We start from the raw sequence: 70,657 nt of genomic DNA, 5'->3' as shown, positions 1-70,657 counted from the left end.
AATTACTTACGGGACTTCGGGGTGTCAGAGAGGGAAGAAGGATGCCAAAGCTGCTGACTCAGCTCATCCTGCTCCTTGTGACGGCTCTGCAGGGGCAAGGGATGGGACTGAGCCCCAGCAAAACCATGCCTGGGCTGCAAGGGGAGGTTCAGGCTGGCAGGTCAAGGAGGAGGCCTGCAGAGATTGTATCTGGGGTGAGGGGAGGGTGAAGGAGCGAGCGCAACACTGTGGGGTAACGGGGCTGTGCAAGGAGAGCAGCACAGAAGGTGGGACAGAGCTGGTCCCACGTGCTGTTCTTCCTGTGTCATCGCAGGTGACATGTTGCCATCATGACTGCATGGAGTTTGTCCTGGAGATCTCTGGGCAGAAGCTGTGGTGGGAGGGGGTTGTCATCTGCACAGCAGCACCCAGTCCCTGCCCATACACTCTCTGCAGGGATGGAGGGCACCCGAGTCCTCCTTGTCACTGAGAGACCTCAGCCCGGTTGGCACTGGGGAAGGATGGGTTTGGGTGCCCTCCCTGCAGAGGCGAGCCATTGCCCCTCCTCAGTGGCATCCACAAGGCACAGCTGCCAGCCCCATGGACCAGACCCGTCCCCCCCCATCTGCAGAGCCAGCAGCAGTGCTGGCCTGTGGGATGGATCATTTCAACTCCCCCTCACCCCCCACCCCACGCCAGGCTCCCTCCCTCAGCCCAGCCCTCCCCAGTTTATTAGGGCCTCTGGCAGAGCTCTGCCTGGTTCCGGCTCTTTATCTGTTTTCATTTTCTATGCACACCTCTGGGGCACTGTACAGATATAAAATGATCACAATGACAGTCCCCAGACAAAGGCCACTTTGGTTAGGAACACACCCCGTCCCCGTGTGGAAGCAGACAAGCCGCAGCTCGGTTTCTCTCTCAGCACCTCACAAGCACCGAGGAACCTGTGAGTCTGGAGGAGAAGGAATAAAATAACAATCCTGGTCAGCTCCTCACACACGTGGAACACGGTGCAGGGCATGAAGTTCAGAGCCCGGAGTGAATATCAGCGACTTTCATTAACTGTCAAGTGAAAGCAACGGCAGGCTGAAGCGCTAATTCCAGTTGGGACCCGCTCAATAGCAAATTAACCTGCCAGTGATCTCCCAGTAGGCTACTGAACAGAGCAGAAGGAATAATTTGAAACTAGGTTTGTAGAGGTAGGTAATATCTTTTTTATTAGATCAGCAGATAATTTGCAGCCGGATATTTATTCACTGAGGCTCCGTGTGCGTGAGCGGCCGTCCCCCCCTCTCCCGCTACCCCCCGCATCCCAGCGAGGGACGGGTGCCTTTGCCACCGACCAGCTGCACCCAGGATGATCTGCTGTGGACCATTTGTAAAGCCCCAGCTGGGGGAGGTGGGGTGGAGGGTGGGGGGATCCATGCTGGACCTCACACACTGGGAGAAGGGGTGGTGGGGGGATGCCGGCAGTTTGGTGCCGATGCCAAGCCGGTGTCGGCAGCGCCCTCCCTCCCGCACACCCAGGCGCGGGGGGAGCGCAGGGAAGGCCACAGGAATGTCTGCGAAGGCTTTTTGCGCTTCCCCTCCATCCTCAGCAGGGAGAGGCAGGGCCCGGCCGGCAATGAGCGGCGCCGGAGGAGAATTACGTCACCAGCGCGGAGCCGCGTTGGCTGCGCAGTGCCCGAGGAGGAGGATGCTGTCTCCTGGCAACCCCCGCGCCCGTCACATACAGCAGCAGCAGCAGCGGATGCCACGCAGGACCCGTCGCCTCTTGCAGCGCTCTGCTACCAGGGGGGGAGCTCGCCGCTGCGCAGCCAGGGTCCCGGGGCTTCGCCGGGCACTAATGGGGTCTCCCCCCTGATGTGAGCTCCCAGCTGCAATTCGACTCCCCACCACCCCTGGAAATGGGCTTTTCTGGCGCTGCCAGCAGTGTGAAGGCAGCTCTGGGCAGCGACAAGGCTTCTCAGCCAGCCCCGGGAGCCAGCACGGTCAGGAAATCACACCCTGGAGAGGATGGCTGGCTCCCAAACCCGGGCACGGCGCTGGGCCCAGCTGCAGAAGGCTGGTGCTTGCCCTGCAGGGGCTTTCCCACAGCACCAGCCCTGATTCTCTCCATGCTGGGAGGCTGGGGCAAGGATGCAGGGAGCCACCAGATGCAGCCAACACCAGGGTCTTCCTCCGGGGTCAGAGGGGAGCAGCAGCAAAGCAGATTCCATCTCCACATAGGGCTGATGTCTCCTCTGGGTGCCTGGGCCACAGCACCCACTGCCAGCCCCTTTCACCTACCTGAGCCCACCAGCACTCCAGATTCTCACCTTCTGGCCCACAAAGGGAGAGATACAAAACATTGTGACTTCTCTGCTGGGGGATGAAAGGTATGTCCTCATCCATCCCCTGCCTTCAGCCAAAGGTCCCTTCCAGAGCATCCCTCCAGGCTCTGCCTTCTCCCAGTGCCTCAAAGCTCGAGGTCCATCAGCAGCTCTGTTCTTTCTTTGGTCTCTGGCCATGCAACTCCACCCCACAGCTCACTCCCATGCTCCCCATGCGTGGCCAGGGACTGCAGGTCTGTGCAGGCAAAGGCACAGGGATGGGAGCACTGCAGATGCCGGGGTGAGGGGCATAAAGGCTGTGAATTGGCAAGGGGCTCTTCTGGCAGCTGGCAAGCTGCCTTCGGTCTCACAGAAAAGCTCTGTGGCACCAGCCTATGCAAGGACTTCCACTGCTGGCTTGGAAGGGGAATGGGGATGGGACACAAGTGCTTTCGCTGTGGGAAGATGCATGTCAGGATGGGGTGGAGGAGGAGCAGAGGGATGGGGCAGCAGGAGCAAGGCACAAGCATCCAAAGGGATCTGCTCCCTCTCAAAGGAGATGTCGGCTCCTGAGCTGCTTTGAGCCAGGGGCTTAATTTGCAATCAATTCAGCAGCAGAGCACCATCCACATCAGTGAGGGGTCTGGGGGGCAGGAGGGAGGGTGGCAGAGGCACTCAGCATCCCCAGGCTGCTCCTGGCAGCTGGGAAACCCCCAGTGCCTGGTAGCAGGGGCAGTGATGGAGCTGGAGTGGGAGTGCTTGGGGGGCTGACAGCTGGGCAACCACCGGCTCCAGGAAAAGAGCCACAACAGCCCCACTCTTCCTGACCACTCCATGCTCCCAGGCCTGCACAGTGGCAGGGGAAGATGAAACAGGAGGAGGGAAAAGAGTGCAGGAGGGAGATGGGGGTGGGGGTTGTGGGGGGGGAGCGCCTGGTGAAGAATCCAGGATTGGGAGGCAGGCAGAGAAAGTGATGGGGGATGATTGAGGGAGAGCAGGAGGACGGGTGAGAGATTGAGACAGAGTGATAAAGGGTATGACAGACCGACAGGAAAACTAATAAAGAATAATAACCACCCCCAGCTGAATGCAGCACACGCACCTGCCCCTGGCTGTGTGTGTAAGCACAGGCAGCGTGGGCCACCCCCAGCCCCCGTGCCCAGGACATGCGGTCACAGCATCCCTGCCAGCAGAGGCTCACACGCACACACAGCCCTGTTGCCAGCCCCAGGGAGCGCTGGTGGCCGCGCAGGGAGGAGGAGGAGGAGGAGGAGGGTGGCAGGTGTGTGCAAGCCCAGGCACCACCGGCAGCCGCTGTGCTCCCTGCCCACACACTGATGCTGGTCACTGCCACCCAGTATGTGCCCTATGCAGTGTGCTGTGTGCCCCCACGGTGCTGCTGCTGCTGCTGCTGCACCCTCTGTCCCAGGGCAGGCACAGGGTGAGGGTGCTGGAGGAAGGTTTGCCCTCAAGGCGTTAGCAGGAGAGACCCAGCTGCACAAGCCAGGATGCAGGACCCCACAGGGTCCATCCTGCCCATCGGATCTACGTGTGCCAGCTGGTCTCAGCCCACCTTTGCAGCAGGTACACACACTGGCTGGTCATGGCATCGCTTCTCTGTTTCTCCTACAGCTCAAAACGCTGAAGGAGCATGGCCATGCCTGTTCTGGCAGCCTCCCTGTGCTTCCCCCCACCCAGGCCCTTGCTCTGACACCCTTCCTGCCCCAGGGAGGCTCTGGGCAGGGGGGGAGAGAACCTCTCTGCCTACCCCTCCCTATGCACAGTGCCAGGCTATAGAGAACAGTCCCAAAAAAGGCTGCACGCTGTGTTTGCTGGCGGGGCAGACTCAGCCTCCCACTCCTTTGCTGTCTGCACTGAGCCTTGCAGGCTGCTGGGTTAAACAGGAGCTGACAGGGTAAGCAGAGGATTGCTCCCAGAGCAATGTCTCGCCTGCATCAATCCCCCCACTGCCACCACTGCCCTGGAAAACTCCCAGAGAGTGTCCAGCTCCAGCTGAAGCAGGAGCTGATTAACTGAGTCCAGCTCCGGAGCATGTGGGAGCTCTGTTGTCTCTTGCTTTGGCTCGGGGAGGTGGGAGGCTGGTTTCAGACTGCCTGAGAAACGTCTGGTGCCAGAGGACAGGAATGAGGAAGGGCAGACTCAGGCTGGCCAGGCTGATTCCAGGTCACCAGGACTGGGGACGTGCTGCCTGGGTGACCAAGATGTTGCTCCAGGCACATGCCAGGCTCTGGGAGCTGGTGCTGGGCTGCCCTGGAGGAAGAGGATGGGAGAACAAACACACAGGATGAAGAAAAGATGTCAGGGAGAAAGCTGGACGAGACAGCCCACAGTTTTACCGTGAGAACTGTGGTATTTGGTGTTTCCTGGTAGCTCCCAGGCAGGGCGAGGATCTCACAGAGCTTTGCCAGGAGCAGGGAAAACCAGCTCCCAGAAGGCTCCACCACAGCCCATTTCATTTCATGTCTGTGACCCGTTTGGGGTCTCTCTGCGTCCTGAAGGGCGTGCGATGGGCAGCAGCTGTGAGGGGTCCAAGAGTCGCTGCCAGGGTGCTGCCATGGCTGGCGGCTGCGCTGCTGCAGCCCGAGCCAGCCTCACGTCAGGCTGGAGGCAGGGCCCTGGAACAGCAAGCAGGGTTTTATCATCTCCTCATCTCCTGCAAATTTGAGTCATGAGCATAATTCAGCAGGTTTCAGGCTACAGAGAGCAAGGCAAGCCAGGGGAAAAACAGCCTCTCCTTTGCTTTTTTTTTTGCTCTTTAGAAATGGCTGGTCCTTCCCCCCCTGCCTCACCCCCAGCAAAGCGTTTTGGGGGTGCAGGCGGTGGTGGTGGCATCTTGGATGAGCTTGTCCATGTGGTGAGGGAGCTGTGCCATGGCAGACCTGACTCTGGCAGCCGGGGAGGCCCTGGGAAAGCTGCCATCCTTCTCCAGCGAGCTTGGAAAGGGCGGGGAGGAGCACGTCTCATCCCAGGAGAGGAATGCTGTGCCCTCGCCGCCGTGCTGGGGGGTGGCTGCTGGGCTGCGATATAAATAGCGCAGGGGGGGTGCTGAGGCCGGGCCTCCCGCCCGCGGGTGACGGGCCTGCTCGCAGTGAGCCAGCCCAGCGCGTGGGAGCCGCTCCGGCTGCGCGGAGGAGCCAGACCTGGCGGGGCTGGAGGAGGAGAAGGGCCCTCCAAACCCTGAGCCGGCAGAAATGCTGGGAGCGGGGAAGGCAGGGGGACAGGACGGGCCCCGAGTCCGAGGCTCCATCCCTCCTGACATCCTCCCACTGCTCTGCACCTCCCGTCGGCCTCACCACCTCCTCTGGCCACCCCTCCCTCTCACACAACCCAAGGCTTTGCAGGTCCAGCCGTGCCCAGCGCCATCCCTGCCTGTGCTTGGCACAGTCGCAGCCCAGCACGGCTGGCACACAGCCTCTGGCTTGCTTCCAGCCCTTCCTGCTGTCTTCTGCCCTCCTTGCAGCAGGGGGATACCTGTGTGGGGGCAGGAGGAAGCGGCTGCTCGGAGTGGAGCACACGGGCTGCCCTGTCAGGGTGTTGGAAAGGCAAGATGGCCTTTATTATCCATTGCCTAATGGCAGGCATCTTCCGTTTGAAAGCCTCCACTGCCCTTGGGTGGAAAGCACTGAGCTCTGGGGGGTTCCTCAGCTTTGCCAGTGATTGGAGTTTGCCTGGGTGAAGGATGTGCCACGGGGCTGTGGTATTGCCACACAGGCACCAAACTGTGAGTGGGCAGAGTAGCCAGCCCAGATGGGTTCTCCAGATCAGATCTGTGGGGAAACTGAGGCCTGATTCACTCCAGCTGGCTCCAGGGATGTTGCCACATGAAGTTTTAGAAGAGCCTTTCATGTGCTGGACCACCAATAGACTGTCCCAGGTCTGTGTGGTCTTTGGGAAAGCCACTGGAGTCACTCACTCCCTGATACCTCTGTGAGTCCAGAAAGCAGCTTGTGCAGCCCTTTAGTCTGGAGCTATTCCATAGGGCAGGAGGGGAAATGAGAAGCAGTAAGGACACGTCTGGGAGATGACACAGCAGCAAGATAGCTGAATTTCCCCTTCGGACTGCAAAGAGGCTCCAAGCTCCTCTCTGATGGGCACAGAGATGCTGCAGCAGCTTGCCTCCATGATCTTGCCACTCAGGCACCTTCTCCTGTGTGGTGGGACCTAGGAGCACTTTCCACAGCAGCATCTCTCCATCCTTTCCAAGCTGCAGCAGCCAGGAGAGGGTGGCTGGCACCACACCTCCAGGACACTGCCCTGACCACGAGGACCTGGAGTGACAAGCACTATCCACTTTGTCTCTTGGGGCCCCTTCCACCCAACAGCCACCTCTGTGCCATCCCCAAGAGCTCATCTCTGCTGCAGAGTTACAAGCCCTGATGCCCAGGCTTGGTCTGCACATGCCACTGCCCACTCACAGGCAGCAGAGCTTCCCAGTCAGGGTAGCTGGTGGAGAAGGTGCCTGCTTGGGGTTGTGGTTGTGTGGGCTGATAATCTGCCCACAGCCCAGCATGTGCGTGTCATAAATCACATCAGAAGCCAACATCTCTGGTCTGTGTTGGCTGAGCACAATGCTGCAGTGCTTTGCTGCAGCGCTAACGAATCAACAGTGGGTGCTGATGGTCCTCTGGACCTTTCCTACACTGCTCATTAAGCCAAGCAGTGCATCATGGGGCTCCAGAGCACCCTGGCTCGTGCAGCACTGGAGCTGTGACAAAGAGAACTGAGACTTTGGTCCAGCCCAACATTGCAAAGCTCCATTTAAAAGCCTGTTGAAAAAAACCCCCTTCTGTCTCCAGAGCCAAATCTGGCAGCTTCTCGGTTTAGGGCTGTTTCACAAGTGAAAGTGGGACCTGACAAGGTTCAGCAACAGAAGCTGAGTGTCCATAATGAGATCAGGGGGGGAAGATAGGCTCAGGGAGCTGAGGTATCTGATGCATCACATCTGTTAATCTGGAGGAGCCCAGGACAATGAGCTTCCTTTTCTGTGGAGCATGGGTGCTGAGATCTCTGCTGATTGGCACCCCACGTGGGGTTGATGGAGAGTGGGTCCCGTGGGTCCCGGCTGCACTAATCCCATTAGGTCTGTTTGCACTAAGCCCCCGTGAGCAGTCCCCTCTCAAGAGGGTCTCTGCCTTGGTGCAGGCCAGGCTCAGCTCCACAACTGCCGTGAGCAGGAGGGGAAGAAGAGGGTGGTCCAACCGAGCATGTCTCTGCGGTGCCTTCCCAATGGAGCTGCTCAGGGGTTCATGCTGGGCTAAAGGGTGCTGGCTGGGAGCAGCTCAGGAACAAGATGGGAAGGGCAGTGTGGGGTGAAGGATGCTGGGGGCTGATCACCCAGCCATGAAGGAACCCGATAGAACCTGCCTCTGCCTTGGATGATGCCAAACACCTGAAAGCAGAGGGGGAAAAGCTCCTGCTCCTAGATTAGCTGCAGTTAGCAGCACCCCAACCTTCAGTCTGCCTCTGGGAATAAACTGAGCTGTGCATTGGTGCTGGGGGTTCAGCTCCAGAGCCCCCCGGGGAGGGGGCTGGGCTCGCTCTAAATCTCCTAATCCTTTTCATCACTCTGCCAGACATCCAGAGACACTGCAGAGAACTGCCTGGGGCTGGGCCCCCCTGCGTCCCCTGAGCTGCTTGCAAATCCCAATCAGCCGGTGGGTGATTACAGGGGTTTCTCCTGTAGCACAATATCCAGCCCCCCCCCCCCAGAGCCACCGCAGCATATGCAGGGCTGGGCTCCATGGCTGCGGCGAGCAGGGGCCACCCGGCTCATCCTATTAAGGGCACAGCACGGGAGGGATGAGCAGGGCTGGGGTGACATCCCCACAGCCCAGAGCCAGCTGGGGAAGGGGGGTTTGCAGCTTCCCTGCCCCACGGCCCTGCTTGCCCTGCCCCGTGGGCTCTGTTCCTCAGGGATCTCACCATGGGGTGTGGTGATTGAAGCCCTTCACCCCCCACCCTCCACCCCCAAGCTCCATAGCTCTGCTCTTGTGGCTCCACAGCTGCCCACAGCTGCCTACGGGCATGGTGGGATAAAAGCTTCCCTGCCAGGAGGGTTGACACCCACTCTTAAGCTGCTTTCAGCTCTTTTTGAACCTCCACCCCAAGCATCAGTGGCCCAGCACCCTGTTCCCGTTCCCGGGGTGGGTCTGTGGCCACCATCACAGCACAGGCAGGCAGCACAGGCTGTGCCAGCCCTTCGCTTTCCAGTTTGTAGAAATGCCCATTCCTCTAGAAGTGAGGAACTGAGACAAGGAATGGAGCAAGCACAGGTCTTCTCTGGTGCCTGACAACACTGCTTTGAACTTCACAGTGCTTTTTAGTCCTGCTTGAGAGGCAGCCTCTGTGAAGATGGTGCCCGTGCCCCTGGGCACTCCTGGTCAGAGCCAGGGGGAGATCCCAAACCTCATCCTCTTTTCCATGCAAGCACTGAAAATGAATCTGCCAGATCTGTGCAGGCAGCTGGAGAGCTGAAGCTGCAAGGTCAGGCCCTCAGGAGACATGAGAATTAAGTTTTCCATCAAAACGGATGTCCCTGGCCTGGCACGTTCCCAGTTCCTGCTGTAAGCCCAGGACCCCATTAAACCAGATTTACTTGAAAAACCGAGGCTGGAACAAAGCCCGTGCAGCAGTGAGGTCCCTGCCCAGCCCACCTCCCTTCATGCACCATCCCCACCTGGCAGCCACTCAGACCCTCTCTGCAGCTGCCCCCAGCCCAGGGAGAGCTGCCAAGGAGCAGCTTCCCATCTCCTCCACCTTCAGCTAGGAGTGAATCTTGTGCAGAACAAGATGGACTTGGCAGGGACACTGAGGCCCTGCCACTGATGCCATGCTTGTGAGGGCCAGCTCGGTGGTACCATGAAGGGATAGAGGATACCCCTTCCACACACCCCTGTGGGGCTCACTAGGCACCAAAACCCATCCCCAAGGAGCTGCTGGCCAGGTGTCCAAACTCCGAACCATGCCGGGCAGCTGCAGCATCCTCACCAGCAGCATCCTCGAGGCCCCTTCCCACCCTGGGTAATCAATGTGTGTTGCCATGGAAACCAATCGGTTTCCAGAGCAGCACATAGCTGGCTGGGTGTGATGCTCAAGGCTGTGCCCGAGGACTGGGAAGGCTTGCTGCACCTGGGTGGGGTGTGGGGAGGGCAGGGGGTGCAGGGGAAGCTGGGCACAGTGCAGTGGGGAGGAGAGGCAAGGAGGGAGCAAAAGACATGGGGGAGCAGGTGGGATGGGGCACGCTGGGCGGGGGGGTAGAGAAGGGTCAAGCAGAAGAGGGGAAGGAGGTATGAAGGAGGGGTGCAGGGGGGTTCTTCATAGCCTGGGCTGCCTGGGGAGGAAGAGGAGGGGGAGGAAGCATGAGGAGCAACTGTAGGGCATGGCACAAGGCCAGGCTTGTTCAGGAGGGACAGGGAGGTCCTGGGACTGTGTCTGTGTTTAGGAAGATGCTCTTTTGTAATCCCAGTTATCCTGGGGGCAGGTGAGTGCTACCTGCCCCCCTGTGCCAGCTGTGGCAACATCCTCAACGTCTGGATTGTCTTTCCCTGAGATGGGTCATCAGCAGGCAGCAAGGCCACTTGCTTTCCTAGGACCCCTGAAGACACGTCCCTGCTGCCCCACTGGTGTGTGTCTGCACAGAGGGACAGCTGAGAGCCCCCTACTCCCTCACCCATCAGGGCAGGGGCAGGGGGCATCGGCTGCCCACTGCATCAGTGTGCATGAGGAGATCCCAGGGAGAAGGGAGTCTCTACAAAACCCCACCAGGGAGACAATGGCCTCTACTTGGAAACACTTCCTTCCCAGGGAAGCTTGTGGACGTTCCCAAGCTGGGGGTGAGCCTTCCCCTGGCCTGGTGCTCAGCAAGGGCACGATGCTGCCTGAGAGCCCAGTGCAGCCGAAGACACGCAGCACCCGCACCAAACCCAGCTGCTGGGGGAAGCATCTCTACTCTGGGCTGAGAGACTCCCCCGTGCAGCTGCTGATCTTGCCCAGTGCAAGTCCTGTGCAAGCAGAAAACCAAAACCAGCCACAGCTGAGCAAGGCCCCTGAGGCTGCAGTGAGAAGGAGGTGCAAATCCACCTGGTTTGAAGTGGCCCAGCTACTTATGGAGGGGCTAAACTACCTAAAACCAGCCAGCCGTGCTTGGTGAAGGGGAGGCTGCACCTCCAGTGCTGGGTCCAGTTCTGGGCTCCTCACCATCAGAAGGACATGGAGGTCCTGGAGTGAGTCCAGAGAAGGGCAACCAGGCTGGGGAAGGGGCTGGAGGGCAAATCCTCTGAGGAGCAGCTGAGGGAGCTGGGGGTGTTGAGCCTGGAGAAGAGGAGGCTGAGGGGAGACCTTCTCCCCACCTCCCCTGCCCTGCCAGGAGGGTGCAGAGAGGTGGGCGATGGTCTCTGCAGCCAGGGGACAGGAGATGGGACAAGGGGCAATTGGCTCAAGCTGCCCCAGGGCAGGGTCAGAGCAGATGGGAGGGGAAAGCTCTTCCCTGGCAGAGTTGTGGGGCTGTGGCACAGGCTGCCCAGGGAGGGGCTGAGTCACCTTCCCTGGGTGTGTTTAACAGAGGGGAGATGAGGTGCTCAGGGATATGGGCTAGCACAGGGCAGGAACAGTTGGACTCAAGGTCTTTTCCAACCTGGGGATTCTCTAAAGGAGTTGGGAATGGCATCAGGTCTCCAAGGAACGCTGGTGGAGGTGGGAGGGAGCCTGGAGCTGTTTGGTGGGACTTTCCCTGGTTCCCACCTTAGCTGGTGATGTCTTTTCACTGGAACACTTTGGTTTTAAATTAAAGAGACTGTCCCCATGGCAAACTGCTCTGTGGGGTTATCTTACTTGTACCTGTTCAGAAATGCCCTTGAGGTGGAACACAGAGACAAGTGCAGCCACATCAGGGCTCCTCATGCGGGGAGGAGAGCAGCAGGAGACGGCAGCATCCCCAAGTCGCCCAGGCTCCTTGCTTCCTTCTTCCCCAGGGATGCCCTGAGCCACCCCAAGGATGTGGCACAGGGTGTGTGTGTGTTGGGGAGGGTGAGGTTAAGAAATCATCCGGCACAGGCACCCGGGTTTTCACACTTTTATTGTAAAGCTTTAGGAAGGGCTAATTACAATGGAGTTGGTCATCTGACAGCTCAGCAAACAAACAGAACAGGAGAGAACGGAAAGGGGATCACGACGGTGTCATGCTCACTGCTCTGAACAGAAAGAGTTACAAGGGAATCAATTGTGCTCACAGCGCCCGGGGAAAACCAAGCCCAAGGCCCAAAGCCTTCCCCGCACAGGGAAATGCATCACACATTGAGAGAGCATTACAACCTTAGCAAGAGGCATCGCCTTAGACATAGGTCACCATCTGAAAAATAGTTGGGTACTTTTACTCTGCCATAGGATTTCTCCTTTAGAAAAGCTACACCTGCATGTACATAAAACTGTACAAAAAACAAGGCATCACAAGCAAGGAAATGAAATCTCGTATAAATAGAACCAACACTGAAGAGCTACAAAGGGGTCGCTTAGATCCTTCCCACGCAGCCCGCCTGCTCCCTGGCTCCCACCTTTGGTTTTACCCCTGGCTTGTCCTAGTGCAGTGAGATACAGTGAACCCCTCCATGGGGGCGTTGAAGCCCCCTCCTCCTCCTCTTCCTCCTCCTCCTTCTCCTTCTCCCTGTGCTTGTCTAGACTGGAGCCCGTGGGGAGCTTCACCCCCTCCACGTGCACAGAGGCTTTATCCTTCTGGCTTATAATTGTGCAAATGAGCTTCTTTCCGACAGCACCTCTTCTTCACCCTCCCCCAGGACTGATCCCCAGTGACACTGTCAACTTTAACCCAGGACAAATCCCCACCACCCCTCTCCCCGCCCCCCGCCCAGTTCCCAGGACCCAGCACCTTCTCCTCCCCAGAGACCCATCCCCACTGTACCCCACAGAGCCTCCCACCCCTTGGCACCCCATTGAGGAACCATTCCCACTGCCCCCTCCCAGCCCCCAACACTTTCCCCACAGACCCACCCCCCCATCATGCTCCCCTTAGACACCCATCCCCAATTCACCCCAGATACCCATGTTCTCTTCCCACTGTGCTCCCCTGCGAAGTCCCAGCCCCACCATCCCCACGTACACCCCAACAAAACTCAGCCCCCCAACCCCTCTTCCCATGGCACCCATCCCCAGCACCCATCCCACCCACTCCTTGGGGACCCCCCCTCTGCACACACTCCCCCCTTGCACCACGCTCGCACTGAGAACATCGCCAGGTGCTCCAGGAGACAAGACGGCAAAACTCCAGCCACGGGGCTTTGAGCTTCGGGGTCCCTCTGGTCACCCCGAGCAGAAGGTAGGGAGCCCACCCGCAGGCAAGAGGCTGGGGGTGGGGGGTGGGGAAGCTGGTCTTGGACAAGCACCCCTCAGATGTGGCTCCGTCGCTCTCCTAGGGGGGGGTCCCCAAAAGGGGCACTGGACACTGCCACTGCCTGAGCCGAGGGGAGGCGTGAGCAGTCGAGTTGGCAGTGGAATCCAAGATCCTGGCCAGCGTGGCCAAATTGCACATTCTGCCCAGTTTGGCCCTGAAACTACAGAGCTACAATAAAAACAAGTTCAGGAGCGTGACCTGCTCAGGCAGCCAGGCCAGGGGGACGCCGGCCCCGACGGGCGGCCACCGCAGGCAAGGGTCGAGCAGGGATGCCTGGACGGGCGGATGGACAGACATCCACCGGGAGCATCGCGCCCGCCTTGAGGGACACCCCCCCCAGCCCGGCCAGTTGGCGGGAATCAGCAGCAGGAGACCGGGAGGAAGGTCCTGCCTCCTCCGGGTAGCACCCCGAGGTGCCGGGGCTGCAGGCGATGCAGCGTGGAGCAGTGCTGCCTGGGGAAGGGGAGGAGCAGGGCTGGGGCAGGAGGGAGCAGCTGCGAGCGGGCGCCTTCTGCCACCCTTCCCTTGTCACCCGGGCTCAGCTCACTCCGCGTCCCCTTGGGTCAACCGGAGCCACGCCGGGGAGCTGGACGCATCTCGCCATCGCCGCCAAAGCAAAGGGAGAGGAGCTGCTCAGAGAGAGGGATGCTGGAGGGGACTGGGGGGGAAGGAAGCTGGGTGGGGCAGTGGAGGGGGGAGCTCCCGGCACGCTGCACCCCAACAGGCACTACAGCTATGGTGGGGCAGCCTCTGACCCACGGCGGCTGGGGTGCCCTGGCCCTGCGGTGCCCCCGTGCCGGTCGAGCCCAGCGGAGCCACCCACGAGCCCCGCGGCAATGGACCGCGTGGGCCAAAGATGAGCCACGGGGGGCAACCATCCTGCAGTTACCACTGGCCTCGCTCCCTAAGGAAGATCCCAGAGATGAAGACGATCGATGCGTGCGCGAGTACGGGAAGAACGACGGTACGGTGCAGCGCGGCCCCTCCCCGCGTCCTGGCGGGGGAGGACCGGGAAGGGCTACCCAGGAATGAGGCGCAAGTCCCCAGGACCCCTCCTGCCAGGGGTACACGTGGAGTCCGGCTCCTGAGGGAGCAGAGAGGCTCAGGAAAGCAGCCACGCGTCCCCCTCCAGGGAGTCCCTTGAGGGGCAAGGGGGGAGGGTCCTGTCCCCACTGCCTGCGCAGCGCTGCCCCAGCCGGGTACCCTGCATGGGAGCCGAGGATGCCCAGGCAGCGGGGACCTGCCAGGGAGACCGGTCGACCTTTGACAATGGAAGAGAAAGCTGGACCCCGTGAGAGTGGCCCTGTGGCCTAAGGGCAGCGGGAGTCCAGCGGGCAGGGGCTCAGCAGCCCCCGGTGTGACCCTGAGACAAAGCTCCTCCTCACAAAGGCAATGGTGGCTTACAGGCGGATGGGACGGAGGTCGAAGGCATGGCGCAGCCGGCCTCATGGGCATCCCCTGCCCTGGAGGAGGCACAAGGCGATGGGCTGAGATGCCACAGCCGATGACGACCTCCCTGACGGCAGAGTCGGACTGAGGGCTTCTCCAGACCCAGCCGGTCTCTTGCCTGGGGGCTTCCCCATCCCTCCTCCACCCGCCGGGTGCAGGGCCACCACCAGGAATGCCCCCCCCCCCTCCCCAAAAAGCAGACCCCTGCCTATGGCACCGGGCAGTCCCTAGGGACCCTGCAGCTTGTGGGCACAGTGACAACGTTCAGAAAGAGATCCAGGCTAAAAGATAGCAAAGTCCCTACAGTCCGGCGAGGACGCTGCCCCTCTCCTCCAGCTCCCCAGTTGCTGTTTCAGGGACTGGTCACATCTCTATTTACAATATAGAACATGAGTGTGGGCCGGAGGCTGCGCTCCCGTGGGCTCTTCCACGCAGCAAACCATTCAAAGCTGGAACTTGCTCCCTGTGGTTTGTTTCTGGTTTTCCTTTTTTTTTGTTTGTTTTTCCTTTTTTCTTTTTTTTTTTGTGGTGTTTTTCTGGTTTTGTTTAAAGGTCTTTTGTTTCAAGGACAATAAAAAGTTTCGATCAGGCAGGACTTGAATGTCATTCCTAAGATTCGTATTTACAGGAGTCTACAGCAAAGAGACAGGCAGCTCACCCTCCCCCCCCCCTGCCCCGTGCACGGGGACACCCCCTCGTCCTATGCCCAGGAACTCCACCAGCTCTGCGTGGACCTTTGGTACGTAAGCCCTTCTCCCCAGCCGTGCCCCTCCACACCAGGAGCCTGCCCAGCCCTCCCCGGCGACGCAGCAGTTCGGGGACATGCACCCACAAGTGCTAAGAAATCAGGTTTTGGGATGCTTCCATCCTTCCCACCCACCCCTGGCCCCGGGAAACAAGGGGTTAGAAAGGCGCTCCTCTCATCCCTGCCTTGCCCTGCTCTGCTGTCCGCCGAGCCCACTGCCTGGAGAACCGGCCGCCGGAGCGATAAAGCATTGAAGTTTAAAATGTTCCTCTGGACACTGGCCTCAGAAGCGCGTCTGCTCCCTGCCCCTCACGCCCAGCCTCACAGGTATATCTCCCTCTTGGTGGTCTGGGACGAGGGGGTGGTGGCTGGCTGGAAGTCCGAGGTCTGGGTGAGAGGAATTTCCTCCATGGGAGAGTCCTTGCAGGGCTCATGGCTACTATTGGAGAAGGCACTGTACGTGGGGAGCAGGCGGAGGTTGGCCATTTTGGTGCTGCGCTCTTCTGAGAGTCTGGGGCTGCCATTCCCGACTTGCTCTTGACTCCCTCTGTCTTGGTAAGGCACAAAAGTGGAGAGTTTGAGGGCGTTCTTGGGCCTGCGGCTGGGGGAGGACTGGCCGGGCATCCAGCAGGTATCGGAGTGGCCGAACTCGGTGCACTCCCGGGTGCAGGTCCCAGTCATGGCTACATCGGGCAGAGGCCGGAGATCTGCAGAGGAGCAAGCGAGAGCATCGTTACACACCGGCTCAGGGTGGGAGCGTGGAGCACAGGGGCGTGCAGCAGAGCCTCAATGTCTCCATCCTGCCTGCATCCTGCTGTGGGTGGGACAGCCAGACCCACAGCCCCCCAGGGAGCTGGACCCACAGCCACCCGGGGAGCTGGTCCCACAGCCACCCGGGGAGCTGGTCCCACAGCCACCCGGGGAGCTGGACCCACAGCCCCCCAGGGAGCTGGACCCACAGCCACCCGGGGAGCTGGTCCCACAGCCACACGGGGAGCTGGACCCACAGCCACACGGGGAGCTGGACCCACAGCCCCCCAGGGAGCTGGACCCACAGCCACCCGGGGAGCCAGACCCAAGGCGACCTGGGGAGCTGGTCCCATGGCCGCTTGGGGAGCAAAGGCAGAGCTGGGAGGAGAACCCAAGGCTCCTCCCATCCAAGCCCCAGCCCCCTGGACAAGCGTCCTCCCTGGGTGTGTGCAGAGGAACAGGAGGCAGTGCATGGGGCAGAGCTCACCGAGCACAGCCCCACTGGAGATGAGCATGGCACAGGAGGGGCTCCACAGCCTGTGTCTGCGCAGCAGGAGGCAGACTGCCACCAGACGCATCGCCCCAGAGCTGTGGGCACGACCTGGACCCTGCTGGGCTCCAGGAACTCCCTTGGTCCAGCACCTTGGGGCACTGCTGGCAGCTTCCCTGTGCAGAGCTAGGGAACTGCCCTAAACACAGCCCCCTCACTGCCATGAGGTACAACCACATTTCCTGAGCACCATCCTCTGGCAACTCTGCCCTCCCCATGTGTGCCAGGCCACCTGCAAGCCTTCCCAAGCACAGACAGAAGTCCTCAGACATGGACTGGTCTCCATGGGTCCCTGAAATCCCCAAGTGGAGCAAATGACACCATGAGCAAACCCATGTCTACCCCCAGAGAGGCTGGACATACCTGATGCTCAAGTCCCTGCCCCAGGAGCACCAGCACTCTCCACACACGAGACACCTGCCTCTGGGAGAGCCAAGTATCTGAGGGCATCAATAGCTCCTGCTCCTGGGAAACTGACCACCAGCTGCACCAGTTTGTGATCTGGTGTTCTCAAATACCAGCCAACCCCTGCCCTGCCAGGGCCCTTGGCCGTGCATCCTTTACATGGGGAGTAGCTGTCACGAATCTTCAGAGGCCAAAACTCAGCATTTCCACACAGAGGTGAGTATTCCTCCAAGAGACACCCCAGACACAAGCCATGCCTTGCCATCTGCCCCAGTTTGGGGCACAACACAGCCTCACTGCCACTGCCTGGGGTACATCAGTGCCCAACACCACAAGCATCTCCTGGCAAATCAAGCCTGGTGCTGATGCTGGGATGAAACGGGGTGTTGGAGGGGGCAGATCATGACCTTGAGACTGCTCTGACTTGCAGAAGATCCTTCTGGCTCACGGAAGTCCTCTCCATCTCTCCACCAAGGTGCTCACTCCACTGCATTGCTCACAAACAGCCCCACAGACTGATGGATGGAGATATAAGGAGCTCTGGGGACCTGATACATGGGGCTGAGCTGAGGGCACGCCCCTTCCCATTAGATACACACCAGTACACATAACCCCCTCCTCCCAAAAAAGGGCAGACATTCTGGCTTCCCTCAGCCCTGGGAAGAACCAAACCAGAGGCGTTCGCACTGTGCTGGGGGCTCAGCCCTCATCAGCACATCACCAGGCTGGGGCTCTTGGACACAGGCACCCCCGAGCCACCCTGGCACAGCTTTCACACACACAGCAACCCCGGGATGCGAGGAGGGTCTCTGCAGGAGAAGGCTCCATGCAACACCAGGAACGGTTGGCAAGGGAGAGCTGAAGAGACAGGCATGGAAGAAGGGGCAAAGTTAGCAGCAGACAGGTGCGTTGAGCATTTCTTGCCCTAAACCAGCCCCAAATTCCCAGGCCCTCTGGGTGCTGAGGCACCTCAGGGTTTCCCCCTGGTTCCTGTGGAGGCTGTGGCACCCACACTGCTCCCCGCGCCGGGAGCCGCCTCCTGCGCCCCGTCCCCGGGCACACTGCGATATCCTGGCAGAAGCCATCAGGACATACCTCAGCGCAGACCCCCTTCACAGCCTGCTCCGCTCAGGGGACTCTAATGAGGAGCAGAAAAAGGACGAGAGGGTCACATCATTGCACAGCCCCCAGCCTCCACACCCACCCCTCGGATCCTCCTGGCTCCTTCAAGCCTCCCCGTTGCGTTGCACCGAGCCCCACAGCATCCCTCTGACACCCACCGCCTCCAGAAATCCCTCAGCCTCTCCTGGAGGCTGCTTGGCCACCACTGCCAGTCTCTCCCTGCTTTCTCCAGACTTATCCCAGCCTCCCTGGAGCCTGCTGGCCCTTGCAGGACGTGCAGGGGGACCTGAGGCGAAGCTTGAAGCCACCTGGCTGGTGGTGCAGAAGCACCGGGGCCGTGCATCAGGCAGCGATGGGCACACACACACACACAGACAGACAGACACACACACACACACACACACACACAGAGGGATGTGCTCATGCACCACAAACAGGCACACTCAACTGAACTCATGTGCAGGGAACAGCCATGCGCTCGCTGTGGGGTGCGAAAGCAGGAGCCCAAGGGGAGGGGACATGATGCCCACAGAGGTCAGTGCAGGAGCTTAGCTTGCCAGTGTGTGTCTTTGGGGTCACTGACCATGGACCCACTGTCCTACTTCCTGAGCATGTGGAAAGTTGCCTCATTTCTTTCTCCCAGCTTCAGGCAGAAAGCAAGACAGGAAACCAGGGGCAGGGCAGCTCGGTTTTCATCTCTACTCAGTGCAAGTCAAAGCAGAAACCGGAGCCTGTGTCCAAAATGATCCCCAAGGGCTTCCCCTCAGGACAGCAGGATGTGGCCACCGGCTTGGTCAGTCTGAGGTCACGTTATGTCACCTGCCACTTGTGTTCAAGACACAATCTCTCTCTCCTCTCTCCCTCCTAATTTCCTAACGGGATGGCTCATCATCGTTCCCACTTCCAGAAACGCCTTGGTGCTGCCTGGTCCCGGGGTGGGAAGCGCAGGAGTGCCATCACTTCTTGCTCTGGCAGAAGGTGCTTTGCTGAGCCTACGGAGGGTACTGGCAGGGCAGAAATAAAAGCTACCTCTTGGGTGAACAAAGCCATGGGGATTTCCTTGCGCCAATGGCAGCTTAGAAATCGCAGGATCAAGCAGGAACGCTGTGTTCAGGGGCTTTTATTCTGGTTTTCCCATTGTCTGTTTCTGGCACTGAAGTCTGTTTCCAGCGCTGCCCCTTCGCTTGCAGTGAGAGGCTGGCATGGGAGCTCTGCTGCTGAAGGAGGGCATTATGTGCCATCAGCACAGCCCGCTCGGCTGTGAGAGCCCGGGAATGGGGCAGGGTGTAACTCCTGAATAGCTGGGATTTAGAGCAAACACCACCCGACAGCCTAGTTCCCAGCACAGGCTGGGGGTTCAGAGGCTTCGATCTGCCACCGATGACAAGCAGAAACCTGTCTTTGGGGCCCAATTCTGGTGGCAGTTTTGCCCAGCAGTTCCCATTCTGGCTGCCCAGCAGTTCCCATTCTGGCTGCCCTGCAGCGTGGTGAAGAGGGAGAGCCCAAACCTCACCTCGGTGTTGCGTGCCTGCTTCGCCTTACAAAGTCTGCTTGAGATTTTTGGGTCCCTCCTCCACCCCAGGAATAATTTTATGCCCCTGAATGCCCCCAACCTGACAAATTTCCCAGGTGATGAAGAGGATGGCCATGTCCTCTCCAGCATCTCATTCCTCCACGGCACCCTGGCCATGAGGAGCACAAGCTGTCGGTACAGCTGCCATGTTTTCCTGAGCTTTGCCCCCTTGCTGCAGCCTTTTGGGTCCCATTGTTGGCATTTCCATGCCAGGAGACTGCACTTCATGGCTGGGAGGATGGCCTGATTGTTTGGGCTTCTGCAGTCCTCATCATCTCCTGCCTCCTCTCCTTCTACAACTGTGCCTTTCTCTGGCATCCTCTTGTCAGCTGCCTCAGGGCTGCTCTGCTGCAGCACATTGCAGGGCAGTAAAGTTGCATCCCTTTGAAGTTTCGAGATGAAAAGAGGGCAGGGTTGGGGCTTTACACAGAGAGGCACCCTGGGCCCTTGTTCGGGTGGGAGGAGGGGAAGCTCTGTTCTCCACCATGGCATGGATGTTCTTGTCTCCTGCCATCCAGGGCACCTCTGATCCGTGTGAAGGAGACTGTGCCAGGCTGCCTCCTCCGGGAAGAGGCACATATCGGGGCCTGCTAATTATTTCTCTCTGGATATCCCCATGTGGGGCAGGAACACATCCTGTCGCAGCCACTTGCAAGGGCTCCTCTAACAGTGTTACTGCTCTTAGGTGGGATTTCAACAGCGCACTTGAGTTCTGTTAGATGGGAGACCAAAGCCAGCAGCCTCACTCAGCAGGCACTTCCATCTCCTGCAGCGGATGTGCAGAGGTCAACTCACCCACCACAAGCCAGACAGCTCCGAGCAGAGGCTGAGAGTCAGCCTCAATCACTCTTTTCTTTTGGGGGGGGTGGATACCACCTACAACATCTGCTTTGATTCTTTGATTCTCCCTGTCTTCCACCCGTGTCAGACATCAGCAGCTGGGCTGTGATGTGCAGCGCTGGCTGAGCAGGGATGATGCAGCACAAGAGGCCAGATCTTGTGGGTGAGGGGATGTAGTGGAGCAGCACTGGGAGGGAAGACGGTGGGACCATGGGGGTGTAACACAGCAGAGCACGGCAAAGGATGCAGAGAAGCACAGAAGGGAGGAGGAGGAGGGAAGCACAGCATGCAAGGAGGGACTGGAGAGGTTCAGTGGTACAGATAAACAGGGAACTGTATGGGGAGAGCAGCTTGGAGGCAAAGCAGGGCATTTTCCAGAAGCATTAGATCAGAAAGACTCGTCTGCCCTACCTGGTGGCACGGAGAACATGGGCCACTAATTGCAACCAGCTACTGCCATTTGAAGCCCAAAAGCACTGTACCCCTTCTAGCCTAGGATGGGGGTAGGAGGGTGGAGCATGCCCCACGCTGCCAACTGAGGGCTGGGGCACAAGGTCTTCATTTAAAAATGGCCCTTCCAGAGCAGTGTTTGTTCCACAGTGGCTCTCTCATCAAAGGAAGGATGCAATGCTCCTGGTGCAGGCAGCTTTTCCATCGCTGTTGCCCCAGTGCAGGTGTCTGGAGACACATCTCCTCCTATGTCAAGCCCTCAGGCCTCTGGATACCACTTCTGGGACATCCCTTAGCTGGTGACCTCCCATGGCATCATATCCCAGCAGCACCATCCTCCCTGTCCTGCCTACCTGCCCTTCCAGCACCTACACAATCGGAACAGCCTCCTCAGTGCCGCTTTTCCCAGCAGCCCCCTTCCTACAGCCCAGCTCCTCAGAGCCAGCACCATTCCCCCTCTCCACGTGGCTCACTTCTCCCACACTGCCACTCCCTCCAGGTACTACTCCCTGGAGCGCTCACACCTCCGGGCACCATTGCCTCCAGCGCTCCTCCCTCTGGGCTCCATCACCTTGCCGTGGGCCCACCGACAGGTCCCGTCCTCCCACGCCACCGCTCTCTGCAGGCACCGCTCCCCTGCAGCGCCGCTACCCACAGGTGCCGCTCCCCTGCAGCGGTGCTCCCCACAGGTACTGTCCCCCACGGCTCTCCCTCAGCGCTGCTCTCTACAGGTAGCGTTCCCCTGCAGCGCCGTTCCCGGGAAACACCATTCCCCACAGCGCTGCTGCCTACAGGTATTGGTCCCCCACGGTGCCACGTCCTCCAGGTGCCATGTTCTGTGCTGCTGCTGCCTCCAGGTACTGCCTCCCCCCGCTGCTCTCTTCCCTCCAGGCACTGCTGCTCTCATGGAGCCATCTCCTCCAGGTACCATGTTTTACAGCGCTGCTCCCTCCAGATACCACTCCCCTGCGGTGCTGCTTCTCCCAGGCACCACTGCTTCATGGTCTGTTCCCTCCTCGCTGCGCCCCAGCAGTGCAGCTATTTGGAGAGTGTGCTCCAGCATCCCATCCTCCTCTACCAGCAGCCCCACCACTATCCATCATTCTATTCTATTCTATTCTATTCTATTCTATTCTATTCTATTCTATTCTATTCTATTCTATTCTATCCTATCCTATCCTAGTTTATATTCTATATCTCTATATCTATACTTATATCTATATTCTGTATTATCTTCTCTCTAATTCCATTCTTATTCTTACTCATTCTTACTCTTATTCCTTTTTGTTTTTCTTACGCTTACTCTTGCACTTATTCTTACTCCTACTCTTCCTCCTTATTCTTTTTCTCTTCTATTGTATGCTATTCTTCACGTCATTGTGACCTGGCTGTGATGGGATCAGCCCCTTGTACCATCATACCCCTTAACTCCCAGAGGAGTGTCTCCACATTGGCAGCCAGAGATGCCCAGACACCTGTCCCCGCCTGCCCACTGCAGCACAGGTTCCCTTCGGCGTACGGGAGCTCGGTGGCCCTTCCCCAGCACACTGTCCCATCGCAAGGGCTTTTCCCACAGGCAGCTGGGGAGCTGTGACTGCCCCTGCAAAGCCCAGACACAGGTTCCCCTCAAAACTCTTGGATGAGGTGAGCTATTCCCAGCTGGGAGTGCCCACCCTCAGACACAGAGCAGCAAGCTCGCATCCTGCAGCTCCCCAGCCCGTCTCCTCTGCTTGTCTCCAACTCCCACATCACAGCTGGACGTGGCCAGAGGTCTCTACCCCCTGCACAGCACAAGCACAACAGCGATTTCACTTTCCAGGCCTTGGGGGAGGCTGCTGGGCTGCTGCCCATTTCCACAGCGATGCTCCAGAGATCAATGAGTACAGACAGAACTATCGGAAGCTGGAAGCACAAGCAGAGGGCTGCCCAGCGTCCATGTCAGTCCCTATTTTTCATAGGCTGAGCTAACACTATCCCTACAACACCCAGGCAGACGGTTTGCAGGACCATTCCTAGCACTACAACACCCAGGCAGACGGCTTCGGGGACCAATTCTAGCACTACAACACCCAGACAGATGGCTTTCCAAACTTAACACCGTCGCTACAGCACGCAGACAGATGGCTTCTGGTATCGGAGGCCGACCCGACGCTGACCATAAAGGTGGTTACTGCGGTTCAACGCCACACCTACAGCTCTGGGGGCAAGTACAAGCAACACCCTCTCTTGCAATAAATCCTGAGCAAGGTCCTCAGAACCAGCACTGATGCCAGCACACAGATGGATTTCTCCTAGGCACCGAAGTCAAGAGATGTAATGCTCACAACCACCTCCCCCAGACCCTACAGCACAGAGCATCTCTCCCCTCGTGCTAAACAGCAGTATCTAAACACCGGCACAGCCAGCCCGCTCCAAAGTTAATGGCCTGTCAGCCCCCAGATGCACGCACGGATCAAGCCATGGCCTCTGGAGTATATTACAATGGCACGTACTAGCTGCAGCACAGGAGCAAACGACTTCCCAGATCCTGCCAAGGGTATCACGGCAGAACCGGCTCGTAATTAATGTGGACAGATGCACCCACCAGCAGCAGCCTCACCGGCGCAGGTAGCGCGGTGCTGGAGCGTCTTGTCGGCAGTGAGGGCCTGAGCCTGGGCTCCCAGGGGACATGTTCTTCCCTCGCTCGCTGGGGCTGGGGCTGGAGGGGCCATCTCAACACTGCTGTGAGGAATTCAAGCTGCATCCGTGGCAGGCTGGCTGGGAAGCACGGGCATCCCACAACCACATCTCCACAGCAACAGGAGGAGATCCGTACTGATGCCGGTTACGGGAACACCCAGACAGATGGCTCTGGAAGCTGACCACATCCCTGCAGGGACCAGGCAGGGCTAATGGGGCTCAGTGACACACTACAGCACCCACGGGACTCCCCAAAGCACTGTCTGCCTCCAGCTTCACTGAATCCCTGGGATCCCCAGCGAAACAAATCCAATCCCCCTATAACAGATTTTGTGCTTGTGGTGCCGCTTACGTGATCCTCTACGCTGGCACAGTGGGGCTTCAACCTTCACTGGACTATAGAAAGCAGAATTATGACATTAAATCACTGATAATTATGTTAAGAACCACCTTAATAGGATTACAGGGTTCAAAGGTTAGGAAATGCCAAAATTAGGATTGTCCACGCAGTCTTAATTTGCTTTGTGAGAGTCTGCTCCATGATGCAGACCGGAGTTACACTCGGGTGGAAAACATTTTCCCTGGGGTCCCTTTGTGTCCCTGGGGGAGAGGACAGAACCTCCTGGGAGATGCAGCAGGCTTTTCAGGAAGAAGAGGTTTTGCCAGGGAGACTCTCCCTCACAGGCTGCAGAAATCGGGTACAAAGTACAATGAAAGGGTCAAGGCATCACAGATTTCTATAAAGCATCACATATTTCTGTACAGTGTGGGGCTGGAGGATAGGGGGATTGCTTTATTATAGAGGAAAATCTAGCACTTTCCTTCCCTACCTTCTTTTGGACGTGAAATATCTGGACAGATTTTGTTGCTGCTTTTCAAAACACTTGGTAAGTGGCATATGTCCACTATGAAAACTGCATCCTTGCACTTAAAGTTTGCCAAAACTTCAAGCAGCTGAAAAGAAACTCGAGTCATGAGCATCACTGGGCCATCCTCTTCACCCACGTTGTATAAAAAGCAGTAACATGTCTAACTCCAAAATTAAATCCTGTAATACTGGATCGCTGACCTCTGGCCAGCCCAGAACATCTCGTGACACCTACAGACATCAGACACCCAACAAATAACCACCGGGAAGGTCGAGGGGTGTCACAACAGCCACACCACACTGTGCAATAACCAAACCATCTTCCCAGTCTTCATACTTACTCCTGTAACACCTCGCCCAGGTGAGTGCCAGCTCCTGTGGGGTGCCCAGCCATCCCCCCCAGAAGCTGTGGGGTGCAAAGCCACCGCCCTTCTTCCCCCCCTCCTTGCTCCAAGGGGAGGGGCAGGTCAGAGGCAGGGATCTAAGGGCTTTTGAGTCCGCTCTGCAAGGGCTAATGATGGTTATGTAAATCGGAGGAGGAACACCACCTGCTATCCCCAGGGGCTGGCCGCTCATGCATGCCTTGTATGCGCATTCCTCTTACCCAAATACCTACACAATCGCTCTGCCTTTGCCTCCCATCCACAGCATTCCTCACACTCCCTCCCACCCCACCCCCCACCCCGTTGGGGTCCCAGTCTGAGTCTGTGGGACTGATGCCCCTTGTCCAGCATCCCAGGGGACACACGGACATTACCCAGAGCTTCCTGGCACGTCATTGGTACCAGTACTGGTGTGGTGACGGCTGATGGGGGGCCCGGGGCAGGGAGAGAGGGAGGTGAGCTGGGCAGGGGGTGGGAGTCAGGGCAGGTGACCAGAAGGGGCCAGACCACCAGGGCCAGGGGCTCCTGGACCATATTATTATGGGTTGCTGACTCTCAGTGGTGCTTTTACCCCATCACCCTGCTGCCCCTTTCAGAGCACCACTGAAACACTTCATGGCTTTTTGGGTGGCTAGAGACCTGTGCCATGGCTCCCTCAGGACTGTGCTCTGCACTCCTGCCACGGAGGCTGGGGCCACATCTCGCACTGACAGCCTTGGGGCAGGGGTGTGGAGGTGCAAGTACAGCATCACAAATGCCTCAGGCCACCCCACACTGCCAGGCAGAGGATGTGTTAAAGCAGCAAATGCTTCTTACAGAAGGAACCTGAGTGACTAATCCTCCCTACCCTGTGAAAGGCAGGGGGCTAATGCCCTCCCCCCCAGCCCCTCTGCTCAGGCTTGGGGTGAGGGCACAGAGGGGTCCAATCCAGCCCCTACCCCCCACACACTTCCAGGTGAACTGCAGCACCCTGTCCCTGGGGGTGCACCTTCCATCTTGCTGCAGCCCATCGCTCCAGCCAGCATCCCTCCAAGGGTTAATATTCCTCTCTAGACCTTCTCAAAGCTAATTAGAAAGAGCCTGGGCAAGTGTGGTGGCAGACACCGCTGCACTTATCTCCCCACTTCCGGGGCTCTGCCCTTATCATTTAATTAAAGCTGCAGCCCCGCTTCCCTTCCTGGCGGCAGCTAATCAGGGAGGGCACTGGAGCTTGAGGCAGCCTCTGCCACTTCGCCAGGGAAGCAGCAGGAGAAGGGCAGGGAACGTGATGTGCCCCAGGAAGGACAACGAAAGGGAAAAGGAGGTAAAGAAGCAGCCCCTTTGTGCTGGGGAGCGGTCACCAGGAGGGCAAGCAAGGGACCAAACCCCAGTGCCAGTGCACCAGCAAGCTGAGAGGCACAACAAGCGACAAGCCAGCTCCATCTTCCAGCACCCTGCCCCAAAGCAGCTCTCCCAGCAACAGAGCCCACGTGTGCGCCACACACCACACTCAATCCTCCCATAGGCAAGGAACAGCCCGTGCCATGCAGTGCCCAGCACCCCCAAGAAAGCTGGGGACCCCCTGCAGCGCACTGGGGAAAGGGCATGTCCATCATGCAACAGGAGGGATGTCCATCAAGCAGCAGCCACCGCAGCAAGCTCCCACACCCCAGGCCCCTGAGGGAGGGCAGGGATGCCTAAGCCCTGAGAGATGCTGTTGTTGGAAGGCCACACAATGGTGCGTGGGCGCAGCTACGCAGGGATGCGTATGTTCCGTGAGAGGCTGGGCCATTGTGGGGCAAACAGCCCCCAGCTGAGGCTGCCAGCCTCTGTGCCAAACCCCACACACCTCTTTCCCAAAGCATGGTTAAGCTAATGGGTCTTGAAAAGAAAGACATTTTGATAACCAGTTTGTTCACAGGGCTGAGGCAGCATGTCCTGTTCTCAGAAAGCCAGCTGGAACACCTCTGCTAAAACTTAAGGGATAAAAAAAAAACCAGAGAGAGAAAGGGAAAAGAAATGAACCTGAGGGAAACCCAGCATGGAAAATTTAAGCTTTAGTGTTGGAAATCTGCTGAAGTGATAAGCAATCGAAAATAAGTCTGTACAATACAAGATGTCAGGCAGCCCGAGGCTGCGCAGTCTATATAATGATCCTCATTGCAGGCTCCAGAAGCTGCTGGGAAGGCGCAGCGTGCTGGGGAGATGGATGTGTGCGCTGGGCTTGCTCCAAGCCCCAGCCATACAGCGATTGTTCCAGCCTTATGCCAACACCACGCAGCCCTTCCAGCGCTCCTGAAAAGGGTGCTCCTCTCCCACCGTCGCTAGTTCCTCCCTCCTCCTACTGTCCTAATCACAATTCTCACACCATATTTTAAGCATTTCTTTTCTAAATTCCTTTTCAGCAAGGCCAGTTTTCTTCACCTCACCTCCAGGCTTGTGTCGGAGGGGAGCCAGAGGGTAGGCACAACAACCCATGGGTGCATTGCAAGGAGCACCAATTCCTGGGATTTAGGAATACCAGTCCGGTTTTATGAGCCCTCTCTGCTTTCTCCTCGGTGCCTGGCTTTTCATTTGTAGGCTTGTATTAAAGCTCTTGTGTCAAGGAGAAAAGAACCGGCGTACCCGTGTCTGCCTTTGAACAAAACCATTGTTAAACCCCATCAACAATTTAATAATCTTTCACTGGCAGGACAATGAATGGGGGGAAATTATTCTTGCAGGGGGCCAGTAGCCACACAGCAGAGCCACACAGCAGAGCCTTGTTCCAGGCTTTTGAAGTCACAGAGGTGTTTAACTGACAAAAGAAATCACAACTTTATGAAAGGGGCTGGGCTCAAGGAGGGTATCTGGGAACAAAGGAAACTGAGACCGCTTGGAGAGAAGCGGAGAGGGGGAGGAGAAGGAAAAGCCCTTGGAAAAGAGTCAAGCCAAACCCCAAGGAAACCGGGAGAGGAAATGGCAGGATGGATTTGCACGTGTATGCTTTTGTTTTCTTTCCACGGATCCTTCCTGGGCTGCTTAAGTGTGAAGTGAGCACATTGGGGTGTCATTTCAGCTGTTTTACAGGCGGTTCCGACTGTAGAAACAGGCCAGTTGCCTGAACCGTGATGCAGAGACTGCAGAGGAAGAAGCCAGATCCCTGCCAGAATTTGTGGTGGGTATTTGAAGGATCAGGGGATGAGAATGAAATGTAGGGCTGATGCTTTAGCGCTGATGAGGAAATGTCTGTCTGCTGAGGGAGGATGCGCACGCAGAGCCGGGTACCACACCCAGCCACAGAGAACCCAACACACGTGAAACCCAACGTTCTGAGAGCCAGGCCATGAGAATTCAGAGGAATGACACGGCACCAAATGAGGCTGCCTGACTGCAGGAAGATCAAGAGCAACCCACGCAGGAGAGCCTGCACCTCTGAACTACCCAGCCCATTTCTCTGCATAACCCGGAGAAAATGCCATAATCCCAGCTGAAAAGGCACTTTATCGATGCCTCAAACACCCACAGACTCACAGCCTGAAAAATCTGCAGTGGAAGCTAAAAGAAGAGATTTTTATGGCTGGCACATGGCAGAAGCAGCGTACGCACTGGTCAGATCCTCCTGTGGTGCAGCCAAGACCTGTGCCAAGAAACCAACCTGGGTGGTTAACGTTTCTGAATTGAAGCAGTTGCTGGTCTAATTCCCCACCCAGGCACTGAAAGGATGGGCACAGCCAGGGAGAATACACATAAAAATAGGTGTGGACACCAATGCAGCTGGGAGCAAACAGGAGGGGGGTATGGGTGTGCTGACGCAAATGGGGAGGTTTAGGAACGGGGCAGAGTGGTTCTGGTTTGTTTGGGAAGACCCAGGGGATAAAAATGCAGATCCTGGTGAATACCACTCTGCCTTAGGTTTGTTATTAGGATGGCAGAGAGCCAGCCAGTCTTGTGGGAGAGTGGGAAAAGAAGGATAATCGCTTCCGATGGGGAATATCAACCTCCAGCTACCCCTGGGTGCTGCAGTTTACAGACTGCTGGAGGTTAGATGCAATAAAGTTTGCACCGCTCTGGGGAGACCTGCCAGAGGCAGTCCTAAAGGCAGGGAATGAATAAAACACGCTTTAAAACACGAGTGAGGATTAAATCTGCTGCAGAACATCCTGCCAGGACAAGGGGGATACATCTCTGCCCTGTGTTAGAGGCAGATCAGCAAAGGGGATTTGCCAGCCCTGTCACCCCCCCAAAGCTCAGCACAAGAGAACAGCAGGATGATCCTGAGAAGCCTTTGATTTCGTGGTCCAACAGAGATGTAGAAAAACATCCAGATTCAGTCTGAGGGCATCATTTTTACAGTTTGTTTTTCAAAAGAGAGAAGACAGTAATAGCAGGTCCTTAGAGCAGCAGAAAATACGTGTGTAGCATTGAGCGAAACAGCAGTGTACCTGTCTGAGCTGGACAGGTAGTGAGGATCTGTGATTTGAGAGGTCTAGGATCAGCGATTGACCCTTCAAAGGAAGCCATTAATCATCATTAAGGAGGAATAAATATCCCCAGGGACCAGGAGGCAAAAAAAACCCCCCACGAGTCCCGTGTCTTGCGATGTGGGTTAGCAAAGAGAGGAAAAAAAACCCAACAAAACCAGGGCTTGGAGAAAGGAAGATAAAATGTGTGTGGGCAGCAGGGCTTTACCTGCAGCCTGAGCACGGGGAGGGTTTGGCATCCAGCTGCGGAGGGAAACTGATAGGGTGAACAATACCCCCAGAGCAGCATTGTTTTCAGGAAAGACACGCTATCTGCCTGCTCTCACTGATTTATCTGCATCTCTGTGGGTGCCCCTTCCTGTGTGGCTAATAAGCAGCAAGATGCTAGACGTGGAATACACAATTTCTTTTGCTTTTATTCATTTTCTTTCTAGATATAATAAGTCTTGCTTTTGTCAAGATCCCTGTTGTCTGGGTAATTTCATCTACAGATCCTCAAGGAACAGAGATCTCCATATCCCTCAAAGTTTAATATCTTGGTTTTAGCTGGCATATTTTCAAGTAATAACTTATACAGCTGAAGAAGAAAGGGGGAAAAAAAAAAGAAATAAAAAGATTACTTATGTCTAATTGCCATTATACTAATTACCCACAAAATACATCGGGCAAATATCACATCTACTCACTCTCTGTCATTTCACATTCCCTACTCCATCTTCTCTTTCCTCAGCAGCTATAAAACAACACAACATGCTGTTCTGACACATCCCTGAACAAATATCATATCCTAACCCTCTCCACCTTTCTCTTGCTGCCTTCTTCTTTCTTCCCTTCCAAGCAAGGTCGTTTTGAAGCAGGCACAGAGCTATAACTGATGGAGAACCGCTGGGTTTATGAACCTGTGTCCATGTACTCCAGCATCCTGCTCTTATCCTTTCCCCAGCCCCTCCCAATGCATCTTGTACTGGGTTTATGGCCATCTGTGTAAGAACATTTTTACCTTTTCTATCTGAGTAAGTACATGACCACAGACAGGCTAACACAGACCAAGGCACAGTCTCACACATAGGCCATCTGAGGGGGTTTATTCATAGAATCACAGAATCCCAGACTGGGCTGGGCTGGGAGGGACCCCAAGGATCACAGAGCTCCAACCCCCTGCCACAGGCACGGACACCAACCTCCAGGTCTGGAGCTACACAAGGTTGCCCAGGGCCTCATCCAACCTGGCCTGGAACACCCCCAGGGATGGGGCACCCACCCCCTCTCTGGGCAGCCCCTTCCAGCCCCTCACCACTCTCTCTGGAAAGAACTTCCCCCTAATATCCAATTTAAACCTTCCAGCAACAGGACAAGGGGCAATGAGAACAAACTGCAGCACAGGAAGGTCCATCCCAACCTGAGGAAAAACTTCTTCACTCTGCAGGTGCCCGAGCACTGGGACAGGCTGCCCAGAGAGGCTGGGGATGGGGAGTCTCCTCCTCTGCGGAGATCCCAGCCCTGCCTGGACGCTGTCCCCTGCCAACTGCTTGAGGTGAAGCTGCTTTAGCAGGGGTTGGACTGGATGATCTCCAGAGGTCCCTGCCAGCCCCAACCATTCTATGACTCTGTGATTTCTGCATGTTGAGAACTCCTTGTCCTGCTCAGACCGACTAGAGGCCTGAGGAGTGGGAGGCAGAGCCCAGGTCTAACCACATCGCCCAGTGACTCCTTCACACCAGTTCTGTGTTGGCACTGGCCCTGAGCAGACTGCATGGCTGCATCAGCTCACACGAAATGAGCCCTGGTTCCTGCCGGGGAACCTCAGGCATCTGAAAGGAAAGGCAAACGCAGGGGCTGACACGGTTAGGTAACCCCTGAGTCAAAGCAGCCTATCCCTGGCATCCCTCGCCAGATGCCATGACTAATGTCAGATTTATGGAGTGTCCTCTCTGCAAGTAAAGCAAAGAGCTAGCGTTACAACCACTTAATGGAGGTGACTTCAAATCAGGATGGATGAGAGCTTGTGGGAAGGAGACAGGAAGAGAGATTCATTGATAGTGAGAGCACAAAGGATAAAATCCCAGGGAAGAGCGAACAACTGAGACTGACATTTGACCTGTCTCAATAGCAGAGCTCACGTTGATTGCACTGGGGACGGGAATGAATCCCTTATCCTCTGTCTCATGCCTACAAGAGAGATTTTCCACCTGAGGGATCCACACCTGACCGATCCTTCAAACTCAGAGTTTTATGAGAAAGGAGACTCAGTGTGAAGTCCTCAAGAAGCACAAATGGGAGACTTCATAAGCTTCTCCAGCATTAGGCTTAAATCCCACACTACTGCTGGTCCCTTTACATGGGAAGAGGTACTGCCAAGCAGGAAGGTTTACAGAGACGTTCAGGAGCGCTCAGAGGCAGATAAAGGGGAAATAACTGAGTTAGATCACACAGGAGCTGGAAATGGCATGCCAAACTACTTCAAAAGGGGCTTTCTGAGGAAGCAGGTCTTTGAAAACAACAAATTGTCTGGGACTGCTGAGGGATCCTGGTTGTCGGCTGCTTTTAGACTTGGCTGTTTTGTCTGGTTTAGATGTAGCCCAGACCTGAACACCAGCCTCTCCTGGCTGCTCACTGCCCCTCTGCAAAGCCCCTGCTTGCTGCAAGTGCAGCTCTTTGTGGAGGCAGAGAGTAGTCAAGGTAGGTGCTCTGACTGAAGAGTAGTATGGAAAATAATAGTAATAATAGTAATAATAATAATAACAAAAATAATTTTAAAAAGAACCAGCAAAATTTCATCCTGATCAGCCCCCTGATCCAGGTCACTGTGAAGCCAGACAAACATGCCACAGCAGAGCACGTGGCACAGAGATGAGCAGACCAAGACAGAGAGGAGGAGAGCTGTCTGGTTTGGTACTCGTGCTAATGAAACACACAAGCTCTCTGGGGTTAACAGGTCCATCCATGGAAATGAGTTATGAAACTCAGCTGCTGGCTCTTCCCTATGGATATCACACGGACCATCTGCAATTGCTCCAGAGAACCTGTCCACAGGCAGGACACCAGGTCTCAAGCCCTGCCCAAATTCATACGTTAAATTGTTATAGAAGGCACAAAAGGAGAATCTGAAGGAGTTTCATTCAACCCCCCATTCTGAGGCAATGTCCTCTGGGGAAAGCAGCATGGCACAAACCAAGAAGGGACCCACCCTTTTCTTCCTGCTGTGGCTCTTATTTCTGAAAGCCTCTTCCTGTAGGTGAACTGGGGTTGAACCCACGGATAGTTTAAGGATGACATAAACTACTCCTTGGAAAACAGGTTTTCTACCAAAGAAGGGATGTTTAGATTTGGTTCAGATAAGAAAAGCTGGGCATGGGGATTTGCAACCATTGCCAGGCAAAAGCAAAACCAAACCCAACTCAATCCTGTGCAGACTGAGTGGCAGAAACCCATATCTCACCTTGCAGCCACCTCGTGAAGGTGAAGAGTTCCCTGCGTCACCAGGGCCGCAGGAGGGCACATCCTGCCAGGTGAGAACCACGGCAGGCTGCTGAGATGAAATAGTGATGGAAAGTGTCCCTGCCCTGGACTGAAGGAAGTAGGTGACATTGCTTGGTCTCCCTGGTCTGGGAGACTGGGAAGTCCTCCTTTCCCTGGGACAGTAGAAGTCATCTTCCCTCCATAAGCTCATTTATAGCTCCTAGATAAAAAATGATATCCCTGCACCTGTGTGCTGCCAGTTGCTATAAGAAAAGCCTCAAAGCTTGCTGTGGAGCTGGCCAAGCCTAAAGACTAAGGAAGAGTGGTTCCAGAAAGCAAGGTGACCTTTGGGCTAGCCTTCATACATGATGATCCTCACAGGTCCCCTCCAGCTCAGGATATTCTGTATGCTCCAAGCCCGTGGTCTCTGCAGTAGCACCCAGTAAATCAGCACATTCAGAGCAGGGCCACCTCCCTGAGATATGTACTCACAACAGTGCAGGGGGAGGACTGTGTTAGGGAGGGCTTCCAGCTGGAAGAAAGAATAAGGATCAAGCAAAATGACAACATTTGCTCCATCCAGTAGGTTCACAGAAGGAAGAGTGTGAAGGGCATAAACGAAGGGGGGTGACATTCACTGATCTCCATCGTTTTGCCTCAGACAGCAAGAAGGAATGGAAGATGTCACAGCCCAGCCCAGGATCACAAGGAATAGCAGAAAGCTCAAAAAAAATCCAATCTCAAATGCAGTAGGCACACATACAGCCACAGGGACCGATATATTCTGCAAGAGAAGGCACCTTCCTACTGAAATATGAAGCTTTTTGTCTCTTGGGCATTAACTTAGAACTACCATTCTGCCTCGGTTTTTTTCATAAGCTGCAGCCACAATTCAGGGACAGAAAAGGTGAAAAAAGTCATCAGAATCCAATAGGGAAATTTGGTTCCTTCCAACAGCCCCTTGATGTCTAGGATCTGCCAAGGATCTTTGGAGAACTTGAGGACACCCTTGCGTGTGCACTGCCACGTAAATAAATTATTAAAGCTATTTTGGACAACGGAGGAAACAGGTAGCATCCTTCTTAGAGGGTTTTGAGAGGATTAAAGGTACTCTGTGTAGCTAGCAGCAATGTGCTTGCTACTTGGTCTGAGGAAGAAATAACTGCTGTGCCCTGTTCACCCTGGGATCCTGGGTCCGATTAAGGGAGGTGACCTGGTTGACAATGCCACGACTGCTCTGACCTGAACAGCTCTTTCATAACAGAGAGTTCACCCAGACACAGGTGCTGGAAAAATAGGGAAAAGAAGTAGTTTGAAGTTACAGCTCGGAGAGAAGGGGGGTGTTGAAACCAGGATGGTGTAATCCGTGACCATTTGCAGATGTTGTCTGTCATGATAAGAATCTTTTCCCACATCTCCCTTCAGGAGAGATTAGGAAAATCAGAAGCTGTCTTTGTGGATGACCCAACATTAAGTGAAGAAAGTAGGGAAGCTCATGATTTCTCATGAAGAAATGCAGATGCTTGTAGAGCTGAAGGTCACTGAGAAACCCAGACACAATTTGTAGGATTAGGTGAGATGCAGGAGATGGTCATGGAGAGGCTGTCATTATGCACACCCTAAGAGAGCAGGACTTGGGAACTTATAGCAATAGCAAAACATCTACACTAAGTAATTCCAGCCCTGATGTCAGTGTTAAAAGGGCTGCAGATCAGTTAAAACACCCACCATGTCTCAGCTGGAGCAGTCAGACCCAAGCCAACGGTCCTCAGCTGGTCAGATGTGTGACCTGCAGTGCACAGTGCCAGCCAGAGACCATCTTTCTTTAGTCCACAGACACCACCAATTATCCTGTCCTATGCCATAACCTCAGCTTTATCCCTGGGATGGCTCAGAGCGAGCTCCAACCCCACATCCCAGATGGGAGCCAGTCAAGAGCATCCCTCAGTGCTCTGCCACAAAGCAGAAACGCTGCATCACCCTGAGGAGGAACCATTGGCTTGGGAGTCCCCTTCTGAGCTACCTGCCTTCTCAAGGTGCTGTGACATCACAGGGGGTGGGTACAGACCAGTGCTAGCCAGAAGCAGCTCTTTGTATGCAGTAGACACCCTGCTATGAGATTGGAGACCCAAGACTACAAGTCACCTTCTGCCTGTGCCTGGTGCTGCTCTGGATGCCACTGAGTGCTGCTGGAGAGCTGCTGGCTCCCACCTGTACACGTCCACACCCCTAAAGGGTTGTTGGCAAATTGGGGATCATGCAGAGATAAAAAAAACCAGATATGACTCAAACTACAATCAGAAGTGTAGCAATGGGGGGAAAAAAATCTCCCCCCCAGCTGCCTTTGCAAGGGTTGCCAAAAAGCAGCACGCAGATCTGAGATGTGCCAGATGTTGCTGCTGCCCAGGAATGGGGCTGCAGGTCTGTGGTGGCGTCAAGAGCAGATGGTGATGGCTGAGAGGAGCCCAGCAAAGGGTGGGAGGAAAGGAAGAGAGACCCAGCTGCCAAAGCGTCTTTGCCTTGGCTCTGCTCACAGTAAGGGACCTGACTCAGATCTTGAGTGTGTCAGAGACAGTTTTACATGGTGACTTGCTTGCATGTGATCTCCAAGGGCACATGAAGTGAGGTGTCTTCTAATATCGTAAGACCCAGTGGAAAGAAGTGGGAACTAGAGCAGCTCAAGCAGAACTTAGGTGCAGGCATGTGAAACTGGGGGCAGAGAGCACCTGCCCCTAGCAGGGCTCACCAGGAGCCTCATACTCTTGCCACCATTTGCAGGCTGCTATCAAAATGGGATCTCTGCAAAGGAGTGATCCCACTGAGCCACTAACCAAACACCTGGGCTGAAAGGGCTTCCTTAAGTCCAGCAATCAAACCCTGGAAATGGTATCTCCATTCACTGGGTCAAGCTGTGCTGAGGTGTACAGAGAAGACAGGACACCATGAGGAAGAAAAAGGCTGGGCTGGTCAGGAAAGCCTGTGGCTATCAACCAGGGCTTCACATCCAGCTCTGCCAGCAAAGCACAAAGCCGTGCTGCTCACACCTCCTGCGTCAGCAGCTGCCCCAGGGCAGGAGATGCAGCCTTGGCTTCACCATCCTGGAGCAGCTGGAGCATCCTCGTGGATGCTGAGCACCGAGATCCCGTAGCTGCTCCTGCCTTCTGAAGAGAGCAGAGGGAGGAGCTGCCAGTGCATCCAGGGGGTCACCTAAAGCTGGCAAACCTCTCCAAAAATGCAAATCACAGTTTTCTATTTCGTTCCCCACCTATGGTGGAATTTCTTCCCTGGAAAGGGGAGCTGGGAGGGGAAACTCATTAACATCAGCGGAGCACAGATACTGCTGCACTAAGTGCATCACAAAAGCTCATGAGATGGTTGTTAATTACATACCCAGTGCAGGGCTGTAATGGCATGCATTAAAGATGGCATGGGGTCCCCACTTTAAATAATGGGGATAAAACAGATTAACCATTTGCCCCTGTTCTGGGGGCTGAAGAACACCATCCAGAACTACTTCATCACCTCCTTAGATACCTGGGACAGAGTGAATCAGCCTCCACATCATGTTTCCTAAGCTGTATGGATTTGGTCCTGTAACCTTACTAAACTCTCCCCGTTGTGGATGGGGAGAGACTGGCACTTTCAAACCCCAAGCTCTGAGTGCGTTTTGGCAGGGCAGATCCTCTGCAGAGCAGAATCGCTCCCAGGTTCCTTCCAGCTACAGCAAATCTGTGATACAGGGGGAGCAGATGTCTTCACCAAAAGCAACGGGTGGCCAAGTGGGAGACTGAGCTCGGTTCCCAGCTCAGCCTACCCCCACACAAGTGGATAACAGCATGGCAAAATGTTGGGGAGGAAACAGTGGGCAGCTAGGTAAAATACCAGGGATGACAAATGCCTGGGATGACTGAGGAGCTGGCACATCAGTGCCAAGAGACTGGAGAAGTCTTCATCAGAAACATCGTAATTCCTCCCAAAAAAGGACCTGGCTCAGCCCCTGCAATACAGCATTTTACTGCAGTCTGCACAGTTAAAGGTGTCCAAAAAAGGAGGACACTGATATGTGTGTTAATCAAGTGAAGAACCATCTACAAAGAAAAGGCATGGATCTGTCTTCCAGTTGAAAAGCTATAAATAGCCTTGCATACTTGCTTATCAGATTGGTTCGGCTGCAGGGATAATCTCCTGGAGAAGGCAATGGAAGCCCTGTTATGTTGGATATTTATAACTAGATGAAAGCCTAGAAAATGCACAGCCGTGTCAGTCTGGTGCTCGTGCCACGAGATAGGGTGTGTGGGATCCAATTAGTCTCTTCAGTTTAATACAAGGTCAGGAATGGCTTCGTCTACCCAGCTTCCCAGGAAAAAAAACCCCACCCAAAATCTGATGTCTTTTGAGGGGCTGGTGCTGCTTGAGCAGCTACAGAAGCCAAGACAAGGGCATGGTGAGACAGTCCCCCAAATGTCCACAGTGGTGCCACGTCACTTGGGACTCTCTGAGGGAACCAAGACGTGTCCCTTCTCTGGGCAAACAAGGCAGAGAGGTCTGATGTGCTGTGACTCGGGCAGGCAGAGCATGGGAAACACAGCTCTGATGAACACAACCAGTAACTCATCATCTCCAAATCACCTGGCCTGTTGCCAGGGTCCCCTAATCTTCTGCTTAACAGATCATGACCCTGACCCCAGCCCCTCAAGTTCACTGAGCTGCCTTTTCCCAGATTATCTGGGGAGCGCTAGGACAGACTAGTGTTAATGCCAGTGGATTCCCCAGAGCTGTGGCCTGCCGTGGCCTCTGCATTGAACTGGGTTTATCCAGGTCAGAACAGCTGCTGGAGGTGCCAGAGCCTGATTCCCAACCACTGCCACGTGAATGGAGCCAAGCCAGGAGAGGCTGGGGGGCGGCGAGCAGGACAGGGTTGCAGTTATCCCCTGGGAGCCTCTGCACATGCCTGTGCCACACGTGGATTTGTTGGTGGAGAGGCGTGCAGTGATTTATGTCCTCCTGGGCTATGAGCATACACAGGGTCTCTTGTGCAAAGGGAGGGAGCTGCCCCATTTATAGGAGGTGTTGGGTGTTGTGATGCTGCGGGCAGGGACCCTGTGCCCCGGTGCTCTGTCTGAGAGCCACTGCTCCGGGCTGTGTCCCCCAGCCCTTCTTGGCTCTGCTCATCCCCACTGGGCAATGAACATCCCAGGGAGTGCAGGCAGCTTTCTATCTCCTGCTGCAGACCCTCCAGGTCCGCCTCTCTCTCCCTCTAGTTTTAGCCCTGCTCCTCCCTCATCTTATCTGGGTTACCCGTCACCTTCAGGGGCTCAAACTTCCCTCTCTCATCACAGCCACGTTATATCCTTCAGCACAACCACGTGGCACCTCCATGCCCACATGCCCTTCAAGTCTCTTGCAGGCACCTGACCAGTACTCAACAGCACTTGGGAAGTCCAGTTCTGTGGTCCTGTGCCAGGACTCCAGGAACCTCCCCACATCACTCTTCCAGTGGACTGGTTGGTACTTTTGGGAAGAAAGCACATCACTCCTAGACAGGAGCATGCCTCAAAACAAATGGCTTTGGGAACCTTGGCAGACCTGGCACCACCATGCCTTGTTTCAATGGTCAGACTGTAGCAGACTCCAACCTTACTCCAGGAACAAACCTGGGAAGAAGGGAGAAATGTTCCACTAGACCTTCAAGACAACAAATTACCCTGGGCCCCTTGTGTGCCTTCATAGGGTGACCCAGCAGGTTTTCAGCTCCCTAGACCAGCTGGACACACTTCTCAGCCCTTTTTACACCACGTACAGATGTGCCCCAAAGTCAAGCTGCTCCCAGAAGCAAGAGGAAACTCCAGGAGAACCCTCTGCATCTCCTTTTTTCCCCTCCCAGAGGTTTTTTTTGAACTTGCCAGTTCCACTGCAACCTCCCCAAGTACAAAAGCACAGAAGGCAGCAGGTACAGGAAAGTAGATGTTATGTGCACAGCCAGAGCCAAGTCCGAGGAAGCAACTTAAGCTGGCCAGAGAAGAGAGCTTGGGGGGTGGGCTGGTTGAGGGTGGTCAGGCAGGCAGCACAGAGGCAGCACAAGGAGCAGAACTGGGGTTGAAGCTGCGCCAGGGTGGGGGAAAGCCAGCTCTCCTGCGGTGAGACTGCAGACACCTCCAGTGGGGTTCTCAGGTAAAGGTGGACCCAAGCAGGAGGTGACCCAAGGAAGGCAAGACACCTCGCTCTTGGGTTTGCCACCACCATGCTCCCTGATCCTCCACTCCATGGGTCTCCTCACCCCAGTCTGTGCCACTAAACCTGCTCTTCCCTCTCTGCTCCCCAGGAAACTCCCACGGCTCCAACACCCACCACAGCATGGAGAGCTGCATTGTGCCCCAACCACCCCAACACCCCTGCCCTGCCAAGGGGGCAGGCACCCAAGGGACCACCCAACTGCAGCACACAAGCTCACCATTCGGGCTACAACCCCCTCTCTACATCATGCCAAACCCATCTGGCTCCTGGGCTCTCCCACTCCCACATCCCCTTCCCCCCCACCCCGCCCTGAGACCTCCCCCACCTCATCCACCTCTCCCCTCCTCAGCATGCCTTTGCTGCTCTCCTGCTTTGAGCCCCATCTCTTCTCCAGGCTCCTAGACCCACCAGGCTCGAGCATGGCAAGCCTGTCCGAACCAAGCTCCTCACCCCGTCTCACCCACACATGGGGAGGTGCAGCGCTGAGGACGAAGAGCCTTAGGCACGGGGGGGCAGGGGGCACACATGCCACGAGCACCTACCGTTCTCAGGGTGCTCCATCTCCCCGATGCTGCCGTCGGGCGTGGTGCGCTCGTAGTGATCCTCAGGCAGGGCGAGCGGCCCGATGCGGGGCCCGGATGAGGATTTGCTGCTTGGGGTCTCGGATTCCTCCAGCCCACTGTCGTAGTAGCTGTGCTGGGAGGGATCCTGCAGGTCCTGAGCCTGGCTGGCTGCAGAGAACGTCACTCGGCGATGAGGTAACTGGGAGAGAAGAGAAAAAGCTGTTTGCATCACCCACCCAACAAATGAAGGCAAAGGGGGAGGGGAGTCATCAAACCTGACCCCTAACCAGAGGGTCATCTTCCCACTGCTCCCAACACCAGCAGGTCCATCACCAGCCCCCCAGACACAGCACCAGGCTCCACACCAGATGAGAGCACCCCACCAGACACCAGCCCAAGCAGGGAGGACACTTTGTGCAGCCCTTGTGCCCCCTAACCCAGCAGCCCCCTCCACGACTCATGCCCCAGCTTCCTTTTCCACCCAAAGGCAACCCTGGGCAGACGGCCTCTCCCACCAGCAGGCTCTAGAAAGCTCTGCTGTTAGCACAGCATCCTGAGACGTGTCCCCCACCCCACCCTTCACCTGAGGTCTCCACCACGCACTCAGACTCTGCACACACCCTTGGGTGCTCTCAAAGACCCACCTGGCCGAGCCCACCTCTCCTGAGAGCCTCTTTGATGGGATCACTGCCCAGCCCAGGGCTAGGGTGACATCATCCCTCACATTCCAGTCTGAGGCCAGACACCATCCCTCATCCTAAGGGCTTCTCCATCACGGATCACAATCGCTTCTTTTGTCTGCTCGTTAAACGTTTCAAAGACCCTACTTCACACCTCCCTTTCACCAGCTTTGCCTCAACGCTTGGGAGGAGCTCCCAGCAAACAACCATTAAGCTACATCGTTATCCTCCCCCAAATCCTTCCACAAAATCCTTCTTTGTCCTTATTACTGAGGAGGGGAAAGGGTGGCACAAGTTCAGAGGGCAAGAGAAGGATGATGAGCACAAAGAACCAAACACAGACACCAAGAGAGACAAAAAGACCCCAAATCACCCATAAACGTAGGGAGGAGCCCAAGAAAGGAGCTCTTTGGGGGGATCAGATGAAGGTCAGAGGAGAGAGGAACCAACACACCATTTAGGCCAAGTACCTTGTTTTTGTTGATGTCTTTACGGAGTGGCAGGCATCCCCCACAGGTAACACCACCCAGGAAGGGGAAGGAATTGAGACTGGGGGCTGAACGGAACACACAGGGAGCATTTAAACGAGCCAGCTGCTTTTAGGTTGGTTGGACCTGATTAAATTCACCCCAGGTGCCGAGAGACCTGATAACTTCAGAGCTGTTAGGGCTGGGTTGGGTGTTTTTCCCCACTCCTTTTTTATTTTTATACTGTTATTAAAGAATTTGTAGAGCTTCCAGAAGACTGGAGGTGAGCTAAAATAGCACCTGTCTTTAGAGATGAGGGGGAAAAAATGAAGAGCTGGAGAATTATAAAACAGTTAGCTTAATTTCAGTTCCTGGAAAAATACTGCAACAGATAAAAGAACTCTTTGTAAGTACCTACAAGATAACAAGGAAATGAGTAACAGCCACTGTAGGTTTGTCACAAACAAACATGTCAAGCCATTGAACTTCTCCCTTTGAAAAGACATCAGACCTTGTGGATGGAGGAGGAGCAGCAATTGTTATGTCTTGACTTTAGGAAGGGTTTGGGGGGTTGGTTTTTTTTGGGATGATTTTAGACGATCTTCTCATCAGGGATGCAGGAAAACAGCGTAGGTGCAGCGTAGTACTTCCCTGCTTAGGTAATAGAGTGCAACTCGCTGCAGGGTGGATGCTCAAGGCCTTTAGAAAGTTGTGTTCAAGAAGTAATTAGCAAAGAGAGGCCCCTTTCATCTGGGAAGATGTATCACACGAAACCCTTTGCCTCCTGTCCCGAGCCCACTGCTAGCCTGGGCTTTCATTGACTGCTGGGGTGACAGATGTGGAATGTCTCTGTCACACTGGCACACTTGGGGAAAATAATCAGCACCCAAGCAGCAGGCTGGCTGAAGGACTGGGGGGTTCCAGCAGACCACGGGTTGAGTCTCTGTCAATGGCACCAGTCTCACCAAGAAATGCCTCTCTGCGCTGGGCTGTGTGCGCTGGTGGTTTGTCTTTCCATCACCCGGGGATCTGTCTGCTCTGGGGGAGTCAAGCAGGGCTTCCAGGCTGGGCATGGCTACCAAGAGCATGTGCACCAGTTAAGCAGGGAGGAACAAAGGGCTCTTGGAAATCCTGGCGACTATAGGACAACGGAGGAAACTGGTCTGGGGAGGAGAAGGCTAAGGGTGGCAAAGGCAACGCTCCTCAGGCTCAGAAAGCCATCTGCAAAGAGAAAGCTGATGCTTTTGACCATAGACCAGAAGGAATGGACTTCATAGAATCATAGAATAGCATAGATCGTCCTGAGGTGGAAGGGACCCATAAGGATCATCCAGTCCAACTCCTGAGGATTAAGATTAGCTGGTAAGGGGCGGGGGGCAGAAAGCAACAGTAGCCAACTGCAAATAGATTGCCAAAGCAGAAGGTGCAACCCTTGCCCTGAAGGGATAGGGAAGCACCTCTCAGGAGGAACCGAGGTGAAGACCACCCTGCCTGCAACAGAACTGCAGGTGGGCATCCAGAGGTCCTCCATAGGCTGCATGGTTCTGGGACTCCTGCAAAAGCCATCACTGCCCAGAGGTCACTGCCCACCGTGCCAGGCAACGCCGTCCCACAGCTCCCTCCTGCACCCCGACCACCCGTTTGAAAGGAGCTCCTGCTTTCACTCTGTGCTTGTAAAACCCCAGACCAACCCCTCGGGCTGCTCGGGGTGCCTGCAATAATGCAAACCCACAGCCTCCGAAACCCAGCCTGTGACAGCTCCTATCCCTCCCCTGAGGGGTCTCCTTCCAAATACCATCACTTTCACCCAAAAAACACCTCCTTTAAATGTCAGACCCTGCCTGGCAGCCCTTGCACGGGCTCTGCACCTCACTGCAGGGCAAAGTCAACCCGCACGCAGCCCCCCACCCCGCAGTGACGGGGGTTTGTGCCCCCCCCCCCGTGCTCCACACAGCCCCCACCACGCTGTGATCAACACACTGTGAAAATCACAGTGTCTTGCTTCTGGGTGCAGCTCTTCACCCAGAGAGCCTGGCTCTGGACTCGGGGAAGGACATGGCTTATTTGTCCAGCAGGGACTTGCAGAAATTGGGTTTCTTTTGGGACTTTCTCTCCCAGGTTAAAGAGCCCTTCAGCACACAGCACTGTCTGCACGAGAAGCTGCCCGTACGGTGCAGCCCAGGCACCCCTCCACCCCCTTTCTTGGGAAGTTAAACCAAACCAGGCACCCTAAATCTCCACCCACAAACCAGCAAATCAGTCTTGTATTCCTCATCTTCACTCCCCCCTGTTTTTCCCCCATTCCTCATCAGAGGCAGTGTGGATGGGACTGGTGCCACCTCACTGAGGCTTTCCCCAGAGCCCTGCTTCTCTTCCCACCTCTCAGGTTCTCCCACCCGAGGACTGTATTAGCCCTTTGGCGGGAGCACCACGAGCACTCACACTGAGCTACTCATGCCGTGTGACCTTTAAATCCATTTTAAAGTCCCTGCTTTCCAGGATAAACCCCAGCATTTCCCTATTTCTCAGCCTACAGCTTTGCACTGGGCTGTGTTAAAATGCACTTTGTTTAAATGGGCCCGGTTTACCAAGCAATCTGGATTGCTCTGCATGACTGCTCTATCCCCATCACCATCTCCCACTCCACCAATCTCCATGTCAGCTGCAAATTTTATCAGCGGTGATTTTATATTTACTTCCAGATCATTGATTGCGACGTCGGACGGCAGCGGGCACGGTGCTGCTGCCGAGGAAGAGCTGGTCCAGGAGAACCTCCTTGCACCAGGGCTCCCAACCAACGGCAGCTTTTCTTCACCAAGCCCTTTAATGAACCAGATCTCCATCTATCTACCAACGCTTTACTTACAGTAAGTACTGTTAATTCAAAATAATAACAACCATAATAGCAATAGCAGTGATAATACCACCACCAACCACCACATAATGCATTAGCAGCTTGGCCAGGGTGATGAGCTGCACGCTGCAATCTCACACCAACACACCCCCAGCTCTGCTCATACCCCACAGGTACGCCTAGAGCAGATCCTGTTCCCCACACTGGCCAGGAGCAGACGCCTAAGGAAAGGCTTAAGAGGTGGACCTGTCATGTAATGACACTGCCCAGTATCCCTTCCCATCACGCTGCGTTGGCTGACGTCAATGCTATTTCCATCATCGAGTTTCCTGCCTCAGCTATTAATCCAGTTGTTCCCCGGGGCTGGTGCGGACAGCGTGTGGTGCACACAGCATCCCCAGCACCATTCCAGCTGGCTTCACAGCATCACGGCCCTCCCACTCCTCCGGGCCCATCCTGGGGTCCCCAGCACCATTAACAACCCCAGATCAGAGAGCTCCTGCTCCAGACCTTTGAAGACTCTTCAGTGCAGATCATTTTATTTGATTATTTTAAATATCACTATTCCAGCAGGTTATTTTCTGCTGGTTACCAGGGCATTGGTTCTGCATCCTACATTGCGCCTCAGTCCAAATTACCACAACTGTTTATTGAAATACTTTTGCATTTTTTTCCTACATAATCAACAATTTTGCAATCTCCATTTGGAAATGACAATTACTGGATTCCACCTCTCCCCAGCACATTTTTTAAAGCACTCCTTATTGTGTTTAGCTTGTCAGAATTGATTTTCCCCCCAATGTTTCTGGCTTTCCTTGTCAATTTTCTCCACTCCATAACTACTCATTTCCACTAATTGCTCTACACTCCCTCCCTTTTCCTATCTTTCCCCTCCCAGTATTTATTGTTTTTCTGGTTCTAACTTCTGTCTCCACTTTGCTGCTGCACTGGGATGGGATTTGAGGCAAAGTCTATTTGTCTTCACCGAGGAATTGCAGGGGGGAAAAAAAAAAATCCCTCTCAAGGGATGCTGGGTGCTGGCTCCCACATTCCTGATGATCCACCCAGCCTGTACATCTGGGGAGCAATCTGACCCCCTGTACCCCACTTTGGGCAGGGAGCGCTGGCAGCTGCCTCCAGCACCGCCGGCTGCTCCGATGAAGACATCCATCCCCTGGTAAATCCTGCTGGTTTCTGTAGTGCAGCAGCTCGGGATTTGGGTTGGTTTATTTAATGATTATGTTTTCCTGAGCAGGGACTCTCTGCAGCTCATACATTTCACGACCCCCATCCTCTCTGAAGCGCCTCTTTGAGTGTGTGTCCCCCCCCCCCTCCATGGCATCCTGCAGCAGTGAACTCCCAGCCCATGTGCTACGTGGGAAAACTCTTCCCCTTCGGTTTTTACATCTGCTGCCTGGTAATTTTTTTTGTTCCTTGAACTTCTCCTACCTGCAGGGCTATGAGAAAAAACATGAGTAATTGCTCCTTGCTCTACCCCTTTTCCAATTTCACAGATTCACGCTGCATCCTGCTCCGCTGCGTCCTCTGCCAGCCCAGCACCGAGCTCAGTACCGAGCCCAGCACTGAGCCCAGCACCGAGCCCAGCACCGAGCCCAGCACTGAGCCCAGCACCGAGCCCAGCACCGAGCCCAGCACTGAGCCCAGCACCGAGCCCAGCACCGAGCCCAGCACTGAGCCCAGCACTGAGCCCAGCACCGAGCCCAGCACCGAGCCCAGCAGCGAGCCCAGCACTGAGCCCAGCACCGAGCTCAGTACCGAGCCCAGCACTGAGCCCAGCACCGAGCCCAGCACTGAGCCCAGCACCGAGCTCAGTACCGAGCCCAGCACTGAGCCCAGCACCGAGCTCAGCACCGAGCCCAGCACCGAGCCCAGCCCCGAGCCCAGCACTGAGCCCAGTACCGAGCCCAGCACCCAGCCCAGCACTGAGCCCAGCACCGAGCTCAGCCCCGAGCCCAGCACTGAGCCCAGCACTGAGCCCAGTACCGAGCCCAGCAGCGAGCCCAGCACCGAGCCCAGCACCGAGCCCAGCCCAGCTCGGTACGTGCATCCCCATCCCCTGCCCGGCTGGACCAGCCCCGCTGCGCTTCTCTCTGCCACAGCCCTTCTGCACCCGGTGGGGGGGGCGGAGCCGAGCTCACCCCCACAGCTCCAATTTTGGGAGCTAATCTGACAGTACCTTTGATGAGAAAATTTCTCGGGTATCCCCCGACCCACACACCCCCAAAAAAAGCCCCAGATACAAGCCCCTGCCAAGGGGCTCCTCTGGCCTGATGCTCTCTACCAGGAGGGTCCCCACCCACCCACGCTGGGGAGGGGACACACCCCAAAGGGACCCCCTCCCTCCTCAACCCCCTCCAGCTCTCGTCGCGCCCCGCAACAAACTGATTCTCCTGGCAAACCTCCTCCGAAACACCAGCAGTGGGGCGGGGGGGGGGGAGTGGAATGGGGGCTCCCACCGCTCCCCCTCCCTTCCCCACCCCTGCCAGACGCGCGGCATCACCCGGAGATGCGGCTCCGCACTGAGCTGCTCACAAAAGAACCCTTAAAAAAATCTGCCCCGGGCACTCTTCCTGCAACACAATCCCCAGCGGAGGTGAACACCCCCCTCTCCCCCACCCTCCAACCCCCCTCCCCGAGCGCCCATTGACTTCGGAGCGGTGGAAGTACCGGGACCGTTAACTCCCTCGCTGCTGCAGCATCCTCGGCTGGGGGGGGGGCGGGGGGAGAGAGGATGGGGGGGCTCATCTGGCAGCCTCCCCACATGCCCGAAGCCTTTCAGCCAGCTGCCAAAGGAGTTTGCTTCCCCAACAGCCACCACAATGCAGCAACTCACAGGGCTGCAAGTGAAAGGCAATGTCAGACCCAATGCCCGGAATATAAAAATAAGTGACAAGGGAGCCATTGTAGCAGGGGAGTCACTCAATTTCGGATGAATTCAGGAACCCCTCTCTTTTACAAACCAACCTGGAGCTAAGCAACACCCCCCCTGACTGAAAACAACGGACAAACCCAAAGATAAGCCCAGGGACCCTTCCCCAAACGACTTTTGGTGGCTGGAGGCTCTGCTGCACAGGGGAATGGCTGTACTTGCTGGTGTCATGGCTGGAGAGGAGCGTGGCTACACACCGGCTGCGGAGCAGGGGACAGTGTGCCCATGGAAACCAGGGCAAGCCTTGAGGAAAGCTGGACCTGAACAGCCAGGGTCATGCCCTGGGTCTAGGAATCAGGGTCGAGAGGAAACAGCCAACCAACTTACAGCTCGTCTGAGCCACAGCCTGGGCTTCTGCTGGTTGTGGGGTGAGGACGGGGTCAGAGCAGAGAGCTCTTCCCATCCCTTCCCATGCTACCCCAGCAGCACACTGTCCAGGCACTGCACTGATTTTTGGAGAAGAAACACCACCGAGAGCATCCTCCCCTCCTCCTGCACCCACCCTCACTCCCAGGGCTGCCATACCTGTGATGGGAGGAGCTCACCATGCTCCCTGGCACTGGGGAGGATGAGGAAGAGTGTTTGCATAAGGCAAATGCTGGTGTCAGCCCTCAGGCACCTCCAGTAACCCTCCACATACGCACAAGGACCATGCCTCTCCCTTCTCTCCCCAATCTGGTCCCCAGACAAGAGAGGGATGGGGCCACCAGTCAGGACAGCTGCTTGCCTGGATCTGCAGCCAGCACAAACAAGGCAGGGAGGTCAATGGACCCAGCTCTAAACAAAATGTCTATGCACAAATGTAAGACCCCTCCTGCATTCCAAAAAACCTGCTCAGGCCTTCCCAAAATGCCCTCAGTGAAGGTGGTGTCTCCAGAGGAGCGCTGGCAGTTCCAGGCAGGACTAAAAGCCCAGTTTTCTCACCTATCAGCCTGAGGATTTGCTAGGATCACCTCCATCACACCTCCAGCAGTTGCACAAGGCACATAAGCAATGGGGCTGACAGTTCTGCTCCATCTGATGTTCATGAGACTTTGTTTTATGTCTCTGCACTGCCCACAGATCCTTGTACCCACCCCAGCGTCTTAAGGGAGGGTTGTGCCCAGCACCCCTTTAGCTCTTCCACTGCTGGCAAATGAAGCTGGAGAAGGAACCCACAACTGGAGGAGAGACACATGGCACCACCCAAACCCAGGTGTTATCTGAAAGCAACTCTCCCAAGCTCCCACTGCTCCCAAGGCTGGCAATTAGCAAGTGCTGACCTTGTGCCGAGGTGCTACAAGTCCTGCTGCAAGGATGATAGCAGAGCAGCCATCCCAAAATGGACAGCAGATCCCAAGGCACTATTTAATGAATAAATCTGGGTAAAATGTGGGCTGCCTCCACACAGGTGCCCTGAAGCCTCCTGAAATTTGCATGATGCTCAAAGAAGCCGCCAAAGCCCTGTGCCAACCTGCCTGGTCAGATCGAATTTATCTAACTCATAGCAGGATCTAACACAATTAGAAACCCATTTAGACAGCCTCAGGACAGAGATTGCCTAACCTCTCAGCCTATCAGAGCTCTGAGCCCATCCAGGATGCTCAATTTGGCTTTTTTTCTTTGGGTGAAATGAAGACTGGAAAGGAAAATATGGAAATAAATCATCTGAAGGGTGAATCATAAAATCTAAAGGGGTCATAATCTTTATGGAATAATGTCTAAATTGGGCTGACCGTGGTGTCCTGAAATGTCTATCACCTTCAAGCTGATAATAGAGCCATTTTGTAGATAGTCCTTCTAGAGCAGAAATTGCTCTGGACGCAGCAGGAGGCCTCATAATCACATTAAAACCATCTGAAGATCCCAGGGAGAAAAAGGTTCCAGGACTGGGACTAACACTTGAATAAAGCCCTTGGGGAATCCAACAGCTGTAGAGTGGGAAAATTAATGCTGGGAAAATAATGAGCTAATCTGGCTCCCAGTTGCACCCAGTGGAGCTGACAGATAGTATTGAAAGCTCAGGGGGTGCCAAGCCCTAGACTCAGGACTCTGAAAAAAAAAACCCCAAACAACCCAGGGATGCTTCAGCAGAACCCTCTGCATAGAAAAAAAATGTCAATTTGTTGAAATCAGATCATTTGTCAAGTGAGCTGCTTGTTTCAAAGTTGGGGCAGGGGGGATAACTTTGCTGACGTGGGAAAACGAAAAAATGATGCTCTTGCAAAGGTAACTTTCAGTTCAGAATTCCAGCCAAGAATTAAATACCAACCTATAGTCACAAAGGGTGGTGAGAATTGTGCCTCTAGAAATGATTAGGAAAAATAAAGGTTCATTCCTGCCCCTCTGTCTGTGGGTTGACTTGAGCCAGAACCGAAAAAAGAAAATTAAAAATAACAATTCTTGCTGATTTCACACTGAAAATTTTCCACTGGTGCCAACCCTGTTTTCTAACTGCCTCTCTTTCCATGGGCAAAGGGCAGAAGCTTCTCCTGCTTGGTCAAGGAACTGTGTCTACTCCCTAAGTCTGTGCCCTAGGCAGCGGCAGAGCCCTCACTTTGATGGTCTGCAGCAACCCACAGGTAACCTAAGGACAGGTAAGACAAGCCTTCATTTGGAGAGATCAAACAGGTAAGAGAATATTTTAAGTCTTGTTAAGGCCACTTATCTGGCATTACCACCCCCACTGGCACAGGACCCCTGGCATGGATGAGCTGAGGGCAGCTTTGTGTTCTCAAATCCTAGGTGAGCTGTCAAGTCCTTGGGGCAGACCTTGTAGATCCTGGCTCAGGAAAAATATTCCTGAACATTAGAGGTTTCTGAGCTCTCTTCTCTGGGCAAGAAAAGTCCTGACAGTCCCTAACAAACTGTGATCTACTTGAAATCCTTGGAATAAAAACCAGCCCCAGCTCCTCCAGGCACTCCCAGGGTCTTGAATCAAAACATCCCAAAAGGTCTTGCCCAGCCTGAATAATAAGGAAGGGCTCTTCAAACATCTGAAACACTCATTTCACTTTCTATGGGGCTCGAGAGCTTTTGATGAAGAAGCAGAAAGATTAACAGATTAGTGTAAGAGGAACATCAGACATCACATTAGCAAGACATTTAGAGCAGGATCTCAGTCCTGGGCTCAGACAAGAAGTTCCCCCCTCAGAGCAGGAATGGGTATCTGTCAGAGTCTCCCTGGCAGCAGCTTTCCAGCTGCTCAGGAGCATCGGGGAGTTTGGAGCAAGTGAAAACCAGGACACGGGGGAGCTAAATAGCTCCAGGCTTTCAGGTTGCTGGGGCCTTCAGAGCCTCTCAGAGGAGCTGAATCAGGGCAGGAGGCTCTGAGAGCTTCACACAGAGCAGGATCCGTTCCAAGGGAGAGGTGGTGAAGAGGAGGTGCCCTCCCAAAATGATGGGTCTAAAGACAGCTTTGATGAGTCCTGCCCAGACCGGTGCTGCCCAGCAGTTTAGATTGGACACCAGTGTTTAGATAGCACAAGAGGAGGCGGGTGTTGTGCAAGAGGTGCTCAGAAGGATGCTTACCTCTTGGGGCAGGGTCATCTTCAGGCAGGATCCACAAAGCATGGCTGTGAATGCCAAAATGGCTGTACAGGATGAGATAAGTGCAATCTTTCTCCTGCCCCCCCCCCAGCAGGTCACTGCCACAAGCCTCCTCCTCCACCCACTCCTTCCTGTGAGCATCTGCAGGACCAAGGCAGTGAACAGCTTCCACCATGGGAAGACACTGGTGCAAAACAAGGAGATGTTTTTAAGGAAGCCTGGGGAGTTGTTTTGTCTTCCTGTGCCTTTGTCTGACCTCTTCCCCTTGTCCTCTCAACCACACTAGGAAAGGAAACCTGTACTGCTGGTGGGATAAAGCAGGTTCTCAGGGGGGCAGACTGAGACATCCAGAAAGCCAGAGATATGACAAGGTCAGTGAGGGACCTACTGTGGGGAGTCTGAGTGAGTCTGCATCTCTCAGAGGTGTGACCACCACTGGGCTTCATCCAGGTTGGACTGATGGATGCTGCAGCTAGCATGGGGGGGGGGTGGCAAGAACAGGGGGACCTGAGGTGGGCTGTGGCCCTGCAGCCAGGCTCCTCCTCGCCCATGAGCAATCCTGCTCTGTGTGCTTCCTGGGCACTGAAGGAGCAGGGGTGGCAGGCAGAGTCCCTTGTGGAGTAATCTCCATGGACCATCTTGGTTCTTGCAAGAGCAGAGCTCAGGTTGTGTAACTGCAGCTTGGACCAACCGGTGAGCAGGGCAGGACGGAGGAGCTCGGCTCTCCCATGGGGATGGGCTGTGCCCTGGGATTCGTGGGCAGGTGCTCTCCCACGGCTGGTATGTGTGGGGACAGAGCGTTGGAGGGGGAGGAAGGTGCTTGGGCTTGGCACAGGGTGTGGCCTTTAGAAGAAGAGAGATTTGGCAGCGTACTGCGAGGCCCAAACGTCCCAGACCCCAGAGATGATGTAGGGCAGCTCCTGCTCCCTGCTGCCCACCCCAGCACAGCTGACACAAGTCAGCCCACGCACAGATCTTGCACACAGCTGCTGCCCCACACCCTCCTGGGGCTGCCTTCCCCACCCTGAGCCAACACAGTGCTGGGACACAGGGCTGCCCTGCACCCCTTTGCTCCACACATCACAGAATCACAAAATGGTTGGTGTTGGCAGGGAGCTCTGGAGATGATCCAGTCCCACCCCCTGTGATCCAGAGCAGGGTCACACAGAGCAGGATGCACAGGGCAGGGTCCAGGATCAGGGGTTTGAATGTCTCCAGAGATGGAGACTCCCCAACCTCTCTGGGCAGCCTGGCCCAGGGCTCTGCCACCCTCCCAGGGAAGAAGTTCCTCCTCAGGGTTACACAGAACTTCCTCTGCTCCAGTTTGTGCCCCTTGTCCTGTCCCTGGGCACCACGGAACAAAGTCTGAGCCCATCCTTTTGACATATCCACCTCTCAAGTGTATGTGGGTTCAAGCATCGCATTGATAAGATCCCCCCTCACTCTTCTCTGGGCTAAAAAGCCCCAAGTCCCTCAGCCTCACTTCATAAGAAAGATGTTCTCATCCCCTCAGCATCTCCACAGCCCTTTTCTGTACCCTCTCCAGTAGCTCCCTGTCCCTTCTTGACCCAGGGAGCCCTGCACTCTACACAACATTCCAGCATCCTCTAGCTCTCACTCTCCCCCGCTACACCCCACCCAGTGCTGCCCTACATCACACACCCTCTCATTATCCCCTACATCCTTCACCCCCTCATTACCCCCTACATCCCTCACCCTCTCATTACCCCCTACATCATGCACTCCCTCATTACCCCAGACTCCTCTCCATCCCACCCCAGAACATCCCAGCTCTGTCCTCACCCGGAGCACCCCACCCTCCAGCTACATCCCACCCTCCACCCCATCCACAGCATCCTGGCTGCTTCCTGGGTGGAGGGACCACAAAGCACCCAGGGACACACTCCACCTCAGCATGGGGTTCTGCCCCAGGATTTGGGTGAGGGATGAAGCGGGCTGCAGGGCTGGGCCCTGCTCCAGGCTGCTCTGTGCGCATAGGGAACAGCACTGCAGCTGAGAGCCCGGCCGAGCGGGCAGAGCGGTGCTGGGAATATCAATCAGCACGGCTTGGACCCGGCGGCTGCCCACACAGCCAGCGCTTTCATCGCACAGAGGATCCACAGCTCGGCTGTCAGAGCCAGCCAGGGGCTCAGCACTGCGCTGCCGAGTGCTCAGCATCCCTCTGTACTGGGGCCAGCAGACAGCCCATCAGGAGAGACTGATGGGGAGAGGGGGGAAGCAACAGGGAAGGGGAGGTCACTGCATGAGCAGAGGATCAGGAGAGAGGGATGGAGAGGAAAGGGGTGGGAAGAAAGGAGAAGTCCCCCAGATGCCAGCTAGGGAAGCCCGTGTTCACCACAAACCAGCGCTGGCTCCAAGGGCATCGATCGGGGGAGACCCTGTGGAGCAGAGAAGGGAGAGGAAGAGGAGGGCAGGGAAGAATGAGCTGCCTCTGGCTCGGCAGGGTGGGAAGAGGGAACCCAGCCAAAGCTGCAAGGTACCTAGGCAGTGCAGCCCGACGTGAGGAGCCCCAGGCAGGTAGCACTGGCTGGGTGAGCATTCAGAGGAGTGAGGGACAAGGTCCGGAGTGCTGGTGGGGTCGGGGACTGTCAGGCAGGATAGACAGGATGCTCTCCTTGATGGGATAGGGACAGTGAGCGCTGCCCCCTCCTCATCGACACGCTGCCTGCAGAGGAATCGCCACCTGCCCAAGGCTGCATGCCATGCACACCCCCCCTCACCATCGCCTCTCGCCACATACAGGCTGTGTACACCCCACTGCCACCTCCCCACACACAGTGCAGCCTGCACATAACCCAGTGCCGCATCTCCCCGCAGTACCAGCTGTGTACCCCCCACGTACACCCCCTCCCACCGCGGCACAGGCAGCACCCCGCTGCCACCCCCTCTGGGGACAGAGCCTGTACCCCCGGCCAGGACACAGACTGCGCACCCCCGTGCCCCCAGCCCTGCCGCACAGCCTGTACAGACACCTCTGTGGGGTGCAGGCTGTGTGCCCCCCGCCGCCATGGCCCACGCACGCAGCGCAGGCCGAGCACGGGCTGCTGTCACCTCCACCCGCGGCACAGCCTGCGCACACCCACGCTGTCTCTGGCTGCACAGGCCAGGCTGTACCACGGGGCTGCTCACCTCCTGTGCCTGAAGCTCTTCATTTTGGGGGTCCCAAAAGCCCCACAGTGCTCTCCCAGGCACAGGGACCCCTCCCTGCCAGAAACCAGGAGTCACTGCGCGTTCCTGCCATGCTCGGTGTCCCCACCAACTCCCCAGCACAGCGTACGACCCACCCTCGCCCCTTCTCGTGCTCCCCTGGCTCCCCTGAGCACCACACTGATGCTCAGAAGCCACAGCCCCCAGGACCCCACAGACATGCCCCATAGACACGCCGCCTCACTGGGGCTCTGCACGCCAGAGCCAAACCTGAACCAAGCGCAATGGCTCCCTGGGGCAGGAGCTGACTCGCAGTGCCTGGGAACTGCTCCCAGCACAGTGCCGTTCCAAAACTGGGGGAAAAACAGGGCAGGTCCCCCATGAACCCTCAGCTCCATCTGCAGCTCCTCACAGGATCCATTTATTAGCTCATTCCACGTGAATGACCTTGAGAAAATCCACTGACCCAGGACAGTAGGAGACTTTCCCAGACATCTGCCAACACCTAAACCTGTGATTTATGGAGACTCTGAGCTAAATTCGAAAACAAGATGATTTCATTTCTGTCCATTACAGTTAGAATATTCCTCTTATCCCCCCCACCCTGCAGAGAGTAATTAATGATGCACCGTGCTCCCGAGCCCGCAGGCAGGTGCAGGCACCTCTGCTGAGCTCACAGTTGCTGGATGAAGTGAACACGGCTCCAGCCAGCTTCTCATATGGGTGGGGAGAGGGGGGGGCTGTAAGGACCCAGCGCAACCTCAGGTTTGCACAGCCAGGAAAAGATGTGTCCCAGCCCACCCTGGTATAAGAAAAACCCCCAAGGATGGATGGAGCCTGGGAGACAGGCTTTGGAAAGAAAAGAGGCGCTCCCCACGCCAGCATCTGAGAGGTTGTGTTCTTGCCCCAGGTTCATCAAAGAGCTGCTGAGGACAAGGAAGGAAGGGAAACTTCTCTCGGAAAGTTCCCAAAGGGAAGCAGAGAGCAACGTGGAGCCAAGCCCCCAGACTGCCCTGCCCAGCCCCGCAGGGACTAGTTATTTAGGTGGTTGCTGGTGACTCCTTTCCTCCTCTGCAGCCATCGCATCTCCCCGCAGGTCCCAGCCCTGCCTGCCTAGGAGGCCCAGACACTTCCCGGACGGTTCAAGATAAAACCTTATGCTGTTAGCAAAACAAACTAGGAGGCTGTGAGAGCCAAGGCTGGCACAGGGCTGAAACCACCAAAGCCAGAACCACTGGTTTCCCTGGATGATCTAATCTCTCCCAGCGTCAGACCTCCTCTTCCCCGGCAGCCTGGTGCGGCTGGTTGGAGCCCCTGGGGAAGAGGTGAAGCTGGTGTGACGGGCACAGGGATGTCTGCCCAGGTTTGAAAGAAAGGCCATGAGGAAGAGGAAGGTGCAGCTGGGGAGGGGGTCCCTGAGCTGGAGGGAGGGGGATGTAGGATGGTTCCATCCAGACCCCGGGGAAGGGATGCTGAGCTGCTCCTGCCTACCAGGATCCATCTTCTCTCCAGCCTGCTGGAAACAAGAGCCTCAGGAAGCCTCACAGCAGCAGCATCACCCCCAGACTGCCCTTGGGGGGGGGGAGGTGGGGTGCAAAGCCATCTTTAAGGGGAGCGTGGCTGCCTGGCTCCACTGTCCTCCCACAGCCCCACTGCCACCGGCAAGCCTGTCTGGGACAACCTCTCCTTGGCTGCAAGGGTGCCCATTGCACCCTGGGGTGGAGGGAGCCCCTTGTTTCAGCTGCTTCCCCCCCATCGCTGCTGACGCACCCAAACTCCACCTGCAACCACGTGCGTCCTCATTCCAGCACTGCGTCGGGTGGGAGGCAGGCGTCTTCCAGCCCTGGCTGGCAGGATTTGGGTCATGCTAGCCAGGCACTGTGCAGAGGGGGGGGTTCTGCTCCTCCCTGTGCTGGCTTTGGGACACGGGTGGGCCTCAGAAGGACATGGGGATGAACCAGGAGAAGCTGCGCAGGGGGACACTGGGGTGGGATACAGCTAGGCTGGCTGGTCTATAGCTCAGATGGCCTCCACATCCACACACGTGTGTCTGTGTACATGCATGTGTTGTGAACTGTGTTCAGGGGGAAGCTGTCTGCCTAGAGGGCCAGGTAGCGATTGAAGATGGGAGACATCAATATGGGGAGGGGGGGGGGGTCAGTACTGGGACAGCTCTGGACTGACCACTCTAGGGCAGGGTGGAGGGCTTGTGGGGATGGCTGGCCTGCATGCACATCACCTCTGGGTGCTATGGGGCCTGGATGCTCCAGAGGCCAAGGATGTGAAAAAACATGCCTGGGAAATTGCTGGGAGCAAGAGCATCTTCAGGGGCAGCAGGGAAAATAAGGCACAACCGGTCAAAAATAGAAAACTTTATTGAAGTCAAATCAAACAGGGCAGCTGAGCTCAGCCCCACGGCAGGAGCCCAGCCTGCCACTCACCGGGATACAAAGGAGGTAGCAGGGGTCTCCGCAGGGCACAGAGGGTACAGCACGGAGGGCAGTGGGTGGTCCTAACCCAGGGGGCCCCAGGAGGAAGGCAAAGCTGCAGGCACTCATCCCCCCTCTCCCTGCCTAGCTAGTTAAGGACAGACCGGACAGGCGCCAAAGCAGAAACGTGGTGCAAGCTAACTGGCCAGACAGCCCGAGGTTAAGAGGGTCCCGCCGCAAGCTCTGGGCTCATCCCATCACCTCCTGGGACAGCACCAAGCTCCAGTGCACACCAGCCAGCAGCCCCCTTCCCCATCCACAGCCAAGACCTGCTTCCACCCAGCCCCACACGCAGCAGAACTCCCTGGCTAGACCAAGAGCAGTGACCCGACCGCAGCACGCAGCAGAGACCCCGGTGCCCCATTCCTCCAGCCCCCAGCCCCAGCCCTGGGGCATGGCAGGACCCACTCTGCCTGGAAGCATCCCAGCCGCCGGGATCAGATCCGCTCTCCTCCTCCGCACGGCTCCCAAGGAGCTGTAGCTCCGGGCCCGATGCTAACGTGAAGGGAAGCCCGGTTTTCACCGAGCCGGCTATGGCAGAGGGCCCAAGCCCAGGGGAAGCGGAGCCTGAGCCTGAGAAAAAGGCAGCGCTTTGATCCTCCACCCAGCCCCACCTGCCTGGGCAGTCACAGCCGGGGCAAAGCTCCCTTTCAGGCAGCTTTTGCACAGGGGTGATGAAAGGCTCAGCCCCACCAGTGGAGCCGGGCTGGACACAGCAAGGCTGGTGCCTTCCTCGCTGCTCCCCGGACGGGGCAGGGCTGGAGAACAGCAGCACAGAGCTGTGGCAGGAGCAGGACCAGTGCCTCCTCCCCACGAGTCAGCCCAAGCGAAGGGATGGGTGGGAGGGCAGGCAGTGCCCCCCTCCCTAGTGCGCTTAGACCCAGTCCCCCACGGGGGACCTGGGCGGGTGGGAGTCCCTCCCCCGAGCTCCACATGCAGAGGCACACGCATGCAGTGCCCATCGCATCACCATCACCCGGGCAGCGCCACCAGGACCCAGCCCCTGGGCACTCCGAAAAGGGTTCTGACAGGGTTTTTTTTGTCCTCCTCCTCCACCATCCCCACCCCCTCCCCTCCCCACGACCAGGCTCCGTGGCTCGGCTCCAGGGTAGTCCTCCGCCAGCCCCCCAGGCCACACATGCAGGGCTGGGGACCAGTCCACGCTCACTCCCACACCTCTGTCCAGATGGGTCCCCGGTGCAGGGGGGGGGCGGCTGCCGGCCGCAGGATGAGCTCTCCTACCTGCTTGTTGGTGTATTTCTGGGGGTTGGTGCGGTAGCTGTAGTCTGAGTACTGCTCGGAGCCCGTCGAGTTGTTGTCCCCGGTGCCAACAAAGGTGTTGGTGGCCGGCAGGTCCTGCACCACTTGGTGCTTCTTGGAGGCGGAGGGCGACTGCGGCTGCAGCTGGATGGAGGGCAGCGGCGAGTTGGAGCGGTAGTGGCGGCCCAGGTCAGGGCTGCCCGGTGGGTAGTTGAGGGGCAGGTGGATTCGGGGGCTGTCACTGACAGAGTCGTTCATGAGGTTGAACTTGAGGGACTTCTGCAGCCCTGTCTCCTCCTCATCCTCCGTGGGCTTGGGCGGCTTCGGAGACTTGCTCTTCTTCACCTTGCCCTTGCTCTTACCACTCTTGCTGGCCTGCTTGGGTGCGTACAGGTCCTTGGTCTCCTTCTTGCCTGCCTGGTAGCCGCTCTTGGCCTCCCGCTGACGGCAGTAGCGCACCAGGACGACCAGCACGATGACCAGGGTGACGGCCACGATGCCGGCGATGACTCCGAAGAGGATGTTGCTTCGCTGCTTGCTGCGCTCGTACTCGGGGTCTCCGGCGATGTCTATGTCAAGCGGCGTGTCCAGGCTGTGCCCCACCAGCGTGTCCAGCAGCGTGCGGTTGGCCAGTGTCTCGTTGACGTAGAAGTGCACCAGCGCCGTGCCGTGCCGCGAGGGCTTGCCCTTGTCGTTGACACGCACTACCAAGCGGTGTAGGCCATGGTGCTTGCGCAGGATCTCCTTCTCCAGGGTGATGTCTCCACTGTGCGGGGAGATCTGGAAGAGCTCGAAGGGGTTGCCTCCCGTGATGCTGTAGGTCAGCTCGGCGTTGACGCCAGAGTCAATGTCCTCTGCCTTGACCTTGCTCACCTGCTGGCCAGGGCTGGTGTGGGGCAGGATGTGCTTGTAGGTGGCGTTGGATGGCGAAGTGATGAAGGGGGCATTATCATTCTCATCCAAGACGTTGATGGTCACCCCCACGTAGGCAGACCTGGGAGGATCCCCACCATCCACTGCCTTGAGTCGGAAGGTATACGTGCTCTGCTGCTCCCGGTCAAAAGAGATGCTGGAGAGGATGGTGCCAGTGCCATTCTGGATGACAAAATCCCCGTTGTCTTGCTCCACCGACAGCTGGATGCGGGCATTTTCTCCTTTGTCAGCATCGATCACCGTCACCATGCCCACGGGGCTGAGGGGTGGCATGTTCTCCATCACTGAGAAGTTGTAGCCGCTCAGCATGAACTTGGGGTCGTTGTCATTCCTGTCCATGACATTGATGGCCACAGACGCTGTGCCCTTGAGGCTGGGGCTGCCCTTGTCTGCCGCCACCACCAAGAACTCATAGCGTTCCCGCTGCTCTCGGTCCAGCACCGCTTTCACCCGGATCTCTCCAGAGTCAGGGTCAATGGTGAAGGAGCCTTTGGAGGCGGGGTCCGTCACGAGGGAGTAAACCAGCTTGGCGTTGGAGCCACTGTCAGCATCACTGGCACTCACCTCCATCACCAGGTCGTCGGGCTCATTGTTCTCAGGGAAGGCCACCTCGGTGAAGCTCTGGCTGAAGACAGGCGCATTGTCATTGACGTCCACCACCTGCACCTTCAAAGAGTTGGTGCTGGAGAGGGGCGGGTTCCCCGAATCCACCGCCACAATCTCAATCGTGTACTCCTTCACTGACTCGTAGTCCAGCGGCGTGGTGGTCTGCAGGAAGTACTTCTTCTTGCTGTCACTCCCTGTTTCACTAGCCTGCCGCAGCTGGAATGGGACGTCACCAGCGACCACGCAGGTCACCACGGCGTTTTCACCTTCATCTCGGTCGGACACCTGCACCAGAGCCACTGCTGTCTCTACTGGCACGTCCTCCGAGATGTTTGCCATGCCATCCTGGTGGGTGACGAGCCCGATGCCCCGTATCTCTATGGAGGGTGCGTTGTCGTTCATGTCCTTGATAGTCACCACCACCTGGGTGCGGGCACTCTTGGGGTTGGCCCCCTTGTCCTTGGCCATGACAGAGAACTTGAGGATATTGACGTCCTCACGGTCAATGGGCCCCTGCACGGTGATGAGCCCCGTGGCGCGGTCCAGGCGCAGCAGCCGGCGCACCATGTCCGAGGCTTGGTGGAAGGAGTAATCAATTTCGGCATTGGCACCCTGGTCCGAGTCGTTGGCTTTCACCTGGGGGATGGAGGGAGAAATGATGAGCGGGAGGGCAAACCACCACACTGCCACGGCCTCTGGGGATGGCTGGGGGAGAAAAACCAGGATTTCCTCTTCTGGGGCCAAGGACTATGGGCAGAGCCTGGGACCGGCAGAGCAGCTGGGAGCGGCCCTCCAGCACAGAGGCTTCTCCTTGCTCTGCCGGTGAAACCGGCTGAGCCGGTCAGCCGGCTCCCCTCCTGGCATGCAGGGAATCCTTCGGGAACCCTTGCTGCCACAACCCAGGCAGCAGTGTGGAGGGACGAGCTCTGGCTGTACCAGCTCTGCAAAACCCTCCCTGAATACAGGCTTGAGGAGGGGATGGGGAGGGAGGTGAGGATGCACAGAGCCACAGCAACTCCGTCCTGCCATTCAGGGATGCAGCCAGGCAGGGAATGGGGCTGCCTAAGCCCTGCACAGCACCAGCCATCCCTGTGCGCCCGTCAGGAGCTCTGCATTCACATAAACCTGCCTCTACGCCTATTATTTGCTTTCTAAAGAAGATGAGGTTTGTCTAACATTTGCCTCCCTAATCGGCTCTCCGAGCAGCCTCTTCTCTGCACCATTTGCTGCTCTGCCGTTATCTTGCTCAGCAGATTTGGATGGGGAACGAAAGTTGTTAAATGTAAATTCCACCTTTTACCTCCACTCACAAAAAAAAAGGAGGAAGTCATTTTCCCCCTGAAAGATAAAAGCTGAGCAATGGCAGCCACGGCGTCGCAGCCCATTCTCCTCCCGGCCGTGCAGCTCCCTTATCTGCTTCCAACTTCCATTCTCTTAACAGTGAAAAATGAATTCTTAAAAAAATTCACATCAGAATTAGCAAGCAGATGAGAGCTGGCCACGCTCCGCTTATTAAGATGGCAGCTGCAGATAAACAGATGTCGGTTACTATCATCTCAATGCCCCCTCCAAGCCAAATCCACTGAGATCCATCCCCCTTGGGTTCCCTGGGCCAGTCTGTGCCATTGCCTGAGACAGGGCAGAGCCCCTGGCCCCTGCAGACAGCAAGGCACCCCCGGGGTCTCGGGCAGCCCCTCCAGAGAGGCAGTAGAGATGCTGCCTGCCCCCCCCCTCCCCATCTCCTGTGCGAGCTCAAGTTTCCATGGAGCGGCGGAGGGAACACAACTTATGAAAGGGTCTATGTCTTGTCTGTGGGCAGCATTGAGACCAGTCTGGCATGAAGCCAGGCTCCCCCGTGGACCTGCTTCCCATAACCTTGCTGCCACACACCCACTGTCCCTGCTGCAGCCCCTCAGTCCTGTCCTGCAGACCTCCCCCCCTCCTCCACCACACCTTCCTGCGCATCCTCTCCAACCTCGTGTTACCATATGTGACACCCCAGGGACCTGCCTGCCCACGGCCCCAGGTGACAAGGTGGGGTCCCACAGCACACAACCCTTCTAGGCACCCTCCTCCCCTGAGGAACCGTAGCAGCACGCGACCCCGCAAACGCTCCCTGGCTTGTCCCCGCTGCAGCCAAGCTGGGGAGGAGAAGAAAGCCCCCACACACACTCACCTGGAGGACAGAGTGCCCCACGGGGCTGTTCTCAGAGAGCTCTGCCTCGTACAGGGCCTTCTCAAACTTGGGTGCGTTGTCGTTCATGTCCAGGATGGTGATGCGAAGCAGGGCGCTGCTCGCCCGTGGCGGGTTGCCTCCGTCCTGCACCTTGATGGTCAGGTCATAGGAGTCCCACTGCTCGCGGTCCAGGTTCCCCATGACGATGAGCTGCGGCTGCTTCTCCTCCTGATCCTCAGCCACCTGCAGCCCAAAGAGCTCCTGTGCCTCTGGACCAGCCGTCAGCTCGTAGGAGGCAACACCATTGGGGCCCGAGTCCCGGTCCATGGCCAGGGGGATGGGGAAGAGCGTCCCAATGTTGGTGTTTTCGGGGATGGACAGGGTGAGGACGGGCGAGGCAAAGTTGGGGGTGTTGTCATTGATATCGAGCACCTCTATCTGCCCCTCGAGCAGGCGTGGGCTGCTGTTCAAGATCAAGTCAGTGATGGACACTTCAAACTCCAGGAAGCAGGGTTCTCCGGGCAGGAGGTGCTGGCACTCGTGCAAGCTCTCCCGGTCGATGGAGGTCTCTGTGGTGTAGATGTCCCCAGTCTTGCCGTCCACACGTAGGTATGGGGCCCCCACTTCCAGCTTGTAGAGGTGTCCCACGTCTGGGAAGCCGTAGTCGGAGGCCAGGCTCCCTATGAGGGTGTTGGGGGGTTGTTCCTCCTGCACTTTGTAGACCACACGCATCCCAGAGACCAGGGCAGGGAGCTGGAAGAGGAGCCACAGGCCCAGGCAGGATGCCAGTGGTTTCATCCTGCACTGCAGGGGAGCTGGAAGGAGATACACAGACACCAGAGGTTAGGCAGCCCCAAGCCCCCAGGACTGCCCCAAGCCCACCTACATGACATACCTGTTTGGGTGCACCCCCTGTGCCATGCAGGACTGCGCGTGGAGCCCAAGCAGCCTCCCCCCCACCAAAGGAACAGGGCTTTAGGGGCACAGCGGGCAGAGCTGGCCCCAGCCGCTGTCTCCTGGCAGCCTCCACAAGTGAAGTGCCCGGCAGGACCAGTCCCAGCTTGTGAAGTTCCTGCAACACCCAGTCACCGAAACCTCAGCCCGGCTTCCTGTCCCTCGCAGGAAGCCACTCCTGCCACTGTCCACCCTCCTCGTCACCACGCAAACTGTAATTAGACCCAACGAGGCACACTAACAGGGTGGACTGCACGCAGCCTGCTGCCAGCAACCCGATGGGAGCCGGCCAGGCTCAGAGACTGCTTCTCACCACAGAAACACAGGAGCATTGTGTGCCACGCACTGCAGGGGCACTGCCTGCCACGCACGGCGGGGACGCAGAGGCACTGCGCTCCTCTGCCAGCCCTGCAGAAACAGGAGCACCAAAAGTGGGGCACAGGGGGGGCTCTGCCTGCTACAGCGGGGTGCAGGGCTGTCACCCACCCAGCACTGCAGGGACACAGGGCACTGCTGGGGTGCAGGGCTGTCACCCACCCAGCACCGCAGGGACACGGGGCACTGGCAGGGTACAGGGCTGCCACCCACCCTGCACTGCAGGGACACGGGGCACTGGCAGGGTACAGGGCTGCCACCCACCCTGCACTGCAGGGATTCAGGATGCTGCCTGCACTGCAGGGAATAATGCACACCCATCACTGGCCAGGGCGGCAGTGCCCTCCCCCTGCACTGCTGGCACAGCAGCACTGCCAGCACTGCAAAGGCACCACCCATCCAGCACTGCAGGGATGCAGGAGCCCGGTGCATCATCCATCTGGCACTGCACAGGGGCACTGCCACCCACCTGCACCCCTCACAGAAAGAAGGGCACTGCCCAACCCCGTATTAGAGGGTTGGGGGGGACACTGCCCACCCCGCACTGCAGTGCAGGAGCACCCCGTGGGGCAGACCCTGTGCCTCCCCCCACAAGCAGCGGCACTGCACAGCCCCAGCTCACTGCAATGGCAGGCACAGCATCTCCCCTCTGCTGCACAGTCACTAGGCAACCCCGCACCCTGCACCGGCAAACACTGATCCCTCTCCGCTCACTGCAGGCACACTGTTCCTTCCCCATTCCCTCCCACTCCAGACTGGGACACTGCAGGCATGCAACTGGGTGCCCACCCTGCCCCATGGGGACAGCCCCACGCTCACTGCCCACCCGGTGCCAGTGTCCACCCCACCTGCTGCAGAGGCAGGGACAGAAGTAGTGCCCCCCTGCATTGCAGAGACACACACACTGCACACGCTGCACCGCAGGCACCCAGCCACTGGAAACCTCCTCCCAGTATGCACACACTGCAGAGGCAGTGCCAGGCGTGCGGCCAGCCCCACACAGACTGTCCCCTTCTGCGCCAAGCCACATGCCCTGTCACCAAGCCTCTGCCTAGTGCCGTGGTGGGACACCAGCTTTCCTGTCCCCCGCTTTCCGCTCTGGGAACACACCTTGCTCTGCCAAGCTGTGAGCATGAAGGGGGCAGCCCAGCCCACCCACATCCAGGAAGCACAGTGGTTGGGTGCCCTAACATCAACGTCCGCGTTGATTTCTTGGACAGATGTCCAAATTCATCGATTTTAGGCAGATGTGGGGCGCCTGCCATGGCCCCACAGCAGCAATGCTCTCTCCTCACTGCCATCGCCCGCCCTCTCCATGCTCTGCACCCAGCCTGTGGGATGGGCGAGCTCTCCTCCATCATCTCCCCTTCATGGTGCCACATAGCAAGTTCCCAGTTCCCAGTTAACCTGGCATTGTGCAGATCCTCTACAAGTGGCACACCCTGTCCAAGCCATCAAGCTCCCAGTCCCTCCATCCCTCCACATTCTCACAGACAAGTGCCTCATTGGTGGCAGAGAAGAGAGGAGGTCTCCCTCCTCAGGTAAAAACATATCTCTGTTTCCAAAGATGAAACGATGGTCCTGAAGCCTAGCTTGACTCTTCTTCCTTGTCCAGTGAGCACCCTTCCTGCAGGTAAGCAGTACTCCCACCTTGCTGAGGACACGTACACCTGCCCAGATTGGGGCTGTGTGCAGGCACCTCCGAGATGGATGTCCCCAGGAGGAAGGGATGAAGAAGACAAGCCTTCCATCCCTGCACAGGGCTGAGGATGGAGGAGGTCAGAAGCTGGGCAGAAACATCCCTGCATCGACACCAGGAGAGCCCAGCGATGCACATACATGTGCACATACATGTGCACACGTATGTCTGCGCTGAGCATGATGGCATCCGTGTCCATAGGACAAAGCAGACACAGGCACACGTGTGCCTTAGCAAGGTGTGCCACACGTCTGCAGGCTCTGAGAGGAGCACGGCCGTGCCTGCACAGGGACAGCCTGTGCACCAGGCACCCCTTTGCATTCTTGCACGTGTGTGTGCACCAAGCAACGCGTGTGCCTGCACGGGGGGAGCGTGCGCACACGCCCCTGCCACCGCCGGGTGTGCATCTGGGTGATGTCACCCTGCGTTGGGGGCATTTGCACTGGGGTACGTGTGGCATGCCCAGGCTAGGTCACACGTGTGCCTGCCCATAGCATGCGTGTGCACTCGCACGGGATCCCCTCCGCCCCAACATGTATCCACCTGCCCTCACAGGGTGTCCAAACCCACACTGAGCTCCCTCACCCCGCTGCCCTGCACTCCCTTTGGGAATGGCTATGCGGCAAGGATGGGGAGAAGGGGAGGACAGGCATCACCAGCCTCTGGGACGGTGGTCCCGGAGGATGCCCTGGCCGGGAGTCAGGGAGTCACAGCCGCGCCTGCCGCTGGGCTGTTTGCACAAGCCTGTTTGCATTAGGCAGGGCCAGGCTGATGATGACGTAGCGCCAGTCCTGACTAAGCCTTCATGTGAGGTGGAAGATCGTAGGTAAAGGTGAAAGTCCCAGTGCTGGGCGATGCCTCCCTCACATGGCCCTGACTGAACCAGGAAGGAGGGCCTGGGGAGCTTGAAAGGCCACGCACCCTGTGCCAGGAGGAAGAGAGTCACCCAGGGGTGCCCAGCACCCGTGCCTTCTGCTCCGGAAACGGGAACAGGGCCTGAACACGAGACCCATTCCCACAGGTGAAGGAAACCTCCCAAACAGGGAGGCTGGAGGAAGAGAGGGGCTGGGAACCTGAGCAGCACCATCGCAAGGGACTGCTGGGGGAATGTGGGGGGCCTGGGGTTGGCAGGGTAAGGAATCCTGCTCGGTGCCTGGGGGTGCGAATGACACAGCGCAGAGCTGGGTGTGAGGAGGAGGAGGAGGAGGCGGAAGCCTCCACCACCAGGGCAGAGCACGTCTGTGCAGGAGACGGAGCCTTCCCAGGGGCCAGTCCAAGGCACCGGGCTATTTTCCCATGGGATCTAAGGAGCATCCCACACTTTCTTCGCCAGTGCCAGGCACCTTTTTTTCCGACCTGCTGGCGGGGCACGGAGCTCTTAAAAATAAAAACCCCTCCCAAAACAACTATTCCTCCACACACACAATTCTCCCTACGGGGAGAGTGCGAGAGAGAGACTGAACCACATGAGAGAGGCGTTAGTCACGCTGCTTAATGCATGACTGGGAAGCTCTCAGAGGACAGTGGCATGCAAAACCCTACAGAATTCAGCTACCCCCCCCAACAATAAAACCCAACACAAAAAACAAGCCCTAATGAGAGAGAGAGAGGTTATAAAGCACCGTGAATTTAAGCAAGTGCTTGAACAAGCCTGTGCTCCCTGCGATTCCCACAGCCCCTTGGCCCCGTTCCACCAAGGCAGCAGCGCTCCGGGAACGGGCACCAACGTCCACCCTCCTCTCGCTCCCAGCGGCTGATGGCGTGGCTTCCAGCCGTGCTTACAAGTCCATCCAAACCCTGCACTAAGCACACAAGTACTAATCCCCAACCTCCCCGACCCACCCCGCCTCCCCCAGCCCCCATCCCCCCGGCTCTGCTCTGCCGCTCGGAGCGGGAGCAGCATCCGAGCAAAGCGGCAAATGACAACCACGGCTGCGCTCGGGGCGAGGGGCTGCCACCCAGGGCCATATTGTCCGAAAAACGGCCGCTGGTGTTCAGTTCGGCATCGAAGGCACCGACGGGCTGAATCCTGGGCATTTTGTGGCACGTCCCACGGTTTCCTTGGGCTCCGGCTGCCACTGCAGCTGCTCAGCGTTTATACAAGCCGGGCCCAAGTACCCTGAGCCGGAGCACCCCCCCACCCCCGACGAGGAACCCCACTTGCTTGTGAACCGCTTTAGCCCCAACAAAGAGGGCGAAACCCGGGGCCCTCCCTCCTCCTGCCTCCCTCTCCACATCCTTTCCAACTCCGGCAGCCAGCGAGGCAGGGACCTGTCAGAGCCTCCCTAGGGCGGCAGCCACCATCCTCCCACCCCGGGGGTCCCCACAGCTCCCACGGGCTCCTGCCCTCCGCCCTCCCCCCGATCCTACTCGATGTCCCGGCCTGGAGGGGGGGACCTGGGGGAAGGCAAAAATGTCGCGGGCCTGAACCACCCCGGCAGGGCCGCGGGGAGCCGGCAGCAGCGAGAGCGGCTCCCCCCAGGACCGCCGCCTGGAGGGGCCGAGGAGGAGGGGCTTAGGGAGGGGGGACAGGGGACCCCCTATCTCGCAGGGTGCCGGAGAGAACCGCGGCTCCCGGCCTCCACCCGCGCCCTCCGGCTGCGACGGGAGGATGGAGGCCGGGCTCCGCTCCGCGATCGCTGCGGCCGAGGCTCCCCGGCCCCCGGCGGGGCTGCCCGCACCGAGGTTCCCCCATAAACCGGCAGCGCCCTGGCAGCGCCGGCTCCGGGCACGGAGCGCCCAGCTCCGCCGCTGCCCGCGGCGAGCACCGGGGGATGAACGGGGAGGAGGGATGGAGGGAGCTGGGGGGGCGCCTCCCGCACACCCACGCTGCACACATCCACGCACACACCCGTGGAAAACAGACGGGAGCCGCTCTCCCGGCACCGGCTTCACGCTCAGCCTGGCGAACGGGCAGGGAGACAGGGATTTTGTAAGGTGCGGGCACGCACGTCCCGCCGCCACGCTCACCCTCACGCATATTCCCCCCACAACTCCCTCCAGAACACACCGACACACACCCCGCTCCCCGCACACCCACGCAACCCGCTCGTCGGCACGCACACCAGTAACCCCCAGCCCAGCGCCGCACGCACCCCGTCGCCAACACAGGCGCGCACACCTGCCCGGCAGCCCCGCTCCACGCACAACCCCGCACACGCACGACCCCGCTCCCGGCTCCCGGCTCCCCCGCAACTTCCCTCGTTCCCACGCACCAGCGCACCCCGAGCCGAGCTCGCACGGCGGGAGCACACCTCGGGCTGCGGGGGGACACACACAGAGCCAGAGCCAACCCCGCTGGGGAATAAATCAACCCCCAAACCCCGGCACCAAGCCACAGGCTCACGCCGACGCAGCCGCACACCCCCCCCGCAGCCCCCCATCACACCGCCCACCCTGCCCGCGCCGGGGCTGGTCCCGCTCCGCGCCGCACAACAAGTGGCAGCGCCGCCCGGGACCGGTAACCGGGAGTCGCCTGAGCCCCGCGCTGAGCCCCGCGCCTCGGTGCCGCCGCCTGCGCACCCCGGCGCGGAAAGGCGCGGAGGGACGCGGGATGCTCGCCAGCGCCGCTCCCCCCGCCGCCGCCCGGCTCCGCGCTCCCGCACAGCGGCGGGTTCCCGCCCGGGGCATCCCGCACCGCTCCGCAGCTCTCTCCGCGGCCGCGGGCGGGGGCTCCCGGCCCTGCCGCAGCTCTTACTTGGATGCGGACGGCGTTGCGCTCCGTGCCGGCTCCTTGCGCGCTGATCCAGCCGCGTCTGCATCGCCTCCTCCTCCCCGCCGGGACCGGGCTCCCCCCACCCCCCCGGCTCCTCTCGGTCGTTATCCACGGATGAAAATTAAATTAAAAAAATAAAAAAAAAAGAAATAAAAAAAAAAGAAAAATGCGGGGGGGGCAAAAATAAAAGAATAAAATATCCCGTGGGAACCGCCCCCCTCCCCCGGGCCGGGGCTGCGGCTCCTCCGGCGGAGCGGCGGCGGCAGGGCTGGCGGCAGCCCCGGTGGGCAGCTCCGTCCGTGCCCGCCTCCGTCCCTCGGTGTGTGTGAGGATGTGCAAGGGAAGCGCAGCGCAGGCACGGCCCCTTCCCCCCCCCACCCCCCCCCCCGCTGCCTCCGCCTCTCGCCGCCACCGCCACGGGGAGGTGGAGCTCCGGCTCCTTATCAGATCCCGAGCCCAGCCAGGCCGGGACGAGCGGGTATCGGCTGCCGGGTAGAGCCGCCCGCCCCCTCGCACCGCCCGGCTCCGGGGCTGCGGGAACCGCGCTAAGCCTCGGCGCCGTGGAGAAACGGGGGTCCCCGCAGCCCCCCGAACCCTCTCACCCCGGGGACCCCTTCGGAACTCCTCTTTCGGGACGGATGTCCCCTTTCGCTTCCCTTCCCAGGGCTCTCATTCATTAATTCCTTCCTTCATTCATTGACTTTCACACCTCGGGGAACGGGAGCTCGGCCGGCGGTGCCTCCGCCGTGCTGGGCGGGGGAGAGGTGGGGGGTGGTGCGCCCACCTCTCCTCGGATCCCCCCAGCCCAGGAGGGCTCCTGGCCGGCTGCAGGTGATGGCTCCTGCAGCCCTGCCCTGGGCCTGGAAAAGCAACTGTCCCCTCCCGTCACACCTCGGTGAATCACGGTTTCATCGCGGGGTGCGGGAGCGCACAGCACCCCCGAGCTGCCCTCCTCTGGGAGCTGGGCCACCTCAGCTCGGGCCTCACTCACCTGACGGGACCTCAGACGGGCAGGTCCCGGGGGGCCGGGGACAGCGTGTCCCCACTGGGCCCCGCGATGCTGCGAGGAGACCCGGTGCTGCCAGCCAGCGGGCTGGACCTGCAGCCTGGCCCTGCCAAAGGCCTCAGCGCTCCCAGATGGAAATGCTGGAGCAGCTGTCGGCACCCTGCGAGCACCGAGCACCCCAGGAGGACCGCGGAACCCCTCCCCAAGCAGCACTCGGCCAGCGGCAGCGCGGGTTCCTCTCCAGGATGCTGGAGAGCCCTTTCTGCTTCGCCGCAGCGTGAGGACGGGAGCAGCGCTTCCCGCTGAGCCACGCCAACCTGTTGCGCAGCTCCCTTTGCTGCACACATGCTCAGCTCGGCTGCGATGACTGCACCATCTAGAGGCTGCGCTGCCCTGCTCCGAGGAGCTCCTGCTCCTGCTCAGCCCAAATCATCCCCCTTCCCCCCCACCCCCCACCCCCGCCCTCCCCAAGATGAGAGCTCAGGCTCCGCCAGGGCTTCTTCCTGCTGGGCAAGGAGAAAAGGGCTGGAGAGTCATCCCCTCTGGGTGGAAAACCCTGTTCTCCTCCGAGATTTTCCTGTAGCAGGGCCATCTGTGCTCCAGCAGAGATGTCGCCTTCTCTACGTCTGTGTTCCTTTTCCTTTTCTTTTTCTTTTTTTCCTGGGTGTCAATTCTCATGAAGCCTGCTTAGCAGATGATGTGAAGTGAGAACCCAGGGAAGGTCCAAGCCCACCGAGGAAAGGCAGGGTAAGGAGCTGTGGGGTTTATCAGGGTTTACCCTGGTGATGGAGTGTGAATGAGGGATCCAGAGAGCGAGAGGACATCACGTGTCCTGAACTCCCTGGACATAACGTGAGACTTAATTGATCCATCGCTGGCAGCTCTCCTCAGAGACCTGCAGAGCCATGAGAGAAGAGCCCAGCCTGTGAGTCCAAGGCTGTCTGTGGAGCAGCGAAGGTGAACCTGAGAGATCGCTGGTGACCAGAGGTTTCCATTTCACAAGAGGCCCAGGTCAGCAGGCACGCACGGCGCTGCTGCGCACACTGTGCACACAGGCGCTTTACTAGATGCCACCTGTCTGGGGGCAGCTGGTGCTGGTGTTGCTCTGAGAGTCAGGTCTGAGCTCTAAGAGTGTAGGGAGAAAATGTGTCCCATCCTCAGGAGCACAGCCCTTCGCAGCACCAGCAGCACCCCCACGGCCAGGGCAGCTGGTGGTACAACACAGTAAGTAGCCTGGCACCCCAGAAGCATTTCTCTCCACCTTCCTCCTCTGTCTGCTGTCTCTGAAAGCAGCCCAGCTCCTCCCAGAGCACTCCTTGCCCTCTGACAGCAAGGAGAGCCTGAAGCTGGCACTGCCATCCCTTTCGTCCCTGCCCTTGGGCGTGATCCTATGAGTCACCCACCCACCGGTCCTTACCTTGTCTTCGCCCTTTCCCAGATAGCAGAACCACTCTGAGCCACATGAAAACATCCAGCTGTAGTTTTGGCCGTGGAGTTATTTCATGAGACCCTCCAGATCCTCTCCACCTGCCTGTGCCCGGTGCTGGCAGTGCCGCTGCCCTGGAGATGCTGCCGGTGGCACTGTCCTGCCCTGGGCGGTGGGTACCCAGTGCTGGGATGCTCCAGCATCACAGAGGGACAGGTGCTTCAAGGTGCCAGTGGGGCCTTGTCAGAAGAACAAAGCCAGCAAGGGAAGAGCATCCAGCTAAATCTTTGGGAAAACGAGAAGAAAGGGAAACACAGAGAGCAAATGAACCTTACAAGAGAATAAATACCCCCTCCCCAACAGACACACGCAGCAACCTGGCTGCCGTCTGCTGCAAGGAGTTCAAAGGCTCTTCTGTTCTCTCTCTCATCAGCTCTGGGCTCCGCAGGAGAAGCAGCAGCGCGGATTTGGGCAGCAAATGCTAATAACACAGATGTTCTGACAATTCGCTTGTTTCTACAATTAAAAACAAAAAGATCCTCAAAACCCGAATGCAAGGAAATGAGCACATTAAAGAGCTGCTCCTCCGCATGCCTACGGCGTAAGGAAGGGCTGCAGGTTTGCAGGGGGGGGCTTGTGGGGGGGTGGAGGAAGAGGATGGGGTGGTTTTCAGCCCAATCTGGAGCAGAAGCAGGATGCTGCTGGAGAAGCACATCCCTGGGACCACACAGTGCTGGCCAGCGCGGCTGGGGGATGCACTGGCCATGGGATGTAGCCGGGATCAGTGGATGGGGTGGAATGGCTTGGGTGGTCAGTGCCACACTTGCCTGTGGGACCCTTGGTGACAAATTACTGGGAGATGTTTTTATTACTGTATTAACTCTTTTTTTAACCTTGTTTTTCTCTCGGCTGCACTTTCACTCACTCATTAATTTTGGTATTTTTCTCACGGTATATAACCCCTGTCACGGCTGCCATGGCAACAGGAGGGAATGTGCTCAGCGCTAAAATATCCTCTCAAAAATAACAAAAATAAGACAACAGAGGCAGCTTCTGTGGGCTGCTGCAAATGCAGATCTGGCCCGGCTTTGTGGTGACGAAGGATGAAAGATCCCAGCAAGCCGGGGAAGCCCCTGCGCTCTCGT

The 70,657-nt window shown here is 57.3% G+C and overlaps 1 protein-coding gene across 1 annotated transcript; it reads right to left on the bottom strand.

The window, feature by feature from the left end:
* Positions 1 to 14,075: 14,075 nt before the first annotated feature.
* On the bottom strand, positions 14,076 to 67,126 carry PCDH1 (protocadherin 1; the record flags this gene model as incomplete). Its single annotated transcript, XM_084268628.1, has 5 exons — positions 14,076 to 15,615; positions 39,206 to 39,425; positions 56,605 to 58,797; positions 60,338 to 61,152; positions 67,063 to 67,126. 5 exons carry the CDS (start codon positions 67,124 to 67,126, stop codon positions 15,230 to 15,232), a joined length of 3,678 nt encoding a protein of 1,225 aa, XP_084124754.1. The 3' UTR covers positions 14,076 to 15,229.
* Positions 67,127 to 70,657: the final 3,531 nt, after the last annotated feature.

Source organism: Gallinula chloropus, assembly GCF_964237585.1.
Source record: "Gallinula chloropus genome assembly, chromosome: 10".
NCBI lineage: Eukaryota > Metazoa > Chordata > Aves > Gruiformes > Rallidae > Gallinula > Gallinula chloropus.
The sequence above is the reverse complement of the archived record's forward strand: the minus strand, read 5'-3'. Positions and strand labels throughout refer to the sequence as shown.